Source organism: Empidonax traillii, unplaced genomic scaffold (assembly GCF_003031625.1).
Source record: "Empidonax traillii isolate 1590-97213 ecotype Southwest subspecies unplaced genomic scaffold, ASM303162v1 scaffold276:size1176444, whole genome shotgun sequence".
Classification (NCBI taxonomy): domain Eukaryota; kingdom Metazoa; phylum Chordata; class Aves; order Passeriformes; family Tyrannidae; genus Empidonax; species Empidonax traillii.
In genome coordinates, this window is record NW_020955469.1 from 944,728 (window position 1) to 1,006,109 (window position 61,382).

At 44.9% G+C, this 61,382-nt stretch overlaps 2 protein-coding genes and 1 non-coding gene across 5 annotated transcripts in view; all 3 read right to left on the bottom strand.

Annotated features, from left to right (window-relative positions):
* Positions 1 to 14,470, bottom strand: part of TPST1 (tyrosylprotein sulfotransferase 1) — a 24,275-nt gene extending 9,805 nt beyond the window's left edge. The window contains exons 1-3 of one of the 3 annotated variants that reach the window (XM_027889958.1): positions 14,291 to 14,470; positions 7,465 to 8,410; positions 1,992 to 2,190 (exon numbers count right to left, since the gene is read on the bottom strand). In XM_027889958.1, coding sequence (XP_027745759.1) covers positions 1,992 to 2,190; positions 7,465 to 8,312 — 1,047 coding nt within the window. In that variant the 5' untranslated portion in view covers positions 8,313 to 8,410; positions 14,291 to 14,470. Of the gene's footprint in view, positions 1 to 1,991; positions 2,191 to 7,464; positions 8,411 to 14,016; positions 14,113 to 14,290 lie in introns of those variants that run through there. The other 2 variants (XM_027889959.1, XM_027889960.1) reach the window with 2 other exon arrangements.
* Positions 14,471 to 31,811: 17,341 nt separating this feature from the next.
* Positions 31,812 to 59,230, bottom strand: CRCP (CGRP receptor component). The gene is made up of 6 exons (XM_027889961.1): positions 59,117 to 59,230; positions 55,535 to 55,571; positions 54,197 to 54,295; positions 51,290 to 51,384; positions 41,727 to 41,784; positions 31,812 to 33,349 (listed from the first exon to the last, which is right to left on the bottom strand). Exons 1-6 carry the CDS (start codon positions 59,122 to 59,124, stop codon positions 33,206 to 33,208), a joined length of 441 nt encoding a protein of 146 aa, XP_027745762.1. The 5' UTR covers positions 59,125 to 59,230; the 3' UTR covers positions 31,812 to 33,205.
* Positions 59,231 to 59,333: 103 nt separating this feature from the next.
* On the bottom strand, positions 59,334 to 59,404 carry TRNAG-GCC. Its single transcript has one exon. It is a non-coding gene; the product is annotated as a tRNA-Gly (tRNA).
* Positions 59,405 to 61,382: the final 1,978 nt, after the last annotated feature.

Here is a 61,382-nt window from a genome sequence, read left to right on the forward strand (position 1 = left end):
ATTCCTCCTTATTATTGCTTTGTGTTTGCCAGGCAGGGAAAATTTTTTTTTCAATTGAAGTGCTGCTTGTACCATCTTAACTGGACTAAGAAACTGGTAGCAAGTGTCAGATAATCCAACATTATTTCAAATTAGTCACTCTCAGGGGTTACTACACTGACACAATACAGGTCAGCTTTAGAATTCCAACCTTGAATTGAATTCATTGAAAACAGATAAACTTCTGTGTTCAGTTTAAAGTCTTGGAAACCACAAACACAAATGTGATAGAACTGCTTCCAAACACGAGTGCAGGAATAAATGGTTACAAGCAAGATGATTTCACTCTTACTATGCACTGAACAGCAACTCTGGAAAGACTTTACTTGGGCAGCTTCATCTCCAACAACACACCCAGTGCAAAATGCTGTGAAAAACCATCCCAGGTGATGAAATGCCCCTTCTCAAAATATTCCCTTCAATATTCCCTTTCAAAAGGAACATGTTGAGTTTGGAAGTTTAACCGTCTTTAATCCTTTTGGTTGTTTTGGATTTTAGCCTTAATTCAGGACATCTCCCTCGTTTTTGTCTGTCAAACCATATGTGCAAATGGAATTTTGTTATGAAGAGCAAGCGACTGGGAAAATATATCCTGGGTACTACAACAAGCAACAAAATTAAAATCCGATCTTGGGCTGTAAGTAAACCTATTTAATTAAAATAGCAGTCAAAATATTAACAAGTGTCCCATATGTTTGCAATACTCAGATCAGCTATTATAGCACTAACCTTCAGTTTTTAACAGCTGTTCTCACATTAGTAAAAAAAACCAAATTATCCTTCAAAGCAAACTTGCAAAAAGCCTCAAAACACTCCAGCCTTTGAAATTAGGCTTTAATCTCTTTAAAAGCTTTGCTTATTACCTGATTTTCTCTCTTGCATTTTGAACTGAAATAGATTCCAAGAAGCAACTGAAATCCAGACAATTGTTACAACTTGGACTGAGCTTGTCACACACAGGTAGAGGCCTCAAAAAGGTCCCCATGCTGTAAAAACTTAAGTACATTTTACCAGTTACTTTGATTTTCTGCATTACAATACAAATTTGGATTTTTAAAGGGGTTGAATGAAGTGTAGAATGGTCAGTTTGTGAGCCTTTTAAACAGTAAGTACAAGGAAAGCTGTAAATGCCAACCATTATCCCACTGCAGTTTTTCAGTATCAGAAGGCTGGTGGAAGACAAGTCTTTTTAAATTGTTTAATTCCATTTTTCCACTGATTACTTCTCTGCAGCAGCAAAAGTCACCTTCTTTTAATAAAGCAAACGTGCTCAAAAGAACAGAAGCAGAGTAAATAATTTTATTTCAAACAATGGTAATGAACTTTTCAATGGGTACCTCCAGGGATAAACAGCTCTATAGCCTAACTACTCAAATTCCAACAACATTAAATTCAGACTAAAATGCTTAAGTTTAGGTTAATCAGCATCAGACCTTCCTCCATCTCTGGTTTGTTCTACAAAGGACAGCAAAGGACTGGAAAAAAAAAATCAGACATTTTGATCATCTCGAGCCATTTTCCATGGGTCATTTTTCCAACCCTACCAAGTATTTGGGGTGTAATTTTGTGACAGAGCTTCTGCCAACCCTCTTGTGTAAAAAGCTGAGCTCAATCAAGTTTGACATCCAGACAAGAAAGCTTTTTTCTGCTACCAACTAGTTGCCCAGCTGTCTGGACAGTTCTCAAGAGGTCCAACCCCCCACACCAAAGAGCAGAGCTCAAGCTGTGGTTGGGATAAAGGAGGAGGAATCAAACTGGACAAGCAGCAGGAGCCAGATTTTCCGTGCTCAAGGTCCCAAAGAATTCTTTTCTCCTCCAGGGCGAGGAAAACACATTGCTGAGTATCAAAAGGTATTAGAGACAGACTCAAAAAAAAAAACAAACAAAACACAACACTTCTGTTCTTCAGCTCCCAGCCAGTCAGGCAACAGTTAAACACCCAGAATCCTTACCCTCCTCGTGTTCTCCACAACTTTCTGATCTGGCTTTCCATAGTTTGGGGGGTTGGCATATGGATCATAGCCCAGCTTGGCCAGCATGGGGGCAATCACAGGCATGTCTTGCAGGACATCAGCAGGGATCTTCCCCACCCACTTGGACAGTGCTTCCACATTGACAGGCTTGATCACTTGGTCAGTAGATCTTTCAACCCTGAGGAGGGAGAAAAGGAGGTTATAATCTGCATTCCAACCCACACTTGCTGGTTTACCATCATGAAGACCTTCAGCTTGGTTTTTTTGTCTGAGTTTTTTTTTTCTTTTCCCCTTCCTCTTATTTTTCTCTCCGAATTTCATGTTTCTACAGAGCTCATGGGAAGTGAAGTTTTAATCCCAACACTTGCTGCCTGGTTAAGGTTTTCACACAGAACATGCTGAAGCAAGTTCTTTACAGAAAGGCAGCAGTGAAACCCAAAGAGCTGTTAAGTGAAGAGTAAGCACACACCTCCACATAAAGCTGTTTTCCCACTGGCACGTTCCCACATTTGCTGGTTAATTGTCTCAGATGCTCTTAAAAGCTGTATTCTAAATTAAAATACATGTGCCATTTCTTCTCCCCATGCCCATCCTGTGACTTATCTTTCTTTTTTTTCCCCCCCTTTGTTTTAATAAAAGAGAGAGCTGAGCCTTGACAGAAAGCTGTGGGCCACAGCAATATTTTTCATAACCATTCCTTTAACTGATTGTTGGGTCATTACACAGTTCTTAAAGGCAAGTGCACAACCACAGCAGTGCCACACAAAATAGCTGTCATTTAATCAGCAGTCCTAATGCAATTTTCATTCTTGCTCCAGTTTTGTTGTGCTTTTTTTTCCAAGGGAAGAAACCTGGCACTGCTTTGTTCTCACACGTTACTTGCTTCTTTACTGTGTTTATTTCTGGAACAGGCCAGCAGGACTCAGAATAATTGAAAACTCTGAGTTTTATTCTGAATAATTTAAAGGTAGGGTTTTTTTCCAGAAATCAGAGTGCACATGCAGTGTGGACATCATCTGTATATATATAAAGTTGCCTAAAGGAATATTTGTACCTGCACTGCAATTAATATCAGTAGTTGCTGCTGGTTGGCTGCATCTGCCTCACACCTGAGCACAACCACCCACCTGGGGCTACTGCCCTCCTTTACAGCACAAAGAATTTTGAGCTCAAAAAGCTCTACCACCCAGAAAATGGAATTTTTATGCCTGGAAGTAGCAGTACAAAGCGTAACACCAGCACCTCATCCACACAGGATAAAGAATGAGGACACTGAGACTCAAATCAATTCTCAAGCAGCTAATTCTTCAGATATTCAGCAGGCAAAAGGTGAGAAAGCATCTGAGAAAAATGAACAGCAAAACTAGGAAACACACCAAGTCTTGGTAAGTTTGATTTGTCTATGGCAAAGGCTGGGCAGTGATTCCAGACTCCACTGAAAACCCCAGGAACAGTTCCAGCTCTGGAAGCAGCTGGTAGCACAGAGCACAGGACTAACCCCAAGTAATTCTGCATCTGCACCAGCATCAAATGAAAGGTATGTATCAAATATAGTATATTGTGAAGTAATTTTGCCTGGACAGCTATTTCCATTACAAGCCCAATAAAAATTGCTGTAAAAGGGTTGACATTTCTCTGCCTCAGTGGTCAGCACAGCTGCTTTCAGTTAGGAGGCAAATGCCAGAGCTCTATTAACAATACTAGTTATAGCTTGTAGTGCAGCCATCACACATTCCTTCACCAGCCACGCTGGCAATTATTTCAAACCACAGAAGGTTTCACACCACTGCAAATGCTGGGCTGCTCATCTCCAGAACCCTTGCAGTGCTTCTCTTTGCAGCTGGATAAAAGTCAAAATAAGGGCAAGAACCCCAAGTACAACAGAACAACAGTGAGGGAAGGGCTGCATCAGCAACAGGGAAAAGCAGGGACTACTAAACACATGCAGAAGAAGAGAGGGAGGCAGCCAAAAGTTTCCTCAAATCAAGCAGCCAGGGGAACAAATGAAGTCAGAGTCTTAAATCCAGGCTGTTTGCTATCTCCTATTGCTATTAACAGACTAATGCATAAGAGTTTCTGAGACTGAAAGAAGAGGAAAGTGGAGTCAGCTGACTGCTGGAAGAATTCTGCAATCCAGGGGCTGGCTCATCTCTGGAAAAGAAACAACCTGCATGCACAGTTTAATTCTATATACAGCTGAATGGAAAACATCTTGCAGCCTACAGCCTCATTCCATCTGACACAGATTTCACTTGACAGGCATTAATTTGGATTTTTAATGAGTGAAAAATGTATTCTCAAACACTGACTTCCTGTTAGCAGGTAACGGCAACATCATAAAGATATTTCAGTGATACTGGGATCTCTTTCTCGGAGTGTTCTTAAATATTTCAAGACAAAAAATTCTTGAAGGATTTAATTTCAAAAAAAACCTCCAACAATTAAAACACCTCCAGGCATCTCCTGCTGGATCTGCACTGTGTCTCTGAAGTGGATGCTGAGCCTGTCTGAAAGACGTGCAAGTCTTAAAGGTGAGTGAAAGATGATTTAAGGCAGATGCCTCTGCTTGTCTTCTTAAGTCTTTACACAGTATCACCGCCTTTGCAGATTATAATAGTAGTTCATCCTCTGATTTCAGAGGTTTTCTACCCTATCTAATACTTTGCTGATAACCAGGGAACTAATTTTATCAAGATTTTCATATTGTTCCCCACTATGTTTCAGAGGCCAGGCCTACGTGGTGACATCTTTTAAATGAACATCCCATTTCAACAGAGGGGATTTGGTACCTGTGATCTCCTGTCAGTAAAAACTGCAATATAATTTGAGTGTTCTGATTTTAATATCCTATTATTAAACAGCCTGAAGCACTTGGTGTGAGGCACATGGTAAAACAAAGCTCTGTGAGAAGACAGAGTTGCAGAAGATGGCAGCAGTTTGAATTTCTTTCATTATCTCTGATCTCCAGCACTGTCCCTTTGGAAAGTGAGGTGGGAGAAAGCTACTGATTGGAATCTGGAGCTCCACTGCTCCAGGTTGTGTTGTTGAGCTGAAAGGAGTCAGAAGGGAACAGTGTTGGTCAGAATTTGATCCAGAAAGTAACAGTCACACACACCTGAGGCCAACGAGGGCTTGGCTGCAGCTGAGAACAAGCCAAAGGCAACTGGAGAGAAGGAAAACTAACACAAGGTGTATTTTGTTCTGCTGTCAAAATGTGATAAGCTGTGGCAGACTCTCAGGCTCTCAGTAAACTACTCACCAAGCATCTCTTCCACGAGTAATTCTCCTGGGCACTCACCCCCTGCTCTGGGCAAGGACCCCCCTCGGGGCTGGGGATGCCAAACCCAGCAGGTTTTAACTGGTACAAGGACATCAAACTGGGCAATCTCAGGCTCCCCCTGCGCAGTTTCAACTGGTATCATATAAATACACAACACAGGCTTTCACACTCGCTGGTTCTTCTGCAGCCCTCAACAGACTGAATCACTGAAATCATTATCAAATCATAAAGGTCTCCTGCAACTGGAAAACAAATCTCACCACCTACTGCAAGGGTGTTGGATTAGATTAAACCCACTCAAGACGTAACATTAATAACTCATTCTTTTCCCACTACTGCCAGAGCCTTCTGAAATAAGAAATTACTGTCATATCATCTCATGAGAGATAATAAAAGCCTAAAGAATTCTGTGAACAGACTGAACTGAGGGTCACAAGAACACATTTGTACTCATTTGTCTTAAGCTGAAAAGTTTTACTGAAAAAATAACCATAAAGCCACATTTTACTTTGAACAACCCATTTTCTTAATATTTAGAAACATGAACAAGTATTTCCCACTCCTCACATCCAATTCTACCAGATTTAGCAGGAAATATTACTTGAGACTGTATGAATTCACCAAGGTTACTGAGTTTTATAGTATAAAGGTCCATTAATTTTTAAAAACACTAATCTGGAAGCTGTAAGAGAGTAATAATTTACTAGAGATGGCATTATGCACAGTTATTTTTTACAGGACACTTAACAGAACTTGGCAACCATCCATTCACATCAGTAAAAGTAACATTATTCCCCCCTCAGCTGCCACTGTGAAGAAGCAACAAAAGAGAGGTAACTACAGAGAATTCCCAAGCAGATCATCTTCCAGGGAGGAACAACCGAGCAGTGCTTCAGGTTAACATTTCCAGAAGCCTCCAATCTGCTACCAAACAACACTGCCAAAAAAAAAAGGGGTGAGATCCCTTCTTGATAGCTCTGGGAATGTGAAACCTCCAGACTGTGAGTATATAACTGAGTTTTGAGTTCTCATTGTAACTGCTGACTAACAATTCTATGATTTAAATCACAGGCCCCTACAATATATTAGAAAATCCACAGTCACATTCCTAGGCGTGAAATAAATAAATATATAAATAAATCTCACTATTTTCATTTCATAAAACTGCAGTTTAGAAAAAAATACACCCACCCTGGAACAGTCTGCCACGTCTCTGCCCAGCACACCCTGCTTGCTGTGCAAGGTGCCTCTCACTCGGAAGCACTTGGCCAGTGAGGAATATTCAAAATACACAAGCCAAGTAATTTAACTGGACAGGCCTTGCTGCTGGAATGGGGCTTTTTAATCAATGTTTTAGAAACTTAAACAAGACAACCTGGTAGATGCACCTGCCACAGCAAAAACAGGGAACAAACATTGACACTTTTCCCTCTCAGTGTAACGATGAACCAGTTTCCGTATTTCAGTTGTTCAGCTGCAAACAGTGGCAAAGAAACCAGAGTAGTTTAACTAGAGAATTAAGAGATTTTCTTTTCACAATGCCCATCTAGGTTTTCCAAGCAGAGCTGGACTGGTTTCTGAAAGCAGCTCAATCAGGTGCACAGATGGCTGGATAGAATAGAGAGAGACTTGCTTACAACAAGGTTAATTTTCATCAAAATGCTTGTCCTTTTAGGAGCACTTGCCAACAGAGAAGCAGGCCAACTCTGCTTTCTATTCTGCTGGAACAGCTTCTCAAGTTTCCTGGAAGAGTCTGTTCTTGGCAAATACAACTCAAAGGCCATTCTTGCACTGACAACAACATTGCCCCTGAAATTAAATGGAGGATCTTGCTGGGATGGATAACACCAGTTATCTATTTCTATACCCATTTATACTATAAAACAGTTCAGGTTTATTTGGGGGCAGAGAGAAAAGCAAAGCTGATACCAGACATCCAAATTCAAGTTCGACTCAACCATTAGAAGTTTGTTCATGTGCTCCATACACATTAATGGGACAGCTGTGCAGTGGAACCAATCAGATTGCAAATTGTTAGTTAACAATGACTCTTATTTTCCAGATGCATCATAAATCAGCTTCCTGAGGCATCATCAACTGAAACCAAGTCATGACTAGGACTGTTTCAACTCCTAGAACAACCCAGGGTAAAGGAGGAACGTTCATACTCACTTGGAAAGAGAAACACCCCCTGCCTTCCCAATCATCTCCTCATGGTGCAGCACCGCTTGGTTCCACGGGATGCGGAGAAACTTAAGGAGAGTTCTCATCCACCTTTCAGGATGCAACACAAGTTGTTCATAGTGCACCAGCATACACCTTTCGAACCCAACCTCCATGCACTGGTTGTACATGGTTTCTATAGCACGGTTCCACTTGGTCAAGCAGTCCCTGTAGCTGTTCAGGTCAAACCCAGCTATTGTGACTTTCCTGGATATCATGGAATGCACAGATGCACGGCCATCCCGTACCATCAGAAGGAATTTGGCATTGGGGAAAATCCTGGCAAGATAAGTCAAGGATTTTAGAGCAAAGGGATCCTTGTTGCACAAGTACGGCGCGGGCTCGCCGTGCTTCACGATGATTTCCAACAGGAACGCCTGCATGGCCGAGTCCAGGACCTCATCCGTGACTCCGGCTTCGTCCAGGCGGATCTTCTCCTTGCTCGACCTCGCCCACATCTGCTTGACGGCCAGGATGCGCGGGATCACCCGGGTCTCCTCCCCGCAGCGGATGTCGGGGTGCGCGTCCAGCATGGCCCGCATCAGGGTCGTGCCGCTGCGAGGGACCCCCCCGATAAAGATCAAAGGCATGTCCTTGTTGTAGGCCGAGGTTCCGTTGGCGTTCCCGCCGGGAGCGGCTCCCGCCGTGCTCCGGACGCCACTCTCCGCCCTGCCGGGCTGGCTGCGCTCCTCGATCCGGTGGTGACACTCCATGGCGTGCTGGCCCAGGTAGAACACCGTCACCGAGCTGATCACCAGGCACGCCAGCAGCAAGTTCTGCTTGAGCTTCCCAACCATTTTGGGAGAGGCTGTGTCGCTTCAAAATAAGGAGGCCTTCTAGTCTGAATTATCTCCTAGTTCACATGCCACGGGAATCCTCCAAAATAAATTAAGGTCTGTCAAAAGGGAGGAAAAAGTAAAAAAAAAAAAAAAAAAAAAAAAAAAAAAAAAAAAAAAAAAAAAAAAAGGAATAAAATTGGAGCATTGTTAAGAACCACTACAATAAATCAACACAGAAATTATTTCTCCAATCTGTAATGAGATGAGATTAAGGCTGAAACCCCAAGATACACAAAATAAACCCAAGGTTTTTCATTATTTATTTCTTTTCAGTTCAGCTTCTTAAAACTGCATTATTCAAAAGCAACTTTAACTTTTACAACTGAGAAAAAAAAACCTAGACTGTATCAGACGATTTCTGGACATGTATTAAGAGTCTGAATAAAAAATTTTTAGATAGAAACAAAAGATTTAAATGTCTGTCTGCTGAATTCCAATGTAGACATTTACAAGAAGGATTAAGAATATGCCATGTCCTGCAGTGAATACCAAGGAGTTACATCCAACACTGGTTTACATAAATCTGCTACTCTGCTGCCTGGATGATTCAATCTGTTCTTGCCAACCTGTATCTGTGACGACTAGAAAAAAAATAAAGATAATGTACAGACAGTCATTTTACCTGAATTCTGCAGTTAAACTGCGTTGGATTTTCAGATAAGATAGGCTGAAAACTGACTCTTCCTCTCAGAACTCGAACCAAATTGGTGCTCTGATTGAATTTTCAAGTACGAGCTGGCTGCTCAGGGCTGGAATGGCTCGGTGAACAGTATGAATCACAGATGCTTTTAATTGTGAGGATCTCCAAGCACTGAGGTACCGCCAACACTTTAAATGACTGGCTTCCTCAAAGCTTTTCCATCTCTGTCAGCAAGGCCCAGCACATCCCTGAGTGAAGAACACCCTCGTGCCTACTCTCTCCCAAACCATTATCCACTTAACCTTTTCCTCCACCCGAATCCACTCGCTATCTCTGAGGTCAGGATTCGCACCAGGCCCTGTCCCCCTGCCCTCCACAGCCCCTTTTCTGGGGCCACACAGAGCACACAGCTCCCACTCAGCACCACAGCAGTGCCAGGGAAAAAGGGAGGAATTCCTCATGCAAGGCATCTGCCACAGCAGCGATTTCCCATCCAGCAGGGCCAGTCGCCAACCTGCACGAGATCGTCTCGCCCCTTCACACCAGCAGAGCTTCCTCCAATCACCAGCTGTCACAATACTGCACTCAAAGTTCAGCTTCTAGTCTTTGTTAGCAAAATTACGCTGGAAATATAGCTTGAAGATTAATTCACTTTTTCTGTAAAGCAGCCAAGGAGCTCCCCCACACACTCTGGCCAGAATACGGCTCTTATAAACAATTCATCCTCTGTAACGTGTTTTGTTCTACTTACATACCTCTCCTTGCTGAAGAGCTGGCTTTAACTGTACTTTAAATATCTGAATATTAAAAAAAAAAAAAACAAGTTCCTAAAAATTTAGGTGGAGGTCATTCGACCAATGCTCAAGAAAGAAAGAAAAAAGTAGATCATGAGGTCAATACTCACATAGCACCAAAAATCAGGAAGTTTCTCTCCTGAAAGATTCAGCATGCAGACCTAACTTACAGTTAAGGAAGGTAAAATGGTTCTGCTTAAAACTAGCAAACAGTACACAGAATCTCTGTGAATTCTTTAGAGACAGTAAAGATTTAGTTACAAGTCAGTACTCATTCAAGAGAAAAGTTGACACAACTGAAACAGTGTTTTACCACAGAGCACATAAGATCTGCAAATATTTACACTTCATACAATCCCCAACATTACTCAGCTTGAGTAAATCCCATAAAATTGATTTCCTCAGGAAAAGAAAGAAAAAAAGCAAAAAACTTTCCACAAAAATCTCCGTCTTCCAAATTGAAACCACTCCTTGAAATCACTGATGTTCCCCTAAAGTAACTGGTAACTCAGCACCAGAGAAAAACTTATCAAGACCGAAGGCATCCAGTGCTTTACTCTGATCATTTCTATCAGAATATCACTCCAAACCAGAACAAAACCAACACCAGCTTTCACAACAAGCAGCATTGGAGGAAAGCCTGGAGACTGAAATCCTCAACTCACAGGTTGGGTGAAGCAGAGTGATGACTCAGGCTGGGCACAATTCCAGCTGGGAATAAAAAATGAGCCTTGCAGCCTGTCAGTAGGTTTCTTAAACTGCTGTACTGACCACTCACCTACACCACCAAAACCCCACCCACGTGACAAAAAACCCCCCACATCAATCAACCACAAATACTTTCATTTGAGGCAGTAACTTGTTTTGGGAAGGTCAAAGATGCCAAAGGCTGTGAGACCATAAAGGATCAGTATTAAACTCTTCCAAAACCTTCTGTATTGGTTTTAGGCCTGGAAGCAATACCTGGAGCCATAAAAACTGTGGCAAGACCAGGGCTTTGGATGTCAGGGAAACAACAGAGGAGCAGTCAGAAACGGCTCCTCTCAGCAAATTAATCTGTTCTGTGAGCCAGCAAACTCCCCTCTGGGCCTGGAGTTACAAGTAAAGCTCTTTGGGATAAATATGACATATGGAAGTTACTGCCCTTCTAGCAGCCTGCAAACAAACCCCACCTTCCCCCTCCTCCCCATGAGTAAGTGCTCTGGAGCACATCTGTCAACCTGAAGGATTATAAAAGTTATTAATGCTGTGCTGTCAACAGTAACTAAACTGACAGCATTCAAAAAAATCACAACAAGGCAATCAGCAATCCCCTGTCAGCGTTTAAGCACAGCTTTGAAATATTGCTTTGACCAACTGTGACCTCAGGAGAGCAACGTGCCACTCACCCTACAAGCACAGACAACTTGTTAATAAAATTAGCCCAAAACAAACCAAACAAAAAACAGTGATCACCCAAACCAAAAACAAACACAACCCCCTGACACACACATAACACAGTGATGAAGCTGCAGATGATTACAATGGTAGAGAGGCCTTTGGCAGCAAGTTTCGAATGACAGACTAAAAAGAAGTCCCAGGAAAATTTAAGTGTAACTCGAAAAAAAAAAAAAATTAGGATTCACAAGTTTCATCACAAGAAAGTGCAGCCAAGCAGAATTGTATGTAACTGAGTTTTATGCCCAGAAAAGTCAGGCCTATGAGTCAGCCACATGATGATGTTAGTAAAGCAAAACTGACTGCTTTGTTTCCTCCTGCTGCACACACATTTAATTCTCCTGCCCTCCCCCTGCATGCAGCAGGTCAAGACCTCTTCCCTCGAGTTCATCCAAAAAATGTTGAAGATTTTTAGCTTAGGCAAGAGGCAAATCGTTCAATTGTATTTTATGTCAGAACAATTTGGGTCTTCTTGTTGCTTAAAGCATCCCCTGCCAGAGGAAAAAAAAAAAAAGATGTTCCTTTACCATCCAGTCCCAAGGAATCCTCTTGAGCTCTAGAGCTCAGCCTGTCACTTTGGAAGCTGGAAAGGGACCACCTCCCTTCTCGTGTTCAACCAGACAGCTTTTTCCAAGGCTAAATTGAGAGGGCAGCAACACTGGCATTATCCATCTCAAAAAAAAAACCCAAAAATCCAACCCTACATATATATATACATATATAAAGCATTTTTCAAGGATTAGCTTGTCCTCTGCTTCCATATCTTAAACTTCTGGCTTAGATCCTGAGAACAGGATCATCTTCTAGGAAGGATAAGTATGGTAGTACAGCTTAGATTTTTGTGGAGTGTGTCTTGTCCCTGCAGCTGCCCAAGTGCAGTGAACAACTTCCCTTTATAGTTCACAATGTCAAATTAAATACTGGAAAGGCAGCAATGACTGAGAATTCTCAAGGATCACTTTTGAAACAGTACACATTTAAAGAACTATTTCTTAGAGAAAGTTCTGTATTAAGCTGATCAAACAGTCCAAGCTGCACACAGTGTTGAGTCTGGCAGCATTCCTTAATGAAAGCTAAAGAAAGGAATTCCCTAAAGCCTTTCCTTCAATGAACTGGTTTGTTTCTGGCTGTTTGTGTGTGTTCACCACAAAGAAGATTGCATAGGAAAGCCAACAGCTAAGTGATAATGGTATAGCACAACACCAGGGAACACAACTGAAATATTCCCAGAACGCCACAAGGAGCCACCCAAACCATCACAGGCTCATTTAGAAGACTGCTCCAAAAAAAATAACTGGAGTCTTCAGGGAGTATTTTTTTTATCCCTTCAAAGCAGCATTTGCACAATCACCTCGACGATTCCCCCAAAGACTGGATGTGTGTCACTACCAGTCATGGAACAGCACAAGGAAGCAAATCCCAAGCAAAATACTCGAAGCTAAAAATAAAAATCAAGAAGCCTCGAGTAGCAAGTCCATCTTTAGCTGTTTAAGTCGTCGTGGTTCTCAAGCCCTGCAGCTGTTTCCCCCCAGATTTCCCCTCCCATTAGTCATACAGGAAAACAGGATGATAAAATTGAATGAGTAATTTTTGTTCACCTGCAGAAAGGAATAAGGAGTCTCCACAAGGAACTAACCAGTGGCAGAAAAGCATCTGGGGGGGAAAGCCAGCAAAGCTGACCTAGTGAAGCCAGTCTTTTTTTTTTACGTCTAAAGCTCTGAGAAATTTAAAAGGCCACATTAACCTTCATGGTCACACTCCATTGCTGAATCTCAAATTTCCATAATGGGTGAATAACACATACAACTATGTAATAATTCCACAATTTCTAGTACAATCACGTTACACAGAGTAAAAAAAGATGTGCTTCTTATGCATTACTATGCATTTCCATCCTATAATCAATAAGAGATAAAGAAAGCTGTATGCTTTCCTTTTACCAGTTATCCCCCCTCAAAAAAAAAAAAAAAGACCAAATCCAGCTTTCTTCATAATCCTCCATTAGTCAGATAAATGGATACACACACGAATAAATACATGTGTAAAGAGAAATTCAGAAGCGTTTGTCCTTCCTCTGAATTTAGCAACACTTATAGGTTTTCTTAACAAGCCTTAGAAAAAAAAATACCAAAACAGCCAATAAGGTTATCAAAGCACTCAAACTTCAACTAATTCAAATTCAGCTAATTAAAAAGCTCTGCTTCAAATTAAGGGAAATAACTCCATACGTTCTGCTCTCCTTACATATATTACACATACAGCAAGTTATCTGTATTTGCACACAGGATGGTCAAAAAAGAGTTACCAACGTGCTCCTGGTTATGCAAGAATAAACAGTATCTGTTAAGTTCTACAGTTACTGCCTGAGAACAATCCAACGACAGGAATTTTATTGGCAACACACAGAGGCTTCAAGCTCTTTCAAGTTATGTATAAAGGATAAAGAAAGGGGGAAAAAAAAGATGAAAAAAAAAGTCATTGACACGCTAAGAGCAGATGAGCTACCACCGCTGCGTGCACTTTTACGTGTGCTGTGGCTCCGCAGAGGGATTTCAGCACCCCGTTACGCGGTAAGGCACTGCAGAGAACCAAAGTGCTGAACACACTGGAGAGACACAGCCCTATGGAAATGTGCACAACGCGTCCCCAGGAACAAACGCGAACGGGGCTCGTTCCAGCAACGCCGGCAGCAAACCCGCTTCCAGCCGAGCGGCGAGGAAAAGCCGAACAAAGCGCCGGGCGCTGCTCCGAGCGAGTTCTTCCCGCCCCGCGCGGAAACTTTGGGATTTACCCTGCAGGGATCCGCGGGGAGCGGCGCCCCGGCCCCTCGGTGCATCCTGCGGGAGCGGCCGCGCGGCCCGGCCCGAGCCCCGCGGACACCAACGCGGACACGGACACCGACCCGCTCCCGCTCCCGCTCCCACCGCCGCCTCAGGCCGCGGCCGCCACAGCCCGGCCGGGACCGGCAACGGGACCCACAACGGCACCGGCACGGGCGGGGCGGGCACGGGGAGCGGCGGCTGCCGGAGCCGCCCCGCCCGCCTCAGGTGCGGCCGCGCCCTCACCTGCGCTGCTGCTGCCGCCGCCCCCGCGCCGGGCTGGAGCCGCGCGGCAGCGGCGCCGCCGCCCCTCCTCCGCCGCGGCTCCGCTCGGCCACCATCGCAGTGGGCAGCCAGCGGGATCGCGACAGGGACCGCGGTCGCGACAGGCGCCGGGATCGCGACAGGCAGCGGGGTCGCGATCGGGACCGGCCGCGCCGCCGCCGCCTCCCCCGGAGCCGCGCGGCTGCGGCTGCCATGGAAATCACACCCACGCCCTGATTGGTCGCGGGCCTCGATGTGTCGCGGGCCGCGGTTGGGCTGGGGCGGGTGATTGGCAGCCGAGGGGGCGTGGCCGGCGCCGCCCCCCCCCCGCGGGCGGGGCCGCGGGCACATCTGGCGCGCACAGCTGGGCCGGGAGGCGCGCGCGGGCACATCTGGGCGGCGCCGCCGCCGCCACGTGAGCGTCTGGCGGGGCCCGCGCGCACCCACATCTGGCCAGCTGTGCCGGGCGGGTGTTGTGAGGGGGAGCCCGGTCACAGCTCACACCACCAAAACACCACCCCCCCACCACCCCCACCAACCCCATTGCTAAAGGTAAAGGCTGGTTCTTACTCAAGGACGCGTTTCCGAGCGCTGCCGCTCGGTTTGGATCTCGCAGGTGAAACCACCCCAAACACACAGTCCCGCTGTCCCGGGCAAGCGGTCTGAGCGCAGCGCTCCAGCTGCAGCCCTGTGAGTTGAGGAGAGTTACGGCCAAGCATCGTCACAGGCTCGAGGCGCTGACAGCCCCGCTCAGGGCTCAGGTGTCCCCTGGGGTCACACACCTGGTCTGCAGCAGTGGGGAAGCACGAGCCACGTGCCCACCACGTGTGCGACTGTGAAAACATCTGGAGCAGCATCAGGCTGGAGCACAAGCCCGAGCCTGTGCCAGCTGCTGGCACATCTCCCAGCCCTTCTGACCCACAGCCGGGTGAGCTGGCCAGGCAAGGAGCGAGGATGACCTGCAACAGCTCTTTGCCCCTGGAAGTGCAGCTCTAGGAGGAGAATCACATCTATAGATTAGCTCACCTCTAACAAACACTGGCCCTAGGCCATCCTAACCACTTCCTGCTCCATGCACTGAGCCAGCTTTTGTTCCTCAAGAGCAGGAAAACAGGTTGAGTTGGACTCGTTAACATTAACACAGTGATATGTAAAAGCTAAATCAAACTGAAAACGTATTTCTTCTTTAGATACAGAAGTTCTGGCCCAGCTGCTGTCACTGTTTGCAGACAAACACCCTGTGGAAATGCCAATGCTGCTGCAAGGTCATATCAAGGGGAACAGTATCACAGGATATTCACTAAATTTGTGTTGCTTGCCAAGTTGAGGGGAGGGGGGAATCAGCCAAGGGATTTAACATCCCAAAATTCAACCTGGGAAAAGCTGCCTCTGCAACGAGCATTGTAAAGGACACTCATCCCTGCTCAGCCACAAAAGATACTTGTGCCCTTTGCCCTCCATGTCCCAAATCCTCCTGTGGTTGGGACATCCCCTCTGCCATCACTGCAGCAGGGCTGGCAGCTGACCAGGACCATGGGACTTGAGGGCTCAGGGCTGAGAGACAGCACCAGCAGCAAGATCTTGGTATAAAAAGGATGGAAACCACCATGTGGGAAAACATCCCCTTTGAATCCCGAAATCCCTCACGGCCGGGGCGACAACCAGCTGGGCTTTGCCATCATCCACCCCATGGATGGGGCCTGAGCTGACAGTGATACCATCAGGATGGGGGGATTAATCACAGCCCATTACCTCGTGTCTCAGGGCCCTTGCAAAGTGCCTGTTATAAAACTTTTACGAGCCTGTCAGGACGTGGTTTCCACCGACACTGAACTGCCTGGAGAGCTGACACGGTGAGCTCTGGTGCTGCTCCTGCATCACTGAGGTGGTGGGAAAGCATCACTGTTAAAAAGGGTGAACACAGAGTAGTCCATAAGTGGTTTATTTGATAAGAAAATAAGTATTTTCTTAGCAAACAAATATTTTCCATGTGAGCAGATACCTGTGCTCACCACAGTGACGAGTATTTTAATTATATATGGAAAGCCCTGCCCTGTAAGGACTGAATTTCCAGAGTGCCCAAAACCCCCTAAGGCCTTTCAGCTCAGGGAGCTGCTGGGAGCACAGAAAAACCAACAACTCCTTTCAGGTGGTAAAATCCCTCTCACATTTATTTCTCTTCCCTGACAGCTATTGATGAGGAATAAATGTCCTTTGCTCCCAAATGCAGCTGATTTGAACTAACGATTTAAAGATGAAACAATCTGTATCCTGTTTCCAGTAAGTTTGCCTCAATCCATTAAACAGCACTTTTCAGATGGCTTTATTGGTTTTGCTTTTATGGCTTTGACTGTGACTCACACAGATAGTCCCTTTTAAAGCCTTCCAATCCGTGGCAATCAAACAGTGCCTCCAGGGGGGGTGGAAATGCTGTTCTCCAGGGGGAAGGAGGGAAAGCAGGACTTGCTGCTGTGTGAAGCAGACAGAGCTACTGTGTGTAGTGGGTGCCCCATGCTGGGCCCTTTTTTAATCAATGCTCACCCGGGAGCCACAGATCAAATAACCCATCAAATATTGCATCACACAGCTCTCGGTGCAGACACAGCTCAGCTCCCGGCTGCTGCTGCTGGATAAACACTACGAGCAGTGATGGCACTTAATTGCTCATCTTTGACATTTGCACTGGCTCTTCCTTGCTGGCCTGTTCCTGTTTTGTTCCTTGGAAGTGATTCCTCCTCACCAGGCACAGGGATGAGGGATGAGCCCACCACCAAAGCAGCAGCTTGGGGGAGCAGAGCAGGAGCTGCAGAGGCACAGCTCGGGGTTTGCTGAGCTCCAAGAGGAGCAGAAAAGGGTCCTGGTGGCTCTGCCTGCCTTTTGCCCAGTTTTCCCTCAGCACAGACATGCCTTACTGTTGTTCCCATGCTTTAAGTCCCAGCTTTGCGTGGAACTCCACATGGCATGTCTGGACTGCTGGTGGGAGGAGGAGGAGGGAAGAGCATCCCTGAGTCCTGAAAGCTGGTGCTGTTTAGGAGCCTTCACCAAGCCCTTTTTCTCTGTGTTATTCCCAAATATGAGCCATAACATTAAACCAACCCTTTTCTCCACATCACTGCTGTGGCAGAGACCAGCTGGACATCATTCCCAGTGCCTGCATCCGTGCCCTCTCCAGCCTCTGGGTCCAGGGCAGGCTGGAGGAGCCAGGCCCATCCTGCACAGCCTGTCACACCTCCAGCAGCAGTGACAGATTTTGCCTGCTTACACCCATCCCAAGGCCTGCCTGGTGAGCAGCATCTTTCCTGCCACGTCACACAATTTGCTGGGCCAGCATGTGAGCGAGCACAGCCCCCAGCACTGCTGCCCTGACCTCTGCTAGCTGGAGCTCTGGCACATTCAGAGGCAAAAATGAGCCTTTTTTCCCCTCCCTGGACTTCCAATCCAATGCTTTTCCTGATGCCAGCTCCACTCCGAAAGTATTTTCTTGAATTCAATTCCAGTGTGATATTTAAAAGCAAGATAAACCTTGCTACTCCACATACCCCTGACCCTCATCCAGGAGTATTTTACCTTAATTTCACCTTCCCAATCCTAAGAATGCAAAGAATTTCCCTCTGGCCCTGTCCAGCTTATTCCTCTAGCCCAGAGCAAGGAGAGCTGAGCTTGCTGGCTTAGGCCAGCGCTTGTTGGAACTGTTAAATATTATCCTTTTTCCTCGAATACCTCAGCAGCAATTGCAGAACCCAGTTTTCCCTGGCTGTCTCACACGAGGAGGATCTCTCCTTCATTGAGAGGCAGCTGGAGGAGGGTTGTTGCTTGTGGTTTTCATCTCCTAAGCTCAGTGAAGGAAGTTTTGAAAGCCACGGAGGGGTGAGAGGCTCAGCTGCCACTTCAGCCTCCAAAAACCTCCCTGTTACCTCTGCTGTGGAAGGTTCTCTACAGATGGAGCCTTTACAGAAGGAACTGAGGGGACAGAGGGATTTGGAGGATCCTGAAAGGATAAAGCACAAAGCAAGGGGGTTGGATTTCAGCTTGTCCTGTGTGTCTGGGAAATTCATTTGGCCTTTGGGTAGAAGCAATTCAGAAATCCCAGCCCTGTGTGTTCCCTGGACCGTCTCACAGCCCAGAGCACTGGCTGGGCATCCTTCCCTCCCCCTGTTAAGTGCTTAGTTGGCTCTGTGTCAAAGATGTGCTTAAGTCAATCCTGTTATCTGTGCCTTTATGGGTATGAACAAACAGCCCTCTGACCAGGGGAAAAGGATGGACTTAGCACCTCACTGACAAAGTCGACTGCCAACCATTAAATCAGCACCCATTTCAAGCCCTGGGCGGGTGCCTGGGGTGTCCCTCTCCACATCCTGGCCTCTGAGATGCCCTAAATTGTTCTTGGACTGAAGGTGATTCCAGACCCCTAAAGGAGGGGCAGGGGATGGGAACAACCCACTCCTGGCTGCACATCCCAGCAGGATGGGGAGCAATGTGGGCAGCTGGGATCCAGCACCACAGCGGTGTCTGTAAGTGCAGCCTGAGCCACACAAAACAGCCTGCACATTCAGGGGAGAATCACAATTCCCAGAGGAGGAGAAAACCCAAGAGCTGTGTTCACAAGCCTCTGAGTTTAGGGAAAACAGGCCCCATGAGACATTAAGCTGGTGACACTTTCTGCATCCCCTCACAGAAGGAGAATAAGATAATTCTGCACCCAGAATCACACCTGGCACCTCCCACAGTCCATCCTGGGAGCAGAGCAAACCTGTCAGCCATGAACCCTGTGAGGACACCGCCTAATTTGGAAGGATGCTGAAGTTCTGTCTCTGCATTTCCCAGAGGAACACTCTTCTTTATTGCTTTTCTCTGCTTCCTGGTATTTTTCTGGCCTGGCTGCCTCGTGTACTGATAACAGTGGCCATGCAAAGTTTGTCCTTGGCAGAGCAAGGTTTTCTCCAGGGGATGCTGGAGCAGACTTGGTGCCTGCACCCATGGCTGGGGCCCTGCTGGGCACTTTTCAGCACCATACAATCTGTATTCCACCCAAACCAAGCCCTGGGAATCGCTGTGGGACCAGAAAGGTGCCATTCTCGGTGTGTTTACCTGCCGAAGGCCTCAGCTGCCAGCACAGGGATCCTCCTGAACTGCAAGCACAGCATCACCCTTGTGCAAACCTGAAAGCATCGCTCCTCCAGCTCCAGCTTTGCTCTGGGCTCCCAGGCACTGATCCCTGGGTCATGCAGGGATTGGGCTCTGCTCTTCACCCATCCCAAGCTGCAGCTGCATCTACCTGCCAGGAAGGGCACCAGCCTGAACAAGGAACAGCTCAGCTCACTCCCCTGTGCTCTGGGAGGTGCCACATCAGACACATTTTGCAGCAGCTCAGCCCACTGCTCCAGGACAGGCCACATGTCAGGGCACATTTGTGAGTCAGACCCTCCCAGCTCAAACCACCTGGGTGCTGCAGCCCCCAGAAACTCTCACCTGTCCATCAGCCCCAGCTGGGACCCCTTATTTCCCCAATCCCCTCCATCACCAAGCAGGGCTGGCTTTGCTGCTGCAAGCACCTTTTCAGGAGGATTTAAACCGAGGATACTGAAGTCAGGAGAACATGGACTTTTGTTTTTAGGTAGCTACAACCCGCTTGGGGCTCAGAGAGGATCGAAGTGGTTTCTGCTCCGGCCCCATAAAGCAGCCCTTTGGGATAAATAGCTCCATCTTCCCCCATCTCTGAGCCCGTGTCTGCTGCTTTCTAGACGTGACAGCTGAAAATTGATTTTGCCACGTGCCTGGAGAAACAATCACGGCCACAGGAATATCCCCATGCAGTTCTCGTCCCTCTTACTGCAGGCGAGGTGTTTTAGGCATCAGATGGATTTATTTCACTGGGAGATATTTTCCCTCCATCTGTCGGAGCCCCTGGAGGTGCAGAGTCCTCAGGTTTTTCCAGCTGGTAGACAGTCCCAGCCATCCAATACATACAGAAGTAGCTGTTTTTCCAGTCCCAGTGCAGGGGGAACGCTCTCCTCTTTTCCAGTTATCTTCCCATGTCCTTGGCTCACACACAGCTGCCGATGTGGCACGACGGGCGTGTGCAGGAGGAGCGCTCTGAGAACAAGCCACTGCCTAATTCCTTCCCCTTCTTTAAATTTCCCTAAATATATATATTTTTTTTTTTTAAAAAGCCAGTATCACAGAGACTGGCTAAGCTGGAGTTTTTATAAAGTCTCACAACCACAGCGCTGAAGGCATTTGCTTTGAGTGATGTGTGCTGCTCTCAGCTGACCCTCCAGAGAACAGGGATAAGATATTTTTTGTGGGGCTTGTCCCATGAAGATTAAATAGCTGGAAATCCCCAGGGGTTTGCAGGATCAAGTCCTGAGTTAGTAAAGCTTTACCACGTGTGGTGGCCACTTAAGCGAGCTAAATATCCATCAGCTTATTTATAATGCCTGGGAGACAAGAAATTATCTCATCTGTGTCTGGAAAACAACACAAGGAGGTAAAAGAGCAGCTCATCTAAAAAACAAGTAAAAGAAATCCAGCTGCCAAAGACACAGAGCTCTGCTTGCAGAGAATCAAAGGCCTTCAAATCCTCTGGTTGGGATGGTGGCAGTGAGACATCAGCGCCATCAGCGCCATCTCCTCCTGCCCGGGCAGGAGGCTCAGTCCGTGCAGAGTTTTTCTGGGAGAAGCTGGCCAGCTTGGCTGCTCTTGCAGGACTTGGCTCTTGCAACCACAGCAGTTCTGAAAACAAAAATACCCTGTCCTCTAAATGCACTGGCACCTCTGGCACGTGCAAGGCACGGGCGTTTGGAAGCAGCGACTGTGCTGAGTGCCCCTCACACATCCCTGCATTCCACGGAGGAAACCAGGAGCTACAGGAGTGTAAACAACCTTAAAATGACATAAACATCTGCAGGAACACCACTATCTCTGCTAATAAAGTGGTGCAGCCCTTTTCTCTGAGTTTCCTCCAAGCGACATTAAAATTCACACTATTCAAAGGGGAGACAAGGCAGAGTTTCAATCCCAGCCCCACCACGGCTCCTTGTTCCACATGTGAGATATTTTTACCCTCCTGCATGGCTGAGCTTGATTTTGTCAGCTGACAAAAACTGAATTAAACCCGAATTCTCCCTCCACAGGGGCTGCCATGGACTCCTCAGACTGGTTAAGAGTCGTGGGGGTGGTGAAACCCAAGTGGAGAAGCTGAGGGTGGGAGGCCATCTGAAATCTTCACCCACCAAAAAACAACTAGAAATTCATTGTAGACAAGCTACGAAATCCAGACCTCCTTTCTCCCTGTCCCTTGCTCTAATCACCGGATAACACCCCCCTCAACCATGAAACAGATGTTAAATTAAAAAAGCAGGACAGAGAAGAATAAAATGCACCAAAGAAATAATCTACTGAAGCTCTGCCCCCTGATGTGAAAAACGTGGGGCACAACAAAGACAATCCCTTTTTTTTTTTTTCCCTTAAGAAACCCAAAATTGCCCAGCAGAGGCAAATAATGAACTTATCCCCCAGCAATGGCACTTCTAAATCAGTAAGAGAGATCAGCCATCAATACAGCAATTTTCCAGCTGTGATGGAGAGAGAATCAGGAGTCACTCGGCCCATCCTGGTTCCAAGACCCCCTGCACAGCTTTTCCATCATTTCTAAATACACACACACACACAAAATAGATATTTACAGTCCATGCTCAATGCCCTTCCACCTATTGCCATGGGAACCTCTCAAATTTGCCCGCTGTATTTCCCATTATTAACTTCTGCACATCCTCTCCCATTCAGTCTTACAGGAATACTCTATTTCTTGTTTTCCTGAGGAAAAAAAAAAACGAGGCTTTCTCTGCCAGAACTGGCACAGAAAGGGCAGAACTCCCTGGCCAACACACTGCTTGTAAAACCAAGGAAGAAACTTTCTTCACTCATGTGGCCAGCAGGCGATCAGGGCTTTTGGTTCCAAATATTTCTGGTTCCTTTGGGCAGAAATCCCTTCAGGCAGCCTCTGACTAACCTGGGATGGATGGAAAGCAGTTGTTTTTGGTGTTTTGGTGGGTTTTTTTTATGTGGGTGCAACCCCAGCTCATGCCACAGGCTTGCTGAGAGCCAGCAAGGGTGACAATACCAAACCACCAAGAAGTGCCACCTCAAATCAACCCCGTCCTGTTTATCTGCACCGAGTCCCCACGGCAGGTCCCGTGCAGGAATGTGAGAAACTCACCCTGCTTTGCCTAAAATACATTTTTATGTGTATAATATACATAATACACATAAATATATAATATTTACACACATGAATACACTGGGAGAGGCTCCCCAGGGAAGGGGTGACAGCACCAAGCCCATCAGAGCTCAAGGAGCACCGGGATGATGTTCTTAGTAACAGGGTTTAGTTTTAAGTAGAGGTGAGGGGCAGGGAATTGGACTCAAAGATCCTTAGGGGTCCCTTTCAACTTGATCTATTCTATGATTCTATACCCTATTCTATAAAAACACACATAAATATATATATATATATGAATTTCTGCCCCAGGCTGTGGTTTTGGGGGGGTGGCCTTGGCACCCACCCAACTGCTCTCACTCCCCTCCTCAACAGGACAGGGAGGAGTGTCATGATGAAAAACCAGCTCCTGGGTCAAGAGAGAGGCAGGAGACACCTCATAGCCAGCAAAGCAATTTCCCAAATCGCCCAACAAGCACCTTTTCCCAGCACAGCCCCGATGCAAAGGGCCAGGACACAGCGAGGCTCCCACAGTGAGTAAGAAAATGTGATCAACCCTCGTGAATGTGTTTGGGGAACCCTGCCAGTGCCTGCATTTGATTTCTTGCCTAAACTCGGGCCAGCTTAATGCAACATCAGCTTGGAAGCCATAAAACATGAGACAAACAATGTAAACCCATGCAACCAGCAAAATTTAACAGGAAACAGGCTGTGCTCTTTTATTTTCTGGATCAGAGAGCAGCTGGCCGGCACAGCAACAATTACATCCAAAACTCCTTGCACCCCTTTTGCAAGGAGGAAAAAAGGGGGCTGAAAGCTGATTTCGTGTGGGGTTTGGTATAAATCATCTGCCTATGCCCTAAAATAGGACAAAAAGGCAGAAAAGTCACACAAAAAAAGACAGATAAAATGCTGTTAAACTAAAAGTCTAGAGAAAGAGCAAGTAGCAGGATGAATGTGATGCCTGGAGATGTTGGGATTTACTGCTTATTTAAGGACTGGCATTGTGGGAGAATAAATGTCTGTACCCTGGAGCTGGAAACAGCTGCACTTAACACCTCGTTGGGGTATTTTAAGGCAGGCAAGAGGCTGGCAGGAATCTCCCGTGTCACCTCTCCCTCCAGCAAATATATTCTCCTCCCAGCCGTGGGCTGTGCTGTGCTGGAGGGTCTCAGCTCTGCCCACCAGTGGCACCTGGCACATCAATCCCGTGGGGTTGCAAAAAAAAATATCAGGGATAATGCCAAAACCTGCCAGTGGGAAGGCTGGGAGGAGCCATGGGATGAGTGTGCAGAGGACGGGACGTGAGACAGGTGATATAATCCGGTTGATATAATCCCTCTCACAGGCAGATTAAAGCCCCCTAAAATCCATTCCCATTCATTCCCTGCCCCTCTGTTCCCACTGCCAGGCTCCAGCAGCAGCGCCGTGTCCTGCGGGATGACACCGGGAGAACACTGCTGACACCAGCACAGCTCCAGGCGGGATTCCACCCACTCCAGCCCCTGCCACGGATTCAACCCACCCCACGAACAGCATCCCCCTCCCCACGGGCAGAGAATGCAGCCCCCGACTCACGGCACTGCTGGCACTGCTGGATTTCATCCTTTTAGACCCAAACCGGCTGTTCCCGTCCCCATGGGCAGCGAGTGCCTGCCTGCTCCAGGCAGATCCCACTGCACCCACTGACAGGGATCACCAGTGTCTGAAGAAGGGCTCAGCCCGGAGCTCGAGCCCGATTTGGGGCGGACCGGGAGGACCTCGGCACGGCCGGAGGCAGCTCAGGACACGCATCGGGTCTTTGGTGAGCTCTTCCCACCAGCTGCTATTTCTTCCCCACCCGCTTTTATAGGAGCCTGATGGCTCCCATTGGCTCGGGACACACTTATTATAGCAACTACTATGACCCATTTAAATTGCATTAAATAATTTCTCAGTTCATTGTCCTGCAGAGATTAGTTACACATAAGCATATTTTAATGATTAACTATTGGGCTTTGCTGAGGCTCCAGCAGAGAAGGCCGAATCCTCAGCCTCCCTCCCCTCCTGCCAACTCCCTGCTTCATCACTGGGCCCACAGTATTTATGGATTTCCTTGGAGCCTCCGCTCCTGGCCTGATCCAACCAGCTCAGTTGGCATTGGAGCGAAGGCTCCAGCGCTGAAGCTGTGGAAAGGCAGGGGAAAAGACTGGGAAAAGCTCAAAATGCAGAGTCCAAAGAGGAAGAAGCAGCACTGGGAGGCTGAATCGTGAAAGCAGCAGCATTTGAAGAGTCACTCATAGGTTTTGGAGTGAACACTGATGCTGCACGTCCCATCTCATCCCACCACAGCTGGAGCAGCAATGATCCTGCTGCAGGCACCTGGCATGGATGGGACAACCCCAGCACCAGGCAGGGACGAGCTGCCTGCCCTCCATCAGCTTTTTGGAGAATGAGGAACATTTTAGGGCCATTTCCAGTGCAACACCCACACTGCCTGAGCCACCTTCTTTGGTGGCTTCGACTGCTGGGGTCTCCCCTGGGTTGGTGACACACAGGCAGAGGGGCCTGTCCTGCTCAGAGCAGCCCCACGAGGCTGGGAAAGAGACAACTGCCTGCTGATCCCATGCCTGGGGGCAGGATGCTGCACAGGAAAAGGGAAAATGTTGTCATTGGCCTGAAGCAGCGTTTCCATCCCCCAGCCCATTCACGGATGTTGGGTATGGGCAGGGGGAGCAGCAGCATTTGAGGAAGGTTCCTGGGCTTTGCTGGGTGATGAAGGAGCAAACCTGCTGGGAGGAAGCAGTTGGTTCCCATTAGGTTTTGAGGGGGCGTTCTTGGAGCATCCTTTTCCCTCCCTCCGGCTGCTGCACCCCAAGGAAGCACTGCCGAGCCACAGCCTGGAGTAAGGAAATCCATGGACAACACAAAAGGGGGGGAAAAAAGATCTTTGCAGATGACCTTGAAGAGTATTTTAAAAAGCAACTGTGTCTTGAAATGATTCAGAGAGGATTGAAATGTGACACTGCAGCTGGTGGGGCTGGGAAGGGGCTGCTCCGGAGCCCCCCTGGGATGGGGCGCAGGGCTCGGCCAAGCCCTGGGAAGGTGAATCCCACTGTGGTGGCACCAAACACTTTCCACACGGGATAAGGGACGCCAGGAGCCCAGTGCATCAGGATGGGGACTGGGATGATGCTTTACAGAGGCATCAAAGTGCTTGTTCTGCACATTTCCCCCCAGCCCCACCTGCTTTCTGTCCACCCACGACATTTTGGAGCTCACCACGTGTTGCTGTGTGTCCTGGGGCACTGAGAACTAAACACAAGGGAGTTATTAATAAAAAAACTGACATTTTTTAGAGCCCTCTCAGCCCAGAACAAGAGCAGACACTTGACCCACAGCTGCCAATAAAACCCCCTGGGTTTCTCTCTGCTGATGCCCTCCCTCCTTGACAGGCAGCACAGGGAGGAAAAATCTTGAAGATCGTTTTAGATCTGGCAAAAATACCTCTGGTCCAAGAGAGCACATGTTTAAAGCCTTTAACACGTCTCCAGGGGTTAAATTTCACTACATATAAAAGCATAGGCATAAATCAAGTGTGGGAAGAGCTGGGAGAGCCCCTCCACTCAGCCCTGCTCACTGCTGAGCTGGATCATTTCAACAACTCAGACTTTCTATTTTGGGATGATTATTTCTTGACAGTGTCTGGTCTGTAATAAAAGGGATTTGCTCCCCCAACCTGATATCCCATGACAGGGGAGCCCCAGGGAGTGACGTGGGGCGAGATGTGAGAGCAGGGAGAAACTGCAAATGCCCTAAAATCCAAGAGCAGCAACTGAGGAGTATTTTAATTCTGTGTTTTTTAAGAGAAAAAAAGCAGCCAGTGCATAAGGAGCAAACCCAGCCAGAGGAATGGCCCTGTGAAGAGACACAAATGTACGAGGTTCCTGATGTGCTGCAGCATCCCAGTGCTGATGGATCAGTGGGTGAGGTACCCAGTTACTTGTTTCCAGCTGGGACTGATGGTTTGAGCTCCTCCCCATTCCCCCTGCACCAGGTTAAAGCCCTGCTCCAGCTCATGACAGACATCACCATCCTGGCTGGGCAGCTGTGGGGTTTTGGGGTGAGAGGTGGAGGGGTTTTCAAGAAAAGAGGTGAGTTCTCCTTTGGTTCTTTTTGGTTTTGTTGGGGTTTTTTTTGTTTGTTTGTTTTGATTCTTTCCCCTCTTTTCCTAAATGAACAATGAAGCCCCACAAAGCACAAGGCTGGGGGATCCTGCCAGCTTTGGAGCAGGAGCCCAGCTGGACCAGGAACCCATTGCCCACTGAGGGTTGGGCAGCGAAGCTGCTCCTTAGGAGGAGGATTCATCCCCTCCAGGGGTGGTTTTAACTTGTCAAGGCTTCCAAACACAGCCCACAACAGGCCCTTGTGCTCAGGGCTGCAGCTTGTCAAGGTGACCAAAGGCCCCAGTGCCACCCCCACCCTGCTGTGGCTCCAGCACCCTCTGGGTGCTCCCAGGAAGCCTCACCCACCTTCCTCTCCAGGCTGGATGCCACAGGTGCTGGGAGAGCCCTGCAGAGGATACTCTAATCCCCAGGTACCACCAGCACCAGCCACTCAGCCCTGCTGGGACTATTTGAGCTCCCCTGTGGGTCCCTTCCCAGCTTCACTGTTTGCACCCAGCCCTCGCCAGCAATTTTTTGGCTTTCTTCTCTCTTTTCAGGTGTTCTCTCACCCCATTTGGCTGGTTTCCAGGCTGGCTTTATTTTAGGTATCTTCAAAGTTCGACAGCATCTCAGATGGTTGTTTTTATAAACATTAAAGTTAATAAAATAAAGCTCCTTAATGCAGAGGTAAATTAATTTAAGCAACGTGTGCAGGGAGGCTCTTGCTTGTGGCAAGCAAAAGTTCTGGGGCTTAACAAATCTTTCTCAAGTGCTCTCTGCATTTCAGTTCTGCTTTGGCCACAGCTCCCCCCCCCTTTTTTTTTTTTTTCTTTTTTCAGAACAAGCATTTCTTTTTGCTCAATAAAAACTCTGCAGCAGGATTTCTTTCTGTGGGAACAGAAAACATTTTCTCTGTCAACGTCTCCGGCAGCTCCAACCTAAACAACCCTGCCATCGACTCCCCCCAGGGAAGCTGGCTGCATCCCAATCCAGGCCTCCAGAGCAGCCCTTTGAAAAGGGGGCTAACCTGAGCTTCCTCACTCTGGGATGGTTATAAAATATCACTCGTGGTTTTAAAGGTACTTTGGGCTTCTTTGGAGAATTCCCTGGGCTCCTCGGGGTGTGTGTGTGGGAGTTGGATGCATCCAAGCTGCTGTTAAAATGTTTAAAAGAGCTTTAACGCCCCAAGGACAATCAGTTCCCTGCCTTTCTTGATCCAAATCATCTCCCCTTTTACAGGATCTCACCTGGGAACAGAGATCCCGTTCCCTGATCTCACAGGGAGCATCAGCAGTGTTGGGTTATCAAGCTGGTGGTGAAGGACCAGCATCCCCAGGGCAGGTTCTTGCTGCCCAGATGAAGGTGTTGCTCTCTCAGGCAGGAAGTGGCTCTTTTCTCATTTTGGAACTTACCATTCTTTTATCTCCTGGTGTCTTTCTAGCTGCCTCCTCCCTGCCCTGCTCTCCCCACGTCCCTGCCCACATCTCCAACGTCAGCAGCTCTACTGTGGCGTTCACTTTGGGACACAAATCTTCCCTACCAACACCAACCCCCTGCTGATGCAGAAAGGCTAGTTTTGGTGTTCCCAAGTTTCCCTTTGCAAACTTTCACTGGGGTAACACCGAGTGCTGCTCCTTTCCCATTTCCCTTGAGTTACAGGATGCTCTAGAACATGTGACAGTCATGCCACTGAGGTCCAGAGAGCAACATCCACGTGCCCCAGTTCAGGGTCTGCTCCTACAACTGCAGTTTACACACAAGGGAAACCTGTATAATTTATGCTTCCTGAAGAAACAGGACCCTCTGTTCACCATGAAATAAATTACCTGCACTGCTGCTCTGGAGATCATGGCTGTCCCCCGAAGAGGACACGGCCATCAGCCCTGTGATGCCAGCGCTTGGCTGCAAGGGAATGCTTGCCTTTGGCTCCCTGGCTAAGCCCCACCCTCAGACTTGATCCTGTGCCCAGCTCAGGAGCACAGATGTTTTCCTTGGGAAGTCATTCCGTGGCACAGATCAGCTCCCCGTCACCTCTGCCACGAGCGGTGGGGACGCCGCACAGCACGCGCAGGACATGCCCTGGTGGGGGGGTAATTCCTGTGGTGCTCCTTGCCCTGTGAAATTCCAGCCTCGAATCCCTGTAATGAACAACCTCCAAGAGGCCACTGCAGAGATGCAGGTACATGGGCACGGCAGGGCTGCTGTGGAAGGGCCAGCCCGGCTGGGAGCAGAGCCCCGAGCACGACGGACACCCGCGTGTCCAGGACGGGGTCACGGTCACAGCAGCACGTCATGGACACCCACACACACTGCAGGGCTGCAGCCTCCTCCTCAGCTCCCAGCTGTCAGCACAAAAGGCTCTTTTATCCATGGGGAGGCACAAAAATCTTAACCAGGCCCTTGGGCAGCTCTCCAGGCGTCAGCCTCGCTGGGAACGCACAGCTCATGGATCAGCCTGAGGGCTCTGGGGGGCTGTGAACCCCCAGCCCTGCAGTGCCCAGCCCAGGGATCACCCCTGGCACCCCTGAGGGCTTCTGGCCAAAGAAGAAATCAAGGCAGGGGCAAGAGAAACAACCTCTCTGAGGCCCCAGGCTGGTGGCAGAGCTGGCTGATCAGGTGCAGCTCCAAAGGCACTCTGTAACACTCCTTCTGCTGGATGGGTGTTGGAGACCCCAGGGAAAGCTCTGGAGGTGGCAAACACCAACTGGGGGAGTCAACTGAGACACTTCCATGAATCCTGAATTACCAGGAACATTTCACAACCACAGATGTCCTTATCAGTGAGGGATATTGGGACCAGACGCTATTACTGAGACCAACTGGTACAATTGCAAAAAAACCCCAAAACCTGACAGGTTTTTAGGCACAAAACATCTTCTTCCTGTTCCTTCTGTTTGGAACAGCCTGGCATCCCCTTTGCTCTGGGAGCTGGGACAAGAACAGGCTGGAAAAAGCTGGTTATGGGTAGAAATGAAAAAGCAAAGCAGGCAAAGCCTGACACCGGGCAGGCTGAGGTGCACACAGACTCTCCTGACTCCCCTCTGCCAAAGCCTGAGGTGGTTCATAAGTCACTCAAACAACAGGAGCTCCCAGTTGGAACCGATGCTTCCAAAGCCCGTGTCCAAAGGCAAGGCAAGTGGATGTCATGCCAAAGGAAGCAAGGCAATTTCTGGGATTCAGAACGTGCTGTTTGCACGTTGCCAAGTGTGGCAGAGCTGCCACCCCAGGGAGGCAGAGGCAATAAAAAGTTACATCGTAGAAAATGCAACACAAAATAAAAACCGGGGTCCAGAATGATCCCAGTTTGGGCTGGGATAATTCCCCCATGGCTCGATGCAGAGGGGCCCAGCACAGCCAGAGTGCAGGAGTTCTGTGTTTAGGGCCAAATTTAAGGCAGGGGAGAGGCACTACTGATTGATTTGGCCCACGGAGCAAATTTCAAGAGAAAATCTTGCTTCAACTAAGCAAAATCCAAGAGAAAACTGCAACACCACCTTATCTCAGCAGTATCCTGAGACACGTCCTTCACACCAGAGGAGCCTCTTTTGGAACAGACTCAGCTGCTCACATGGAGCAACTCCATAAACTCCCATTTCAAGGCCTCAAGCAACTGATAAACCCAGAGCCACAACATGAAATCCCGCTGCAATCCTCCAAGTCTGCCCCCTTCCCTCTGCTGATATCCCAGGAATAATCCCCGAAGTATATCCCAGAAATAAAGTATTTGCATTTTGTCAGAGCCTCAAACTCCCATCTGCAAAGGGCTCACACTGAACCAGGTGTGGATGGGAAGGGCAACAAGGGAAGAACTCCCAGTCTGCTGCACCCCAGCCCTTAATGAGAGCCTGAGCTCAAGTGGGGGGAAGGGAAAACAGACTGACAGGAATGCTGAGGTGGGATGGGAGCTCTGGAGATCACCCAGTCCAACCTCCCACCTCAGACAGGGTCAACCAAGTCTTCCCCCTTCAACCACCAGCTGGAAAAAACACGTATTTCCAACGGGGTGAAGAGCAAAGTATGAATTACTCACGTGTGGACACCATTTCAATGTACAACTTCAGTGCTGGCTGAGGACCTGCTGCAGGGGAAAACCAGAACTCCAGATTTTGTGGGTTTGCTTTTCCTAACTAGGACTGCACCCCTTTAGCTAATGAACACATGCAGTTTGTTCCCTGCTTGCCAAATTCTGCATTTCAGTGGTGGGCACAGCCTCAGACACAGCCCTCTCATGGCCTGATCTCCACCCAAGCTGCTCAGCATATCAAGAGGGATTTCCTGTATCTTCCACAACATTCCCTGTGAACATCTGTTTCCAGTATCTCTATTTCCCTTGCCCAGCACCAGAGCACAGCCAGGTAGGAGCATCAGCTCCTCCTCCTCCTCCTGCTTCCATAAAACAAAGCTTCTTCTAATAAAGCTTCTCCAGCCAAAGAGATCTGGGCTTCTCAGGCTGGAATTTATGAGAAGAGAAACCCCAGGTGTTTTAAAGTATCTCCCCAGCAAAGGAATTCTGGCAGCTCATTCCCCCTTTCTCCCACTAAGAGCACAAGAGCCGCCCTGAGCAAAGAAGTTCCTCTGCCAAAACCCAAACACATAACACAGAATAAAAGTGAGGAGAAGAGAAGAAATGAGGTTTCTTAAACATTCAGAAGGTGCTGAGGATTCTGTTTCTTCACAAAAAGTAGGGACTGAGCCTGACACGCACGTTCCTTTCTTGCACCCCCAGAGCATCAGCCCCCCCTTGGTGCTGCCTCCTCTCCTCCACCAGGACTGTCAGGGTGCACCTATTGTGCACTAACTGGTTAGTTAAACAAAAAAAAAAACCTTCCAAAAATCACTGCTGCTGGCTAAGGACACTTATGATCTGGTTCCATCTCCGTTTTATAAGTTTAGAACGTATTTCAATAACTTACTTTTAGAAAGGGGCAGATAAAAATGTCTCAGAGTGTCAAACCACATCAGTGACTGCTGTGAATGAAAATGCTAATTTTAAAATTAATTGCATGTCATTCTGTGATATGATCCACTCACCTTCCTTGTTTTCTTGCACATTTAGGGAGAAAAATACATATTGATGTATTCACAAAACCACCAAGGACTTTCCCCTTCTTATACTACTCTTACCCAGTCAAAATGTACCTTTAGTCTCCAGCCTTGGAAAGCATTTAATATAAGATAAATTATCTTTAAGAGGCAACAAATACATTTTCCAATAATTCCCTTTCCTCTCCAAACATCAAAGAAGCTTAAATGCCATGGAAACACATATCACAAATCCCCCAGACACTGGACTTTATCAGTCCCTTTCACACACAGCACAACTAAAGCTCAGAAAGCGTAAATTCTTTGCATAAAAACACAAAATAAAACCATGACAGACCTGAGGGGGCGAAAAAAAGTCAGAGATCTGATTTGAGGTCTTATATCTCGTCTACAATTCACAAAATTCCCAGGATGTACTTAAAATTTTACCTCTATTTCCAGGACCTTATGATAATCATAGAAGAACGGTCTGCAGCCATAGCAAAAAGCAGTGCCATGGTAGCTTCTGACTTTGTGTGTGTATATTCACACACACACAAATGATTTATTGTAATCATCAAGGCTTTCAACATTAAATACTTGATCCTGAAATCCTTAACCAGACAAAAGCTCAGTACACAGAAAGTTTTGCCTCATCCAGGGCAGACTCTCATTCTCCTAAACCAGATTTGGACCTCGGTGTTGACTCATTTATTCCACCACCACCAGCACGTTCACAGGACTGACTGGCCTGTGTATAAATACTGGAATTAATGCTCAAAGGGCAAATATCCACCTCACCCCTCAATATTCTGCTGTTTGTTAGTCAGAGCTTTAACACTGGAGTCCGGAGCCTCTCTGCTGTAAACTGGCCCAACTCCCCGGTGTCAGAGGCAATTTGCTGACTTAACTGGTGATCTGGGTGTCTCTTTTATTGAAGAGGGACTGCCAGACACCCTTGAGAACAGATCCTTTCACTCCTATGATGCCAGAAGCCTCCTTGGAAGTGCCTGGCTGGGCCCCAAGCAGCTCTTGTACCTCTCTCTGTGTTTTGCTCACCAAAGAGCCCCAAAAGCCAGCCTTGCGTTGCAGCCCCTGTTCTGAAAGGCAGTTGGGCAATTCAAAAGCTTCTGAAAGCAATCATCATTACAGCACTGCTGTGATGATTAAAAACATTGCCAGCTGTACCATGGGCCTATTCAAATGTACAGCTGTTACATGGGTAATGAAAAATTACAAAAGCTTCAGATCCTGTGCCCCGTGCTTTCTCAGGCTGCCCCACTGCAGACTCGGTTACTGCCATCCCTGTTGATGACAAAACAGCAAAACAATAGTGGCCTTTTCTGTGCTTCCTTGTAAACAATTGGTTCCCTCACCACCTCCAAGCAATAAAAATGGTAATATATTTTACAATTATGTCCAGTACAGGATTAAACCGGTATCAAGTTAAAAACAGGAAAATATTAGCTGATTCTCTTCTGGAACTGCTGCCAGCTTTGGTCTGGAAGCCTCCTATGCTTGGTCACCTTCGTCTTCCACTGCCATTGCCGAGTCTCTCTGTTGTTCTTCTGGGTCCCCTGGAAGAATACTGGTGACTGTCTGGAGAAGTGACTCGATCTGCTCCTCTGTGAGCCTTTCCTCGCTTTCTTCTACCATCTGCAGGTCAAAAAACAATCCATTGTCATCATTAAATCCTCACTGGGAAATACTTTGTCAATGGATGCAAGATACAGTCTGAGCTCATCACAAAAGCTGTTTACAAAGCAGAACTCTTGCAACATTTAAAAAAAAAAGGAAGAAGAGCTCCATTGTTCACCACCACAACTGGCACTCTGGAAGGAGATCCTGCTCTCCTTACAAGAAGGAACACACCACACTCAGAACAGCCTTTCCTCCCTGGTTTCTCCTCAAGTCCCGCTCAACCTGCACATCCACGTCTTGAGCCAGGCTTTTCATTTAGCTCAAGTCCAGACCCACCTTCCAGACCCGTTTTCCCAGCTTTCTGTGTTTTCCTGGGAGAACTGAAATGAGATATTCTGAGGGTGGTTCCCTGAACCTTGGCACCTGGACTGGAAGTAACCAGGCCTTAAAAGAAACCACCTAATCCTGCAGCAGCTACACTTCACTGGAATTTGCTTAGATTGGAGATTCCTGAGTATAAAGGCATTTGAAAAGCTCCGAGCGACACAAAATACGCTGTCACGAAATCAACTATATGATTCCATGAGATTAATTGGGGACCTACTCCCACTGTGGAGCTGTGGGAACTCTTATATCACTGCCACCAGTGAAACAACTGCCCTAATTTATAGGCAGCTGTTAAAAGGGAAAAAAAAAGCTTGTCAGAGGACTGGAAAAGCAAGTCAGAAGGACTCTTCAAACGCAAATGAAACCAATTAGGATTGTGGGGTTTGAGTTTTCTTTTTTATACAAAGTCCTTTAAAATGTCCTTTGAAGAGGGGTGATTTATATTAATTATGGTTCCAAGTCAATGCAGGTTTAATCAGCTCCAGCTATAAACTGTCAGCCACTCAGATGCATCTTGCCTTCTGAAAAGCTGAGTGGTACATTCAATTAACTTGTTTTTTTCCTTCAGAGTCCTACGAGCCCTCTCTGCACGATCTGATCATGTTCACCTGTATTATCCACAGATCCTGGATGAGGGGAACTGCACTCAGCTCAAATCCACTCCTGCAGCAAAAGGCAGACACTGAATATCCATTTACAAATGACTGTTTCCGGGGACTATCCCCGATCAAAGGATGAAATTCCCCATGGAGTGGCTTTCCAAGCACTGTTGGTTCAAGAACTACCGCAGGACACTGGCTGGAACAACAGTCCTGGCTCTTGTTCCAGCCAGCTGCTACACTGTACTCCATGGGCTAAAATACACTAAAAACACACTAAAAACACACAAAAAACCCTCCTCCTCTGTGAGAACTGCTGCAGCTACTGCAGGGGGTCAGGTAATTCCTGCTGGGCTGCATCCAGAGAGGATCATCCCAGCAGCTTGACCAGCACACCCTCAGCATCAACAGTGTACCATGAAATGTGGAAGAGGAAGGTGTCCTTCTCCATGGCAGGGAAGTTGGAACTAGATGTTCATTTAGGTTTATTCCCAACCCAAACTACTCCAGGATTCTGTGATTCCATGATAAAACAAAGTATGTTATACCCACTCCTTGGTGCCAATCCTGCTGACTCTACATTACTCTACAGATTTCCTATGCCATTAAGTTTCTTAGAGGATTATCAGCCTGGTTTTCAGACTGGATTAGAGTGTTATGAATTACTGTTACATTGAATTTTAAAGGTGACAGCCCCATAGCAGCAGGAAAACACAAAGAACCAGCCCACATGCTTTGGACAGGCAATGTCACTCCAGGCAGGATGACTGATCTCTTAGTGGCCAATGTCTCCCACATCCCTCTGCTTTCTGATCTTCAGAAAAATGGCACTTTGCCTAGTTTAGATTTGATTTATTGGATGGCATGAAGTCCACCCATTTTAATTTTATCCCTCCCTATTTATATCTCTCCTCCGAACACTCTCTCCTTCAGGTGCTTGCTTCAGGGAGACAGAGTTAAACACAAGGATGGAATCAGAACACAAGCAAAAACCAGAGAGTTCTAGATCACCACCAGCTCTTATTGAAGGCAGAATACACTTACGTGAGAATCCAGTCCCTGTTTTCTTGCATGTCCCTCAGTGAGCACACCACTCCGAACGAGTAACGCCCCAACTCCCAGGATGAACAACCCCGCTGATGTCATTTGTGCTGGCTGAGCACGAGCCCTGCCCGGCTGACAAACTGCAGACACGACTTGGACAGTGACAGATGAGCTCTGGTGGCTGCCCTGGCAGCGTCAGGAATCACACTTGAGCACAAAGCTGATAAACGAAAACAGTCTCCGGTGTTTCAGATGCTCCGGTGCCGTTAACTGGCGGCTCGTGAAAGTGTTGAGAAGAGCATCTTTAAAACAAGATGCCAGACACTGCTCTGAGAAGGGGGGATGTAGCTCCAGATTCCCTCCTGCTGACAGATCTGTAGCCTCTGCCACAGGGAAGTGGTAATTCCCTCAACTACTGCATGAGGCTCACCAAGTGCTCACCCCTCTTGGTGCCCCTGCACCAGCTCTCCCACCAGGAACCCCCAACAGACACAAATCTGGCAGGATGGACAGACAGCTGATTATTCAGGTTGAAGTTCCAGTGTTATTTTGCTGTGATACCATTCAAGGCTTCAAAGGATCAAAAGCATAAACTATAAAAATTGATTTTTTTCACTCTTTAGGGAAGTGAAAAAAAACCAGCCTGAGCCTGACTTATGAAAACACAAGCAGTGAGGAAGCAGCAAAGCAGCAGCCCAAAAGGCAGAATTCAAAAATTAGGCACAGACAGCATGTAGATAAAGAGACAAATGAAAATATCCTAAAGGAAAACAGATCTCAAGGGGAACAGAAGGTCACCCAGAGACTTTTTCTACATTCAACAGATGTTCTCCCAGCTTTCTGATTTACAACTATAAGACAAAATGCTACCCACAGCACTAGAAAATATGGTGCTGAGAAGAGAAATTGTGTGTAAGAAAAAGCCTAAAGGCAAAATGAAATGACTGTGTTCAAGTACCTACTTTTCCAGCAAGAACTTTACCAACCTATGGAAAAATATCTAACAAAAAGCCTTGCTAACCTCGGACTTGCACTTGGCTGAGACTGCTCAAGCAACAGACTGAAACCATAAGCAGTCAGGAATGCAAAGTTTATACTAAGGAAAACAAAAATGCAAATGTTTGAAATAAGTGTATGACCTAAGATGTTGATGTTGGCAGTGCCACACACCCCAAATGGAACCAGCTCACCCCCACAGACCGTGCCACGTGCCAAGTTCAGGGGATCGGCAACCAAAGCGCTGCTGACCCACCTTTTTTCAATATTCAGGGATTTGGGCAAGTAACAGAACTGGGCAGCGCTACAGAAACACAATTTATAGATTAAAAAGCACCCTGATGTGCAGCAAGGCAAGCATGTCCCTTTCCCAGGGCTGAGAGAGGGGTTTTGGAAATGAGCACAGGGAAGGGCAGCGAGCCGTGTCAGCTCTGCGGCTTCCGTCATAAATAATTCCCAAGTCCCGACATCCAAGTCTAAACCGTCCCAAAATAACTACAGGGTTTTTGGTAGCAAACGCTCCAGCACATCAGTGCCATTCATACACACACAAAGGATGAATTATCTATGAAATGCAACTCTGTGGTCGAGATAATTCAGTCAAGGCAGGCCTCACTAATAACTTGTATTTCACCCAAACTCCTAACAGTTAGTTATTAAATTCCCATTGCAATATACTCGTACAGGAAGCAATTTTCACATTTCAGTTCCCCAATGCTCTGAACAATACAGAGCTAATGCTCTACACAACACAATCTACAAAACAACCAAAGGAGGAATCAAGGAAGGAAGTAGGAAAACTTTACTTGGTAGCTTGATTGGCATAAAATTCCTGCAGCTAAAAATAAAAGGGGCACGTTCTCTCTGCAGCTCAGAGTTCCTTTTCAAGCCTGGGTAGCCAGAGTTGCCTCTTCTTTTATTGATATAAAAACAGCCAGATTTTTAGAACTGTGCAATACATACAAGTATTCAGAGGGCAGCTGAAGCCACAGTTCTGCTCACCTTTGAGAGCAATGCTACTTTTATTTAGAAATCCAATAAGCAATTTTTCACTTGCTTAAGCACCTTGTGCGTACAACTGCTAAGCCAGAGCTTATGTTTGGACTTAATTTCAAGTATTTAAGAGCTCCAACCAACTTAACTGGACTTGGAGCTTAAAATGAGGCAAATGTTTACCAAATGGGAGAATAGCTCAAGAAAATGATGCCAATTTTCCTCTTCGTCTCCAGATAAATCTTTGCATGGGCTTTCTAACCCTGGAAAATGGCAACAGGCATCTGACACCCACCCCTGAATCTTGCTGTAAGAGAATGCAAAGGCAAATCCCTCTCCAGAGCTGTGCTCATGAAACAAAACGTGGATGTGGGATATTTTACTGTCTCCACACAGCCCTTCCCAGCTGTGCATTTTAACAGTGGGTTTTGTTTTTTTTTTTTTAATTGAGCACCATGTCTGAGGTTCTCAGAGGAACAAAACAACCATAATTACCAAATCAGAAGGCAATCACAGAGTTACACAAAGCGCTGAGTCACGTTAAGACCTGCTGGTGGATTCTCATGGCAGAAAGTCCTTTTCAGAAGCTTTTAAAGATTTGGTTTGTGGAGGAGGTAAATCAGAGAGTAACAGCTAGCCCATTAAGACAATTTCAAAGATTAAAGTGTATGTTCATAAATGAAATGTGCAGATCTGTATTTTCACAGCGCCGTGTACAAATGTAAGCCCAAAATACCAACACAGACATAAACACACATAATTGTCTATTTTGTTTTTTTTTTTTTTTTTTTAGTTGGTGAAACAAGGACAAACACTTTGGAACGTGCTTTTCCTAATTAAAACCATACCTTTGCTGCTTGCCCAAATAAAAGCCAAGTATAAGAAACTTCGTCATCCTTGCTGTGCTCCCTTCAGGCTTTCAGTGTTAATGTTTATTTGATTTAGTCTCCTGAGACAGGACAATACAGTGCAAATGTTGAAGAATAAATAAAGCCACACTGAAGAACCCCAAAAAGTACTGCAAGAGCTCAGAAACTCTCTGAAGGACAAGCAATATTTGGTGGGGAACAAACCTCAGCATCACAGAGCAGAACAACCTGTGGGCCAAAAGCTGTTGTTTATTTGAATAATAAGCCCGGAGTTCTATTTAAAAAATAAACAGTAAACTACAGTAATAAAGGAAATAGGGGTTCTGATCACTTCAAAAGCAATCAAGCACATAATTTAACTCCAGTGTAGGAGGTAGATGTTTGATGAGAAAATGACTGTTATTTCCTCCTTTGAGCAGTAATTCGAAATTGTTCAGCACCAACACACTAATAGGAAAAAAACACATAAAAAAAGAAATAAAGTAAAAGACTGGATGATTGGATTAATGTCCCTCAGAGCTAATTAACCAAGTGGAAAGCAGAATATATTGTCCAGGAAATAAAATGTTCAAATCCTCTAAGATCTTCCATTTTCCAGAAGAATACTCTACATTATTATTATTTTCTAGTCAAGAATAAAAGAGAACCTGCCAGCCTGCTTGTGCAGAGCACACCAGGTACAAGGTTGTCCGAGATGGAAACCTGATTTTAAGAAGCACAGAATTAAAATCCCCTTTTCCATTCAGAGAGGAGAATGTGGAGCAATTTGTTCATCAGAAAAGACGATGCTTAATCTTCAACCCCACCACGGTTCAAGCACTGAGCAAAAGCCGAACCACGGTCATGGATAGATGAACATCAGGGTCTTTTTTTTCCTTCCTCCTTTGTGAATCACTGAGCCAGGAACAACATATGTTAAAGATTAAAACAGGAGGTCAAGATAGCTGCAATGTGTACAGTGTTGTACCCTGTGGGGTATGAATTTAGAATTTCATGCTCCTTTTGTTGCTATTGTTGTTTGAAAATAAATCCTGGCACACGGTCTGGAAAAGACAAATGTGGACAGTGGCACCAATTTGTGCATGAAGACTTACAGAAGACCCTGGGATCGAAAGATCACAACATAAATTTGGGGTTTTAGCTTAAATGTAATTTTATCAAAATGGATTTATTAGTTGAATACAACTAAACCCGGGGAATTTACTAGAGGGAGAGTAAAAAACTAAAAAGCTGGAAAGGTGAAAAAAAGCAAGAATAAATATACCTGTCCTCTCACATGAGGGCTATTAAATTTGGCTTCATTCCTTGGACAGGCAACACGGAGTTGAGATATCGAGTTTGAGGCATCAAAACTCTCTGAGCAAGTGAGAGATAAATTTGGCTTATTTAGCATTTTGTTTAAAGCTTTTTTAAAAAGAAGACTGATGTGCCTGCATTATATGAACTGGTCAAAAGTTTTTATCGTCATTTCTCTCGGATTCAACTCCAGGAGCAACTCCAAGCTTTTAAGAGGCAGGGGGAAGTTCAATGGAAAGAGAATCAAGGCAATTTTAGACCCTCATATTGACTTCTCAGTAGGTTGCCTCCCATCCATCAGCTGCAGTGAATTGACTTGCCTGCACGAAATCTGTGTGTGGATAATCTTCTCCCCCACGGACATCAAAGGAAAACAGAGCAGCCCCCCCTGCTCTGCATTATTTTACACTCAGAGAACACAGAGGTTTTGTGTGTTCAGTGACTGCTTCAATCTCCTTCCCCTGTCCTCACCAAAACCCCGAACAGTTCAAGACAGAGACTGAACTGCAAAACCATTTCCTTGCTGAGGCTCCCAGGCTCTGGATTTCACTTAAATAAACCACTCTGCAGTTTCCCAGCAGTTACGAAGCTCAAAAGACTTTGATGCACTTTGATGGAAGAGTAAATGTCCTGCAATTTTGGGGAGGTTTCATCTAACAGAGTGTTAACAACCCAGCCAACTCAGATCACTGTAATGGTAGTTTTGGAGAAACTAGCCTTGGGAATTACAGGGGAACTGCAGAGGAACAGGAGGAAGTGCATCCCCAGCACTTCCATGACAACAGAAATTCAGGCTACACCCCAAATGTCACATTTTTCACAAGTTGCTTTTGACCACTAGGGAAAGGTTCTGGATAAATAATGAACTGACACTGAACCCAAATGTCTGTGTTTCTCTAAGTTTTAGCAATGAGTTTTATCCAACTTGGACACTACAAACCTTGGAATATCCAAACTATGACACTCTACAGAAACCTGACCTCTAATACAAAGGCCCAAATTTCTTATATTTACCTCCTGGACTTCAAACATGACACAGGAGCAAACTATTTTCAATTATTTTATAGGTAGGTACGACAATGAGGAACTAAGGAGGATTAATAAGGGGAGGAGGGAAGAGACAGACAAAACCACACAGTCACCTGAAAGCAGCAGTAGATTATTGCATTTAAAGAAGGGAAAAAGAGACTGTCTATGGCAATAAAATAAATCTGTGTCTGAGCACACGAGGCTAACAAAGGCATGAGACAGCCTCCACATCAGGGCTTATGACTAAGTGCCTAAGCAGAGCTCATGAAGCCTTAATGCTCTTGGCTGGGTTGATGATTGACACTGATCTCCTCAATCACAAAACACAGCATTAATTCCTCAGCTAGAAACATTCTTCCAAGAGACGCCTTCAGCATTATAATCCCTATTCTGTGGCTACAGAGGAAAAAATAGTCCTACTGGTACCTCTTTAATCCTTCCCCCCTCTTTTGCAGCAAAATATGATCCTGTTACTCCCCGCTTTGGTTTCGGGTTGAGATGGCAAACAGATGTTCTTAATGCAAGAGACCTTCATTGAAATAATATCCCGATTATAACAAGCTCTTTATTACTACGGGGTTTGGGATTCCTAAGGAGATCCTTCCGGGAATATAATCATCTCTTTCTATTTAGTGACAATCCCTCTTTACATCAGAATTATGCTTAACAGATTGCCAGTGGCTGCTTTCCATGGGGAAGTCTGTTTACATCCATATCTCATTCTTCATCACTGCTCACAGCTCTGTATCAGTCATTAATTTCCTTTTTGGAACGTTTGGTTTTAGTGTAAGACAGAACTCTGCCACCCAAACAACCATGTCATGGCAGCTGTCAAAAAAGTGAATTATATGATTACAGAGCTGCAGCAGCAAAAAGACCCAGCTTAAATATAATCTTAGTTGCAATACTCCGGTCACTACCCTTTAATGACTGCACTGAGCATTTAAACGTGGGACACTGAAGCAAACAAGAGGTGGAGAATCTGCCTGAGAGAAAGATGGGCAAGTCTCTAGGGAGGTCTCAGAGAGGAAGCTGAGTGGATTTGAAACAGGGGATGTAAAGATGTGCATAAAGGGATATATTCAATCACCCGCCATGAGAAAGTAATTATTCAACTGATCTTCAAGGTTAAAGCTGCTCCCATTTAAGCTTTGAACAGTCAGAGCCATTGTTACTCACCAGCTGGATCTCAACTGCAGTCACAGGCCTGTGGTTCAGCAGCTGGAGCTTCTCTGCCCTGGTTAAAAGCAAAGGGTAAGACAATCCACATTACTGTGTAATTTGAGGATCCCCTCAACTGACTGGTGTGATGCAAATACATTCCTGATAGCTTAGGCATGAAATGCCACTGCCAGGAATAATTCTGACTGGGTTTGCCTTGTGGTTTAATCGACATAATTTGGGTGTTTTAAACACAGCATTTTCTTGGGTGTTTAGACAGGCTGCTGTTGCCACCTCTAGTCCAAGGTGGCAAGCAGAGACATTTAGACCATTACTGTACAAGCATTAATTACCATGCACTGTTAGTTTGTTAAGGCTGTGTAGAAATGCACATCAGAGATCAGAGACTCCTCTGTTATGAGCACACACCCACAAGAACAATGATCATACCTAAGAAGCTACAATCCATCAGCCAAATGGCAATAACTTGCTTGTTCTTTTAGCCCAAAATTAAACACAAATAGACTACTATTAGTAAACCACAATTTTGAAGAGCTAAATCTTGGAATTTATTACTATTTAAAGGGCACCTCTGATGGAGGTTGAAACCGATCCTGTGTCTGGAGATCCCTCAGAGACACCATCTCATTTCAAACGGCCTCTGACAGCGTCTGCCCCTGAAACCCAACACCCTCCCCAGGCACTCCAGCCCTCAGTCATTCATGGACAGGCACTGGGACACATCCACAGCCCCAGGGGCTCGGGAGAAGCCTGTGAGGAGCAGTGCCTTGCTCTGGTCACACTTTCACACCATCCAGAGGCTGAATTCAGCACTTGAGCAGCACCCAGAGAACAGAGCCCTTCATCTACCCACTGAACACGCAGAATGAGCAGCACTGGCATCACATTTTCCTGGCTGATGTCTCCTGAAGGAAAAATCCTGTATTGCCACAGACTGGATGATCCAACAGACCCTCTTCAGCTAAAATTCCCCTAACTGCGAGTGACTTGGGGATGGGAACAAGAGGAGAGAGGGGACTGTGGCTCAGCAAAGACAACTGCTCTGCTGATGGCAAACTTTGTCACACCAAAGGGGTTTGTGATGTGTAACCACAGTCCTGAAAGAACAGAAAACAGCTCCAAAGAGATGACATGCTGTCGATTTTAGATCCAACCTGCTGGCAACAAAACCAAAATCCTTAAAAAAAAAAAAGAAAAAAAAAAAGTTTTTAATTGGCCCACCTAGTCCCTGAGCTATTCTGCCATCATTTTTATAAATGCTGGAAAATTGTTTTAATTATGACTTTCAGCTTCAAAAGAAAAGCTTGCAATTTTTTAAATTAACAGCAGAAAGCTCAAAGAAACCCTCCTATTTACTTATTATTGGTTTGCTTTGCCTTTGGGAGACCAAGGATGAAAGCCAAATATGTTTCCACTGGTGGGAAGCAGTGAATACACCTCCTTTTTTTTTTTTTTTTCCCCCATGCTAATCACTTAGCTCTATTTGGCAGCTTGATGTTTACAGCATGAGACTGTGGAGAGCATGGCAGGATTTAAGTCTAAGCTGAGAGCACCACTCTTCCCCGCTTTACTGTCAAAGAGATGAGGTATTTATAACTGCTGCCATCTACTACTGTCATAACTAATGAAAAGACAGAAGGAAAACCTCACTAATGACAGAAGACAAGCACTGAAATCCTTGAAAACTGAAAGCAGGTCATTTAAGGAGTCAATGAGGAAAAAACCCACCTGTGTAGGGGTGAACAGAGCTGGGTAAAGATATTAAACACCATCTTCACTGAACAAAAATCTGGCCATTTCAGCTGAATGTATGAAAGATTTAGTGCTTTTTCCTCAAGAGCTGGGGAAGTGGCTGGTTCAATGCCTGGAGCAACTCGATGGAGGTGCAGAAGCTGGTGCTCCAGTCCTGGCTTTCAGTGTTATTTGCTTTTTAGTCCCTGGCCAGGCCTGGGTTTGTGCCTCAGTTTCCAGGCCTCTAAAACAGAGACAAGTTTCTCTGAGGACACCTGTTTGTAAAAGACCTCCCCCTCCTCCCAGAGCCCTACTTACAAAGACAGGCTGTGTGATGAATTCGTACTTTATACACTCACATGCCACTTCTGAGATCAGAGCCTTTTCAAACAAGTCTTTCTTCTCTTCTGCAGCAAAACACATCCCAGTCCAATCCTGCAGCTCCACCACAGGCACAGACAAAGTGTATTGTTTGAATTTTACAAAAGAGCACGTAAAATAAATGTTCTCATCTTCCTCTTTTCCAAAGCAGCACCTTTGAAATTGCTTGCCAACAAAACCCCAGAGCCAAATAAACAGCATCAAATAGCCAAAGCCATTTCATGCCTGAGCTAAAGAAGGCAAACCTGACTTATCCAGAGGTATTTTAAAGCAGGTAGAGATCCACCATGTTTGTCGCTGGCAGAGCAGGAAACAGAAATAAATTGAAACCAATTAGACATCGTGACTAAAAACAATCAATTAGTGAAATTGTTCATGTTTCCTGAAGACAAGAAATATGGAACACAGTAAGAAAGATCACTTCTCAAAGACCTTTTGCTTATAAGCATTAACATCACTAATAACTCATTAGTGAACTGATAGAAGTTTTACAGAAGGGCCAAAGGGATCTCCAACACCTCATTTCAGCAAAGGTGGCACCACTCAGGGGATTTTCAGTTTTAAAAATGTGTACAGAAGGGGGAGAGATAACCTGCAAGCCGTTAAAATACGTTACCTGAAGAATTTCATGGCTGTTTTCATCAGCAAAGCTCCCTACTGGAAAAAACTGACACAGAACATCACAAAGGAATAAACAGCAGGGTGCAAAAAACCCCCAAAGCTACATAAATAAAGGTGCTTGTGTAGCTGAACACTAATTAACATTAAAACATTAACAACCTTTAGCCGTGTTCACATACAATTACGATGTAAGCAATGCATTTGTTCCATTTCCACAGAGAAATAACCAACTATTCAGTAACTGCCATCTGAAAGTTGGTGCCAGGCCAGTTGCTCGCTGCTCAGCCTAAACACTGCTCTGATAATGAAGACACAAAGTTGTTTCATTTTGCCAAAATATTGCAAGATTGCAAAGGGAGAACCGACTGTAGTTGAGGATGTGCACAAACACACTGATACACCACATGTTTGGGTAAATAATGCCCAGTAAACATCCAGCTCCCAGGGTTATTTAACAAACAACAAGGCTCTGTGTGCAGCACAAAGAGTTACCTCTGCTTGCTGAGGAATTCCAAGCGAGCAGCAACTCCTGCTCTTTGCCCAGAACACACACATGGACACCAAGATCAGCCCAGGGGACCCTCAGGATGGTTTGGTCCCAGCTCTTCTCCCCCGGTGCCATCTCTGACCTTCCAGCTCATCACAAATGGGAGTGACCAGAAGGCTCCAAATCTTGGTATCCCTTTGGAAGAAACACTCCAAGAATGTCTCTAAATTTCGTTGGTGTGATAGAAAACTGGATGACTGAGCCCTCAAACACCTCAAAGCAGTGTAAGTGGTGTGAGCTGGAGCTCAGCAACTGCACTGATCTTTTTGACACTGGCACCAAAAATGGACTGCCAGGATCAAGGTCTCTGTGTACCTGGAATTTCTTGACAGCACAGGCACAAATTCGAACCTGAATAACCCCAATTCCATGAAAAATAAGCTTTAAGGAAGGCAAACTGCAAGCCTGAACATGCATCAGGATCAGTCCTGGCTGCAGTATTTGCCATGGGCACAGATATAAGCCTGAATTTAGTTCATGCTCCACTAAATCTAAAAAATAACATTAACTTTTTTCAACTCCTACGAATTCATCTTTACACTTTCTATGGAATGCCTGTTACACTGACACTCATTAAATAAAAAAGGGTAACTGTCCCACTCTTCTAAACAGAAGGTGAAGAACATTTTCAGCTTAACTGCCCCCAAACACACGTATTTGTATTTTCTCTGGACTGGATTTTGGTAACACTGCTTGAAACATGAAAGCTGCTCTTTCAAGAGAAGAACACATACAAAAGATGAGTGACAGCTGAAAGTAATTTTCTCACATGAAAGCAAGATTCCACTAATCAGAGTTAATGGTCCGTGTCACAGACTTGCACAGGACCTGCCTGGTGAGAAATCTCAAAATGGCAATTACTGCTGTGGGGCTGAGCAGAGCCAAGAGCAGCATTTCCAGCTGAGGGCAGAATGCTGTGGAGTGGGCTCGGGGGACATTCAAAGCTCAGACTGCAGGAGACAAAAAAATGTGTGCAGTTATGGGCAAGAAAACGGGTCTGGGGTCTGTGTTTGAGGGGGGAGTGTCTGCTGTGGGAGGTGAGGGTGGGGGGTTACAGGAGTGTAATCCTAAAAAACAGTTCTAAAAGACAAAAAAACCCACCCCACATGTTTAACACCACTCACATCACTACAGTACATCAGCTCTAAAAAAGAATAAAAACACATTCTGTTCTGGAAATTAAAGACAAAATGTATCATATGCCCTCAGCAGGGAGCAAATTCTTGCAGCATTTATATTTGAACCCAAACCTCCTATTAGGTGTCTTGGTATTGCCCATTTTTTTATCTACTGAGCTCCTGGATTGTACATAAATATTAAAGCAAGCACGTGCTGCTTTTCTAGGAAGAGATCTACAGGCCTGGGTGAGGAGAGAACAGTGTCAGTGCCAAGACACAGCACACAGAGCTAAAAAAAAAACCCTTAAAACATCTGTGACTGTGCAGAGGCAAATTTATCCCCAGGAATGTATGTTTTATAGTTGCTAGGAAAACCATAAAGTAACAGCTGTATATATAACCACGGATTTTATTAGTGCTGAAAATACTTCAGAGTCAAATCCCGTGGTCTTGAGCTGAGCAGTTCAGTGTGTAACATCCGAACCCAGATCACAGGAGCCCCAAAATGTGGAATCACAGTGTTCTCTGCAATTCCAAGCCAGGACATTTCTCCAGGATGAAATGTGAGGGCTTACAGTGGTTACCTGAATGCAAAAAAATAATAAAATTTAAAAAAAAAGGAGCCACTCTGCTCCAGATCAAAGGGTTAATTCCCAATCAATCCAGAGGGAAACACAATAGTCTTTGTAAAGTCTATTAAATGATGCCATTGTTAACCAAGCACCATCCTGACTTGCTGTTGAATATTCATTTTGAAAGCTCTGAAGGAAACAAAAATTACAAAGTAAATCGTTCAGCCTTTAATGCTGTAGAGGTTGTAGTTTTTGGCAGGAATGAGGGAAAATACTTTCTAAAAGTACCACAGATTTTCAGCTCAACACTTCCCTGACTGTGTTGATTTAAAGACAAAAAGGGCAATGTTTCTGTCCATTTTTTTTTAAATTATAGTAATATGCAGTCATTGGGAATTTGGCTATTCCAAAATTAGATCCAAGATAGGCTATCAGTAACAGGAAGAAGCCCAAGCAGAGCCAGTTTTCATTTAACCACAATTACAGAGCTCAAGCTTAATAAATGTTCTTTTCATGCAACTGCACTCCCCCCACCTTACAAAATATGAAGCCATTCCAGGGACTAAAACTGGAAAATTAGCTGCTAGTGGCATACTGTATTTCCAAGTACAACATGGCTTACTGTACTGCAGTGTTAGCCAAAGCTTGAGGCCTCAACAAGGTAATAATAAAACTTACTATGCCAGTTCAGAGGTTTTCATTAAAAAAAAAAAATAATCTCAGTTCTACAGTTTCAATTTTACCAAAATAACTGATGAAACAGATAAAGAAAACCGTGGAGAAAACTGAGCTTTACCAAACCTTACTGGTTATATCAGTGAAATATCTGTTTAGGTGTCTTTGAATTTGCTCCATTTAGCAAGGCAGCTCTTCTGAAATGACTCTGTGTTTGCACACATTAGTATTTATATTTAGAATTTGCTTTTTAGGTGTTTGGGTTTTTTTCTGCCTATAACACTAACGAGAAAAATCCATCACAAAATGGATGCTGGCCTGTTAACCTGGTATTCTGAGTAGCAAATATCAGCAATAAGTGATGACCTGAGGTGCTTTCAGAGGAGCTGCACATCTGCCAGCACAGCGCTGTCAGCTCTCTCCTGTGCGACCTGGCACTGCCTGGTCAGTCCCGCGGGCTTTGGGGAAGGAGGGCTGGAAAAATAAGAATTCCCTGGATTGAAAGCTCTGCTGTGCCTCGATTGCTGCCGTTTCTCCCTTCCCTCCCTTGCTATTCTCCCATCCACGAGCACAGCCTAGTGCCGAGCGCTGCAATCGCAGGCTGAGCAGGGACAGCAGCTCGTCCCTGTCCCCAGCAGGATTTTAGGGAGGGCTGCAAATCCCCCTCTGATCCTCCAAGCCCTTCTATTAGAAAAGAACTTTCTGAGCATAATTATGAGTACAAAGACACCGCTTAATTGTTTCCCTCTTGATTAGAGGCAGAGGAATTTGAAAGAGAGGGAGCAGCCTGAGAGGATGGGGTGTTTCTAGCCAGTCATGCCCTTTAACCAGATGGATTTGTCAGAGGACAGACACCAACTTTAACACACATATCTGTATCTAAAATCAAATCAGGGACCTTCAGAGAGCTGTTCCCAGCACAGACAGTGTCTGACCAAATAAGAGATTAAGGGAGAGGGCCCATCCTGGAGTGCCTTACCCAGAAAGGAAGCAGCAGAGACAGACTCTGGAATTCATTACTCCTCGTGGGAGAAGAGGTCATTACAGAGATCATGCAAGGAAGGTCCTGGAGAGCAAACACTGCAGGTTCTTTCCTCTCAGAGGGAAGAGTGAAATCTCTAGTGAAGTCTTTTATACAAACACCACCTCCATCCCACGGAATGGAAATGATCAAAGAGCCTTTAGTTCTTCATTTATTCAACAAGAGAGCAGTGTTGAAATGACCCTGGTTATGAACCAAAGGGTAGTTCAGGATTTCCCTGGAGGCATTACTATTTTAAGTGGATCTAACACAAAGTGCATTATGTAGTAGTTGCACACCATATGCTTTCTGTGCCTTGGTGTGAAGAGGCTGCCAGATGGGCTCTGACACTTCCAAACTGAAGTGTCTGAATGGAAAAGATTAGAAGATGGGAAAAGTGTCAGGATCACACCAAACAATTCTGCTCCTTATTTTGTAAAGTACGTGGCAAAAGCAGAGTTGGCAAGTTCTCTACCAGAGGACAAAGGTATTAACAAAGTAAAAGTTGTACAGGATGCTCACAAAACTAAGGTATCAGCACCCAATGTGAGCTCTGATAAGCCACCAACAGAGTAAATTTGCCACATAAAATAGTGGTTGGCTCTTCACTGTCATCCTTCTGCCATTATGCACAAGGAAATGACTTGGGAATAATCCTCTTGCTTAGCTTACAGACTGATTCAGAGAAAAAGGACAAGAGAGGATGATACCTAAACACAAAGGCACCTCCTAAGCATCCATAAAAAAATTAAATAGTCAAAAAGCTCATTTAAAGCTTGTAACTATTTCAACCCTTGCAGTAGGGCTGTATTCCAGCTCACTGAACAAGCAGGAGTGGGAAGGTGAGGATCTGGGTAGATCTTCTACAAAATATCTCAGCACTAGGGAGTCAGAAGTTTTTTGTTATGACTCAAATTATTTAGTACTTCACTCTTGCAGATCCCATGCAGGGGAGCAGCTGCAGTCAAGGTACCTGATGTGGTAACAGAGCTCTCCTGACTTTTTGTAAGACTTAACAATGAGGTTCTGCTCAAATTCTACCTGAAAGATCCTGATATGTTTAAAAATAAGTTTTAAACATAAAATAAACCCTTTGACTTTTATACCCTACAAATGGGACTTTTATACCTACATCATTCAGCTGTTTTTTCTCTGAGAAATCCCACTCTGCCTTTCTTACTCCTGTTGCCTTTTTGCTGTGACAGATTGTTCTGTTGGTGCCTTCCTAAACTGCTGCCCTGTGCAGACACAACCAGCCTATTTCACTTCAAACAGGACTGTTTCTCATTACCAGAAATGAAGGATGCTCACTATTTACTCAAGAAATACTTTGCTCCCAGTTTTAAGACACTTTCCCTGCCGTACCACCAGCTCTTTCCAGTAAGCAGTATTTTTATAACAGACTGTTTTCTCCATGCTTCAATACCTGTGTGTCAGAAAACAATTAGGACACCTTCCCCACTACATAAATTGCTGTATAAAATGAGGACTAAACACTGACATACTGGCAATTTTAGCTCTACCAAAGCAAGCACTACCAGCCCAGTTCCAATATCCATGACAAAGCCTCCAAGTACCAGCACTCCTGTGTCTGCAATTCCAGCAGCCCCAGAGCTGCTGCTATCCTGCATGTGAGTGATTGTTTGTAGAGAGGGGGCACTGAAAGTCAACAAAAAAGCTGACAATCTTCTTTCTACTCAACTCCCTCCGCTTTGGACCGGGTAAAAACTTGCCTTGAGGCACTGCACCCTCCAGACACTCTCACTGGGCACTTGTTTTTGTGACACAACCAAATCAATAAAAGCCTCTTTCCCAAGGGATAAACTCCTTGGGAGCCCTTCCAGCAAGGAAGAAAAACACAGTCAGTGTCTGGAGTGAAGGAGGAGTTATTTAGAAGCAGCTAAATGTTAGTTCTTTCTGCTTTAAAGATCAGAGGAGCCATTAGAGCTCTCTGAGCAAGTGGAGACTTCCAGGGATGCCATTCCTTTGGGTCTGACTATTTACAATAAGATTCACTCACGCTCTGCACAGAGGTTCAAGAGGATTATGTGTTTCAAGCACTGTGAACAGCCACTTACACCACTGCCAAAAAGGAGAAACGCCCTTTAAGATGAGTCTTCTTGCAACTGTGAAGGAAACCTTTTATTTTCTATGCAGAAATTCCCCAAATAGAAATGAACTGTATGTTCAGCCTCATTAGAAACTGCAGAGGGAGGGTGGAAGGTTGATTGACACAATATTTTGGTAACTGAAATGTACATAAATATAAATATGAGTGGACAAACAGCACATAAAGAAAAGACAAACATCTTACTTTCCTAAACTCAAGGAGAGAGCCCAACCCTGAGAGATGGTCTGCAGCAGTTGAGGTTCACAGATTCACATAAAAATTAAGAGTAACATTCTTTCCCATACTTCTATACTTTTATATACTTATTTCTTCCCAGGATTTTATTTGCTTATTGTTTTGTTTTTTTTTTTTTGCCTTTTAGGAATTAATACATTTTTGCTTAAGGACAATCACGAAAATAAGATAATAACAAACGAGGGATGAGTTTTTTCTTACTCTGTTCAAAACCCTTTTACAACTTCCAACTTCTTCCCCAGAAAGCAGTTTATGAACTCTCTGTGCTTGGACTGTGTGAAATCATGTTAAAATCAACACACTGACAAGAATTTGTTTGAGAAATATGCTGATAAACACAACCCAATGAAGGAAATCCTCATCCATGTGGGCATTAACGACTGAAGGAAAAGATGTATGGCTGAGTATTTAAATAATGGCAGAAAACACATGAGTTAAACCCAGACAGATGATCACACTGTACAAGGGGATCAGCTTTTCTACACTGCCATGAGTTCATCCTTCTGTTCCAAGGCACATCTGTACTTACTTGGTCAGCTTATGGCCTTTCATTGCCGCGAGGAATTCCCTCACAGTCTCTGGGCTCTGGTACCTACAGGGTGTTTTTGAAATGTACTTCAGTGTCTGCAAAGAAAGAAAGAACATTTCATTGCACAGTTATGATTTGCTTCACCAGTTGTGTAGGAAAAAAATAGATCTGGAAAAGCCTCCTCAGTGCTACTCAGAAAAACTGGGAAGGTCAACTCAGGGTTTGGGGGTTGGCTTTGTATTTTTTTTTTTAAACAGTGGGAAGTGGTGTCATACATGAGACAGGTCACTCATATTGTTCTCTCTCCAGTAAGAATGCACTGAAATTATCTGAGGGAGTAAGAAACAGGCACCATCTAACTACAACTTCATGTAGTTGAAATTGCATTATATATTATATTATATATTATACTTACCCACAAACCCAGCCAGCTCCCCACACACCCAAAGGAGAAATACAGCCCTGACTATCCCATTCCCCCTGTGGCTCTGGACCAACATTTATCTGACCTGTCCAAAGCCCAGAGTTCCATGTTGAAGGGCACAGGAAAGGAGGGAGTTTTAGCTCTGTCTACTAAAAACCCACCTGCTGCTTTGTGCAAAGACATTTGTTCTCTTGGTTTGAAATAATCTCAGCTGTGCTGGATAGTATCACTTATTAAACAGTATCACTTATTTACTCTTCCTTTTCAAGCCAATAAATATTTACAGATCCACAGCTATTTTAAAAAGAACCAATGTATGAGGCTTGGGGTTTTACTGTGTTTGGGTTTTTTTGTTTTGTTTTGGTGGTTTTTTATTGCTTTGGTTTTGTTTTTTTAAAGGCACTTAGGAAAGTTGAATTCCTATTCATCCTTAAAACCCACATTCCCCTCTGCCGAGTTTTCCTGTGCTCAGTGCCAGGGATACTCTCACTGCCAACCCATAAATCACTCTTTAAGCTCTCTAATCTATGGTTGTTTTCATCCTTTATCTGCATATTTGGCAATGCTTTCTTGAAGTTCACAGAAGCAGATTAGGTGGGTTGCCATGAAATCTGAAAGGATACTGTGCTATTAGAAATGTTTATCTGACTTGAAACAATTTATCTTTGCTCCATTTTTTTACATGTTAACACCCACTAACCTCAGCTAACTTTTGCTTTATTTAAAACAACACAATATCTAACAGATGGACAAGACATAATGTAATTTGACCTGAGTAAAAAAAAAACAATTTGTTGATAAAAAACCCCACACAAAATCCACTTCACAGCTGACTTTTCACTGGAAGTAGCTTAGAGTCTTCTTTAATATTTTTTGTTGCTTGAATCAGACCCCAAAATGAAGAGTTGGGGAAAAAAAAAAAAGAGCTACAAGAAAATACGTTAATCTATGTTTAGTGTATTTCCATTAAAATCTGTTCTCATTTAAAAATGCTTGGTAAGGGAAAACAGGCTTCAACAGCACATGATAATTCATCCTGCTTAACAGAGAGAGAGTTGATGAAACATAAATTTCAGGACCAGTTTCACTGGACTACTGAGAAATGCATTTAAAAGCATAATAAGGTGCTGGATAAACCTCCTTTCTGTAAGCCCTGTCTGACCTTCTCAGATGAGATGAAGTTGTTATTCACCGTTAACTACTGAAATTAAATCATCATATTGTCATGTAACAGAATTAGTTTAGAGCAGTAATTTCTTTTCCAGTTTAGTTGTTTCTTGGTAATTCCAAACCATGAAAAATGACAAGTATACAGCAAAACAAAGTTCCCTTCATCTGGTTGTTTCAGCACCAGTGGATAAAAGTCTGCATAGAGCTTGTGAAGACACACTCAGCAGGAACAAAGACAATCCTGTAAGATCAAATTCTGGTTTCCTTTCAGGCAAATATAAAGAAAACAGACACAGAGTTTCCACCACACACAAAACTCAGCAACCTGTGGGTATTTAACATATCAAAACACAACAAGGCAATTAAGGCTTTAAGGTGCAGCCTGATCAAATTTACTTACAGGATCTTTCTCAGCTGTTTCAGAGAGCTACAGGGAGAGACTGTCAGTCTCCACGAAGGTTTAATTTAGATTTTTTTGGTAAGCCCCTATTTTGTTGACCACGAGGCTTAGGAATTACAACTCTGTACCTTTTCAAACAAAGCCAGAACTAAAACAAAACCAGAGCCTAGGCCAAATCTTACTCACATGAGCAGTTTCACTGCTCAACGGAATTACTCATGCAAGGCAAAGCTCCCTGTCAGTCACGGTGCTGCTCGTGCAATTCTCCAGCACAGAGACAAAGGGTCCCACTGCAAGTCTGTACCAAGTTGCTAATTTGAGGTATTTAAAATGTTAATGTTCGTATTATGTGATTTGAGGAGTTCTTCCCGGCAAGAGGGGGAACGTTTATTACCAGTCTGGCATCCAGCTGATGTTATCTGTACAGGTGGTTTTGCTTTTCTTTTGACCACAAAAAAAAAAAAAAAATTTTAAATCATCTATTTTAGTTGGAAATTATTAGTTTAATTCTGTTAATAAAAAAATGCTGTATGGGATCTGTCTGATCAGATCTGAAATCACGATTACATGGTATCATCAATTCCTTACATGACTGCAAGTTCTGCCCTGTGTATCAGAAACGTAGAATATTTGGAATTAAAAAAAAAAATCTAAAGAGTTCAAACCCAGGGTGTTTTAAAATTCTTTTTGTGGTAGATTTTAATAACAAGAGCTGCATGCCTCCCTCCACCCTGAGAGCACAGTCATCCTGCAACCTGAATGAAGTGACCACAGAAAAGTGGTCAGAAATAAAATATTCTACTGTGTTTCTTAACAGGGGAAATGTCATACTGAATTATTAATATGCAGACCTAAGGATGTGAATTTCTCCAGCTTGGGCTAATTTGCCAAGGATTTTGACAGTGGTCCTCACCTCATACATGATTGTGTTCAGATTCTGCTGGCCAGAGCTCTGCTTGTTTTTCCCACTCTCTTTGCGCTGCTGCTTAAGATCAGTGAGCAACTGGAACACCTGAGGGGAAAAAAGAAAGTGGTTTACACCATTTGAGAGTATTTAACTGAAAGTGTTATAACAGGAAAAACAGAAATAATCAACAAACAAAGCCCATCAACCAAACAGCAAAAAAAGTGTGGCTGTTTTGGTGGATCCTCAGCAACTGAAATGACAGATGTTTTGGCCCCAGAGTGATGAACAGGTGTGTAAATTGTTTTTTTTTAATAACTGTGACTGATTTAAACAGATTTTCAGCACTTGTTCAATGTTACCCAAGAGCCCTAAAGGAGAAGTTGCCAGGATGAATATGACTTGTTTATCTCCTGTCCTGAACAGAGCTGGGTCATGCCCTGCTGTGCTGGCACCGAGCTCGCACTGACACAAGTGATGCTTGAAGCAACATCTCGCAGCAGGTTATGGCTCTACTGGATTTGTTATGACAGATGCACCCACAACATTACAATGGATACATGTCCTGCCTCACAGAGATGCATTTTTACCTTGTCTGAAAAACAAAAGTAAACTCCACACCTGTCACACTGCCAGGAATCCACTCACTCAAGGCTTGACCTACAGATGCTGCCGGGATTAACGATCCCATCATAAATTCCAGTGGAGTTATTCACAAATGTTACAGGGACCAGCATGGTGTTGTGGTGTGTTAAACCACAAAGATTAAATTAGCACCCTATTTCACCACGAGGTAATGCAAGCAGACATTCTTGAAAAGCATGTAATGAAGTTGTCTTCACATTTATGAGGCAACGAAGATCAGTGCAGGAACGAGATTCATCATCCCTACACATGCAGCAAAACATGCAAGCAGCATCACAATTTTCTTTACTGCAATAGTATGTTTTTAACAGACAGACATTTAATACCTGATTAAAAAAAAAATTTAACTGAGGAGAGAGGAAAATTATTTTCTGCTGTACATAAGTTCTGAATAAGATTATTTTTTGTTATCTGAGTGCCAGTATTCACTGTTTGCTAGGACAGGGCACTGCAGCCTCCTCGTGACTCACTGGCTTCTAGGAGTGTTTATCCTGAGCAACATGATAATACAATACCCATTACCAGCAAAACCATCCCCAAATCTTCTTTAAAAAGCTTGTTTCCTTAAAAACAAATCAAATGCAGCGGGGTGTAAATCACCTTTCAGGTCCTGCTGATTGTCACTGCCAATGTTCAGCTTCCAAAAGGGACTGGCGGCAGCTTTAAACTGCTGGTTTAAAACCAGGATGCACATAAACTTACCTCAAAGTTACTCAGCAGGGCAGCATTTGCATCTTTTCTAAAAGGAAAGATGAAAACAATTAATTATGCTGCAAATGAAACTGTTTAAAGTTTTTTTTTTCTTTGCAGAGTCCTGCAGCACAAAGAACAGACGCTATTTTGATTAACTTTTTAAAGAAAAGAAAACCCCAAGAAATCTATTTTTGGTGATTCTACATCACCAAGTTGTTGCCACCTTATTTTTCCATATTGTTAGTAGAATTATGGCATAAATATAGGCTATATCTTGCACAAGTTACCTCATAAATCATAACATACTTGTATAACACACTCCTTTTACTCAGCCACCCCATTTTATTCACTCACCCAATTTCACACACGAAAACCAAATTGCTTTGCCTCTTCCTTACAAAATAGGCCTCTAGTTTTATTTTAATAAAGACTGATGGGAAAAATAATTCAGATTATACCCCCTCTTTCCTTATGAGTCTTTAAGAGCACAGAGAAAGAAAATATAGTGAGTGTTTTTAGTACATTGTACATATGTGCGTGTACAGACATAGATAGGGCACTAATTTACGTGGGTAAATTAATTTACCAGCCAATTTTTTTACTGAGTAAAAAAACTTACTGCATTTGCTCTTTATTTTTTGCATTTTTATGTGCCTCATTCTTTAACATTTTCCACCAAAAAAACACCTCCCCACTAATTCAGTCCAAAATAAGCAAGAATCCTTATCCACCACCGGCAGGGCGACTGCAGAGCCAAGCACATATTTAGACTAATCATGCCCTCTATTACTACTGGATATTGTAATTTTACACTTTTAAACTAAAAAAAAAAAAAAAAAAAAAGAAGAGGAAAACCCGACAGGGAACATCCTATATTCCCTGAACAGCACGTTCTGCTCAGCAGTCAGCAGAAACAACAACAGAAAGTTTCCATACAAAAGGAAAAAAAAGCCTTTCTCAGGTCTGCGCAGCAGCTTATGGAAAAAAAAGAAAAACAAACCAAACCAAAAAAAAAAAAAAAAAAAAAAAAAAAAAAAAAAAAAAAAAAAAAAAAAAAAAAAAAAAAAAAAAAAAAAAAAAAAAAAAAAAAAAAAAAAAAAAAAAAAAAGAACAAAAAAGGTACAATGTGTTGTTAAGCACCGCCAACCCTTTGAATAGAACTGTCACCGTTCATCACTTTCAGGCGAGCCAAACGAGTCCACAAACTTCCACAGGTTCTATCATTGTTTTTAAATGAAAAGGACCTCCTAAAATGCGCTGAGATGAACTTCAACTTCCATTTGCTGACGGGGGTGAAACCTCAGCGGGTGAGCTCAGGCACGCATTAGCCGTCATTCATGTTTTACAAACCATATAGCTTTTGTTGTTAGGTAAATGCAAGTCTTCAGAATGTTTGCATTCAGGCCAGGGCCGCAGAAATCCCCGCGGATCAAAGACGGTTCTTTGTTAGAAATAACAATAATGCTACAGGAGAATTACGTATGGAATGGCTCGGTCGAAGTGAGGGAAGGGGTCGTAGGGAGTAAATACACTGCTATGCAAATGAGCCCGTGGAATCAATCTGAAGTTAAATTATTTAAGACAACTGCTTCCTTTTTTTTTTTTTTTCATTCAAACCCGCTTTGTTCATTCAGAAAAATATTTATTTTTTTTTCCTCTGACAACGGGCAGACAATGAGTCAGTCTCAGACCTTCAACAAAAAAAGGCCTCTAGTTTTATTTGAATAAGAACTGATGGGAAAAAAATAATTCAGATTACACACCCTATTTCTTTATAAGTCAAGAGCACAGAGAAGGAAAATACAAAGACTGTTTTTGTACTGTTTCAGTACAATTGCTGTTGTGCTGAAATAGCAAAATTATAAACTGATAAACTTTTGAAGAACTCATAAAGTAGGAACAAAATTTTCTTCAGTCCTCGCTCTCACAAAACAACTATCAATTTTACATTCAGGAAAGAAGGAATTTTACATAATAAGTTCTAAATAATGAATTCTAATGTATATTTTAAAAACTCAGCCTAACAGTGTTCTCTATTTTTATGAGATTAAGACTTAAACAGACAGGAAAAGAATTTTCATAGGCATGCCAGAAGTATAAGTACGTTATAGAATCTTTAAACAGGTAATATTTGCCCAAATTTTAGTCCAAACCAACACATTCTTGAGGCCTTCTGCATATATCAAAAAATATCTTAGTATATGGCATCACACTTCTACAAATATCACTGACATTTTTAAGTCTACTGCTCCAAATATGTTGCATATTTAAAAAACAGTGTTTTCTGGAGGGTTCTTTTCTCTAATAACAGTTCTGGCAGGGTAAATCCAGGAGCAGTTTTCCTAGTTGCAAAACTTCCCTCTGTGAAACGTATCAGGCAGGAGGTAAAAGACGAGCAAGATTAAATTTCTACAGTAATTTAAGTGCAAAATGGACTAAATTGTTCCACTCCAATTCAAGGAACGCTCACCAACAGCTCAGGATTTCAGCCCCTAGATCTTCTACCTCTGAGGCACCTCCTTTTTGGTACTAAAAGAGGCAGCACCAATAAAATATACGGGGCTACTCAAGGCAATAAAACCAAGTGGATGTATAAGGAGCATCACAGATTTACTATTAATGGTGCCAAAAGCACCTTTCTCAGTGTACAACAGCAGGATCAGCTCATTTCCCCTACTCGTGTTAAGACCTATTTCAACAGATGTTTCTTATCTACTTTTGAATTTTATGTCTAGAAGATCTAATAATAATAGTATAGAAGATTTAATAATAATAATAAAGCATCCGTGGACTGCATGACCTGCAGTAGCTCAGCTGACTTTGGGGGATGCTGATACATCCCATGGGACTTGCACCTTCCGTGCCCCCATTCTTAAGAGACCAGCACCGTGTATATATAAATAAACGTGAAGTTTAAGGAGCTCCACAGAACTCAGGAGTTTCTAGGCTTCAAAACGAGTCAGATCCTGTCGTTTTGTGCCCAGTTTACACTCCCAAAACAGAAACGCGCAGCGCTGTCGGCGCAGAGAGACAAACCACGCTGCCCGGTGTCACTGCCCTGAAACACCGGCCACAATTCTCGTGTTTTTTGGCACACACTCCAGGCTTTCTCTTTCTCTGGCATGTCCAGCTCCTACACAGTCACCCTCCCGATGCTGCCGGGGTAACCCTCTCCCAGAAGCTGGCAGGGGATTCCCGTTCCATCTCTCCGTGGGCACAGAGGGAGCGGGCGGGCGGGGAGATGGGAGCGCAAAGAGATCCACGCTGAGCCACGACACCCTCGGGCCAACCAGCTGCTCCGAGCAGGATTGTTAGAGCAAATAAAAACGCTCCGTTTCTTACCGGAACGCCTGAACCCGCTGCTGGGGCGGCTAAAGGCGCAGCACATCCCTCGTACGCCCTCTGTACCCACAGGCCCACATGGATGGACCCCCCCACACACAGACACCCCACAGGCCCATACGGATGTGCCCCCCACACCCACACAGATGCACCCCCGGTCCCGCAGCCCCCGCTGTCCCCACAGCAGCCCGTGTCCCCGGTTTGTCCCCGGTTTGTCCCCGGTTCCTCCCTGCCCTCCCCGTTCCTTACACCTCCATCTTGTCCGCCCCGGCGCGGCCTCCCTGAGGCTCCTCCCGCTCCGCTCCGGCACCCGCAGCCCGGCGGGACACGGAGGGGGCAGAGCCAGGTAAAGGGGGAGGTTGAGGCGAAGGAGGAGGGTTTGGCGGCGGCGACGGAAGCGGAAAGGGAAGGAGAAACAAGGAAGAAGGAAAAAAAAAAAAAAAAAAAAAAAGAGGAAAATATCAACTGCATTGGCCGGGAATCGAACCCGGGCCTCCCGCGTGGCAGGCGAGAATTCTACCACTGAACCACCAATGCCGGTGATGGTTGATGGCATCCGGCCCCTCCCTTCGTACGTACTACCAAAAAAAAAAAAAGTATAAAATTCTCCTAAAAATTCACCCAGGTCGACAATTAGCCGCTATTAAATATGACAAAGTCAAAGCGGCGCCGCGAAGGTCCTTCCAAATCTAATCCCTAGCCATGCACCGCGAGGCTGAAAGTAGTTGTATAATACTCCTATTGTCTTCCAAAGCACCCGTCCGCTCATCAGCGCCCTGTGACTTTTCCAGCCATCACCGCGATGCTTTCCCATTTAATCTATGGGCTTTTAAATGTTGCAAGAGCCCTTTTCATACTCAGTAAATCTGAAGACACTTCACTGAGTGCAAATAGCTGAAAATCCCAATGGCAACAGCAAGGAAAATTGTCTGTCTCGGAGACTGAGAGCTCATAAACCATTAATTCCTTAATTCTGACATTATCTCTCAGGCAAAAGGTTATATACAGAAACGACACCACTAACTCTCTAAGGAGTCACATAGAGATACACGTGGTTCTTTGCAGCAGGGATTTAAGAGCCGTTTAGGGAATCAAATGGGTTAGACTTGTGCTCCCAACGTCTGTCTTGCAATGCCAGCACAAAATCCACCAGCTGCTTTTCTCTCCAGAATCAAACCACTCCCACTTTTAGGACTTCTTGTCTCCTTGGGGTTTTGTAAATCCGAAATCAGTTCTGAATAACGTGGGGAACCTGCAGTGCTTCAGGAACAGTCCTCAGCACCAGGACAGCCCTGGCATCTCCCAGCTCTCCAGGAACCTTCATCACCAGATACAGAAGCACTGGGCAAAGTTTAAAAGCCACCTGCAAAGGTTTTTCAGCCCTTTTCAGTTGCAACCCTGCCCAGAAAGTTTCAGTGAACATGTAAAGCACATCACACACGGACTGTAGCACAGACAGAAATTCATTTATCCTCCAGACCCATTTATAGTGGAGTCCTGCGGAAAAAGAGCCAGGAGAAAGCTCTCCAAACGCAGACTGAGAGCTGTTGGCCTGACTCAGTGGACAGGATGCAATGGATGCTGCCCTTTTTCATGCCAGGATTAACTGGCCTTGTAAGTTGGCCAAAACTGGCACAGCAAATGCTCTGTAACTTCTCTGCCATGTTTCCAACCCTGCACGTGAAACTGCCTGTACACCAGCTCCTGGCCAGGCTAAAGGGACGGAAAGAAGAGAAAGCATGTCAGCTTTCCTGTGAAAACACAATATTTCAGAGTTTTGTTCCACAAATCTGCTAATCCTTGCCTGCCTCTCATCACTCTCTTCAGATAAGGGTTCAGAATCTTCAGCAGATTAATTTCATTTCTCCTTTGCATCTCTTTATATCTCTCCCCCAGCACCAAATTATCATCTTTATTTCCACTGTTTCTCCAAAAGTTTCCCTCCAGACCTTTGCTGATACACTTTTTTCAATCAGTGATGCTTTTTACAATCCGTGATGATGATGCAGCTGGGATGAATGAGCGTAATACAAATGCCTCCCTCCACAGCTCTCAATTCCTTTTCTAATAGAGATATTATTCCTAAATATTTTCCAGTGGGCACATATAGCCTATTAGGGTGTAAATCCACTTACGGGTCAGCTACAGGTCCACTGACATCATGCAGTGGAGAAGGGGAATATCTAAGAGAGCTCATTGCCCTTCCAACTGTTCAGGAGGTTGAGGTGATTAGGTCAGTTCACTGGTTTCAATTGCTGCTCTTTAGGTGTTAGACAGTTATGCTACACCATCCATAGGGAATGCAGACATAGGTTTTTCCAAATGTGCTTAGCATGTCAACATTTTAAGCATTGGCTTGTGATTGTTACCACTAAGGCTTGGGGAGAGAGGGGCCTCGGTATTAACTATTGAAAGCAGGGGGCCTAGGACTTGCTATTGAAAGCAGATCTGCAGGGTATTTGTGTTCTTTGTCATGAAAGATGTTTACTGTGTTCAGCATTTTGCTGTGTCTTTC

What these genes read in the sequence shown, in the direction of transcription:
- CRCP (XM_027889961.1), bottom strand. An exon ending in AAAGGCCATAAGCTGACCAA is followed by an intron (nt 41,785 to 51,289) that starts GTAAGTACAGAT and finishes GCTTTTAACCAG; the next exon opens with GGCAGAGAAGCTCCAGCTGC. An exon ending in CTGCAGTTGAGATCCAGCTG is followed by an intron (nt 33,350 to 41,726) that starts GTGAGTAACAAT and finishes TTTGACCTGCAG; the next exon opens with ATGGTAGAAGAAAGCGAGGA.